The sequence below is a fragment of the Miscanthus floridulus genome, chromosome 4 (assembly GCF_019320115.1).
Source record: "Miscanthus floridulus cultivar M001 chromosome 4, ASM1932011v1, whole genome shotgun sequence".
NCBI lineage: Eukaryota > Viridiplantae > Streptophyta > Magnoliopsida > Poales > Poaceae > Miscanthus > Miscanthus floridulus.
Genome location: NC_089583.1, coordinates 80647608 through 80719696, shown reverse-complemented (window position 1 = coordinate 80719696; position 72089 = coordinate 80647608). Strand labels below are relative to the sequence as shown.

General features: G+C 46.8%; 3 protein-coding genes and 1 pseudogene across 3 annotated transcripts; 2 read left to right on the top strand and 2 right to left on the bottom strand.

Moving 5' to 3' along the window:
* Positions 1-27073: 27073 nt before the first annotated feature.
* Positions 27074-27635, bottom strand: LOC136551830 (histone H4). The gene has a single exon (XM_066543377.1). The coding sequence runs from the start codon at positions 27564-27566 to the stop codon at positions 27255-27257; it is 312 nt and encodes a 103-aa protein (XP_066399474.1). The 5' UTR covers positions 27567-27635; the 3' UTR covers positions 27074-27254.
* An 8640-nt stretch (positions 27636-36275) lies between these two features.
* On the top strand, positions 36276-37876 carry LOC136551829 (uncharacterized). Its single transcript, XM_066543375.1, has one exon. The coding sequence runs from the start codon at positions 36503-36505 to the stop codon at positions 37526-37528; it is 1026 nt and encodes a 341-aa protein (XP_066399472.1). The 5' UTR covers positions 36276-36502; the 3' UTR covers positions 37529-37876.
* A 1245-nt stretch (positions 37877-39121) lies between these two features.
* LOC136551828 (uncharacterized) lies at positions 39122-40417 on the top strand (annotated as a pseudogene).
* A 4489-nt stretch (positions 40418-44906) lies between these two features.
* On the bottom strand, positions 44907-45695 carry LOC136551827 (histone H2B.3). Its single transcript, XM_066543374.1, has one exon. The coding sequence runs from the start codon at positions 45617-45619 to the stop codon at positions 45158-45160; it is 462 nt and encodes a 153-aa protein (XP_066399471.1). The 5' UTR covers positions 45620-45695; the 3' UTR covers positions 44907-45157.
* Positions 45696-72089: the final 26394 nt, after the last annotated feature.

Below are 72089 nucleotides of genomic sequence, written 5' to 3'. Positions count from 1 at the left end.
CATGTCACATTGTGTCACCTTCCAAGTGTGACCCTTCTCTGAAATGGGCGGTCAGCTCCACACTAGGCGGAGGGAACAACGTCCTGACAGAGATGACCGTGTTGTGCCTCTGCACAAGTGTCAGGCTCCCAAGCCCCGACGCATGGTAGGGCCTTGGTTAGATCAACTCCAAATTCCAAGTTTTTTTACTCTATCTCCGTCACATTAATTTTTAGCCGCTTGCATGAAGTATTAAATGTAGGTAAAAAAAATAACTAATTGCACAGTTTAGTTGGAAATCACGAGATGAATCTTTTGAGCTTAGTTGGTCCACGGTTGGACATATTTACCAAATAAGACGAAAGTGTATTATTCATCAGGTTAATATTTTTTGCAATCTAAACATGGCCTACGCCTTGTTTAGATGCCACCAAAATTCTAAGTTTTTTCACTCTCTCTCCATCACATTAATTTTTAGCCGCTTGCATGGAGTATTAAATATAGGTAAAAAAAAACTAATTACACAGTTTAGTTGGAAATCATGAGATAAATCTTTTGAGCCTAGTTGGTCCACGATTGGACATATTTATCAAATAAGACGAAAGTGGTACTATTTATCGAGTTGAAATTTTTTCAGCATCTAAACGAGGCCCTAGTGTCCTGTTGAGAACTCCAAGGTATCTATCCGAATCCGCTTGCCGAGCTCCATTCGATCAGTCAAGGGCCTCGGACAACGTGGTACTAGGCTGTCTTTGTGCTACCCCATTATCAAACCAATTTTGCTCGGCCAGACCACCTAGGCGACGATGGCTCAGGCCTCGCGGGCTTGGTCGAGATCCAACGGAGGCGCGAGCACACCCTAGGTGGAGCCCCCGAGCCCTTGGCCGACTAGATGAATCAATCAGGGGTTAATTACATTATCACAGTGGTAATCCAGGGGTTTCCGTAATCCCTGTGTTATATGTTCAACATCTATCGATATAGCATGGCAACACTGCCAACATATAAATAATTATAATTCATACCGTGAGAGTGTAAGACAAGGCTACAATGATAAATGAGTGTGTTGCATTATTGTGGTTCATAAAACAGAATATCCTATGTGGATGAAACCAAGGTATCGCGGTATAAATAAAAAGGAAAAAATGAAAACAGTCGAAAACATTGGCTCCGTTCGCTTGGCTTATTTGGCTTATAAGCCATACTTTTTCAACTTAACTGAACAGTATTTTTCTCTTACACCAAATCAACCACAGTACTTTCAGCCATAGCTTATCAGTCAAACAAGCCCAAACGAACAGGACGATTGTTTTCGCACTGTTTTTACATTTACCTGAAACAAAAAAAATAAAAAACGAACAGAATAACCTCAATACAAATTTAAACAGAATAAATATGGAAATTGGGATGGAACAGAACAATAAAAATCGATCGGAATAACAGTCAATACAAATTTGAACGGTATACTTATCTTAACCGTTCACCCTAATAAAGAGAGCGTGACTCCTAGTCTATTCCGTTTGACTGCCTTTCCGTCTTCTTTTCTGATGTGATTATTGATCACGCAAGTACGCAACCCAACGGGCAAGAGCATTAGCCCTTTGTTTAGTTCGCGAAATTTGGAAATTTGGGCTATTGTAGCATCTTCGTTTTTATTTGACAAATAGTATCCAAACATTGACTAATTAGACTTAAAACATTCGTCTCGCAATTTTCCACCAAACTGTGCAATTAGTTTTTTTTTCGTCTACATTTAATGCTCCATGCACAGGCCGCAAACATTCGATATGACAGGTACTGTAGCAACTTTTTGGAACTTTGGGATCTAACTAAACAAGGCGTTAGTCTGTCTCCGACTGGAGAGGCATAAGAAGACCCAAATTTAAAATGGGTTCTCAATACAATATCTATAATTACGATAAAATATTTATATAGAAGATTTATTTTAAATATAATAAGAGATATAACACAAATATAAATATCTTCTCTTCTAAAGACGCGGGCCCTGCTGGGCGCGTCGCACGAGGACCTCCGCCTTCGCGCGCACGAGCTGAGCGGCGCCTTCTTCGACCGCCAGGCGACGGCGGCGGCGAGGCCCTTTGCGGCTGTATGCGGCGCCACCGCGGGGTTCCCGGAGGACGGCCTGTACGTCTGCGCCGACCTCCCGCCGCTCGGGCCGGCGCTGCAGGACGTGCAGCGGGCGTTGGTGCAGGTTGCCGTCCAGGATGCCAGCCACGGCGCCTGCGACTTCTACTTTGACACGGTCGGACACGTGATGCGGCTGCGTGTTGTCGGCGACGCCGGAGACGGCCGTGGCCCTGCGGTTTTCGACCGTTCCAAGTTCGAGCTGGTTTTCGCGCTCAAGTGGGTGGACATGGACTGAGCTTGGACATTGCAGTCACATCCTCCGTCCGGTTATCTGCCGGCGTCGTGACGGCGAGGGACCCGTCTATCTAGTAGCACTAGTAGGTGCCTGTCAGGATCCCTGCCTTCGGTTTCATGTATGTAGGCGCGATGCCTTTTCATTCCGCCGCCGGCGTGCTCTCCGCCATGCGTGGCTCCTGCTACTCCACTTCTCTTGCGTTTTATCAGGTTCAGTCCGGTTCTGTTAAAAAGCTTGCTACTGGCTACTAGTTTGCTGCTATAAGGGCACTCCCAATGCAGAAACCACTATAATTTTTATGGGCATTAATTGTACTGTCACCTAAGCATTTTGCTGATGTGGCAAGGTAGTTATTGAAGAGAGAGAACAAAAATCATAGAAATCGGGTCTAAGTTAGAAACCATGTCTACACGAGAACCAAGATACGAAGGGATGTGATTGGTAGCGAATGGAAAGAGAGTGTATGTGATTGGATAAAAAGTTGTTCTGTAGAAACTATCCATTGAAACCATGGTTTCTATACATAGTGTCTATAAAAATTAATAGGTATAGAAACTATACGTAGTTTCTGGCATTGGGACTGCCCTAATGTTTGTTTCAACGAGTCAGTTGTCTCTATCATTAGTTATGCTTGAATTGTGATTTATGAATTGTTATTTCTCTGCGTTGTTCTAGCTCTAGCATGCGGCGTGAGATTACTGCTGATCGGCAGAAACATTTTAACGCTCCAACTACGGCTGAACTGGATACTTTTAGATCTGATTTTTTCAAATTTGATGTGGAACGAAAGTTCGAAACACATCAAATTGTGCAAAGAACACCTCGCGTTTTACAGAGATCTATATTCACCCACAAACTTTTCGAATCTAGATTCTCTCTAAAAACAATTATGTGCTGAAACAGAATCATTTACTCGATTTGTTTGGGAACTGGTTTATATTATATCTGAAATGAACAGAGTTGGTATGAAACACACTTGCTAGAATGATAAACGTTTCAGATGATTCAAGGTGACATGTTTCTAGTTTTCCAGCGCCCCATAGAGATTCAAGTGATTCTGCCAAGAATACAAAATGTTGCACCTATAGAATTTTTTTTTTAATTTTAACTATTTTTTTAATATAATTTAAAATCTAACACTGTCGGTTTTTTTTAAACTAACACTTTTGGCCGCGCCCTATTGCCATGACAGTGGCCAAATGCCTGTGTCGCGTCATGCATTGCGGTGCGGCAGAGGCCTTACGTGGCGGCGACCATCACCGCTGACCGCTGACGTGGCAAGGCTCTGCCGCGCCACTGATCTTGGCGCGGCAGTGCCGCGCCCTGATCCGTGGCGCTGGCAGAGCCCGGTATAACCACCGCTGCTGCCTCTTGCCCGAGCAGTCGGCGTTCCGCGACAAACGTAGCAAGACAGTGCTGCCGCGCCCGCCTTCGCCCGCGCCTGCCCGCTGGCTGAGGACACCATCCGCCGCAGACCGCGTCCGCCCATGCCAGCTATCCTGCCCGCGCCAGCAAGCCAGCCTAGGCAGTAAGCGAGCCGCGCCTGCCAGGCCGCCCGGTGCAGCCACCGCGCCCGCACGCAAGGCGCGCCTCCCCCTCCGGCCAGAACCTCAGGGCGGTTGTCCGCCTGGTGCTGCAGCGAGGTACTCCACTAATATAGTTAGCACAGTTAATAATGTTAGTAAAATTATCAAAGTATAGGTAATATAGTTAGTAAAGTTAGTTAGTTTAGTTAGTATACGTAATATAATAAGTTAGTATAGGTAGTAAAGTAAGGTAGTTTAGTTAGTACAGTTATTTACTCTAGTTGTACATTGGATTTAGTCTAATAAGTTGTTGTAGTTAGCCTTGTTTAGATGTTAATATTTGATTAGTTAGTATAGTTATAGTTAGAAAATGTAATAATGTTAGTATGGACATTACATACAATGATTTCGACGACTTGATGAAGTTTCTTGTAATGGTTTTGCAGATGGATTGTTGTGTTAGAGTTTTGTTCGGAGGAAGTGTTAGGAGAGAAGATGGTATGTTTGAGGATATAGAAGAAGAATTGGAATGGTTTGATAACCTCCTAGTTTCAACGACCTTTGTGTCCATTTAAATACAAAGTTTGGGGGTGATTTCATACTCAAGGGGAGGTTTGATACTGGAAAGACTAGGGCAAACTATGTCCTCGTGCCCTTGCGCGACTGTCGGTGTTTCGTACAAGCACCGGCAAGTAAATTTGTAGTAATGCGCGTTAGGCTCGGATAGTGTGCTAAAGGACACAAGATTTATACTGGTTCGAGCTGAATATCCCTACATCCAGTTTGTTGCTGCTCGTGTTATTAGCACCGTGAATGGATTCGTAGTAGGGGATACAAACGATCGAGAGAGGGACAGGTCCCAAGTCTCTGATGGAAGGGTCGAAAGGAGGCCAAGAGCTTGGTAGCAACTTGACTGTGTGTGTGTCTCGTGTTGTTTTGGTCCATCCCCCTATTTGGAGGAAGCACATCCCCTTTTATAGATGAAGGGGCTGGCTTTACAAGGGCGAGGGCTTAGAATGCGTACTCTACCTAGTCATTGTAGCTCATGTCTACCCTAGCCTGGTTTCTCATTCCGATGAGTGCGAAGGATGATAAGCGCCTACAATATTGTTGACGCCCCTGTAGAATGTCAGGATGTTTGCAGAATACTGCCCTGCGCAGGGTATGGGCTGCAGTATAGTGGTTTTGACTTATGAACCTTGCTCATGCCTTGCTCCACACAGCCTTCTGGCTCCTATGAGTCTCTGTCGAAGGGACGCGGGGTCGGGGTCCAGAGTAGCGCTATGGGCAAGGTCCTTTGATTTCGTGGACCCGAGGGGTCGGGAAGCGGACGCCGCTCCCTTGGGTCCATAATGTGGTGACGGCATGTCCGTCCTTCGTGGAGATCAGCAAATCTTTTTCTAGAGTGTAGTGGTTGTCGTATATCTTCGTCGGGTTCCGTGTCCTAGAGCTAAAGGCGGCGCCTATAACTCTATAGGGCGAGGAGCATGCTCCTGCAATACCTTTTGGGCTCTGCGGCGCCCGGAAGGGTCTAAAGCACCCTGTCTAGTCGCTCCCTGGCAGTACCTTGAAGCCGCGGTTGACCTGAACGTCTTGTCTTGCTCTGTGCCCATGATCATGAGGGAACGAAGGAGAAGTTATCAGGTAAGATGAAACCAGCCTTTGGACATCGAACGGGGGTGAGGTTCGTCCTCAGGTTGTCGGGCGAGACAGAGTCCAGTCCTTATCCCTTGGGTGAGACCGAGCCCACCCCCCGGGGGTCAGGGTGAGGCAGAGTCTATCCCTCAACCCTCGGGGCAAGGCGGAGCTGTCCCGAAGGCGTCGGACGGATCGGAGGCCAGCCCTTAGCCCTCGGGCGAGGCGAGGCTGACCCAAAGGCAGTCGGGCGGAGGCGGAGACTAGCCCTTAGCCCTCGGATGGGGCGGGGCTAGCCTAAAGGCGTCAGGCGAGATAGAACCAAACTTCTGTCATTCGGGCAAGGAACGTAGCGGCGCCCTTGTCCGTCCTAAAGTTTTTAACGTTCGATGGTTGTTGGTTCCACCTCCTGGGGTACCCCAGTATTAGGTCCCCGACAGTAGCCCCCGAGCCTCCGGGTGATTTGGATATAATCGCCTAGGGGGTGTTCTCGATTTCGTCGGAGTTACTTTGCCAGAAGGTGCGCTGCGAGCGCACCCAATGGGTGTAGCCCGCGAGCCCTCGGGTGATTCGAGTAGGGTCGTCCGGGGGGTTGTATTGGACCCTTCATGGGTAAGGCTGAAGGACTTAGTTTTTTGTCAACTAGATATTTTTTCGAGGGGGTCATGGTATCCCATTCGCGGGGATCTCATTCAGGGTTGACCTAACTGGGGCTTGACCATGGACCGAGATCCCGATAATGCTTGCGCCCTTGATTTTGGATCATTCACGGACCCATCCTCAGTTGGGCCGGCCGCCGAGCTTCTGGGCCCTAGGTGGGCCAAAGAGGAAAAGGTCTTCATGCCCTGCGTTTCCCAGGTGGGTAGAGAGTCCGAATTCGCCTGGGGAAGGTGAACCGTCCACCGTGATTTTTGGTGGGAGAGGATAGGGACTGCGGGCATGTGTCCTGTGACATGACGCGGCGGTGCGCATGGTAGGCCTAGAGATCGAGGTGGACGGTTGCCCTTCTCGCGTCCGTCGCCCCTATAAAACCATGGGGTTTGCCCCAAGGTTCCATATTTCACTCCCTTGCCTTTGCGTCTGAAACATCCGCCGTCAATCGCCCCAGCCTCCTGCACCCGCACCGCCACCATTGACCTGGCTCGTGCCCGTGTTGCAGCCGCCGTCAAGCTTGCGCCTGCCTTGTAGCCGCCGTCGAGCTCGCGCCCACCTTCTCCCCAATCGCTTTAATGGAGTCATGGGGCAGATCTAGCATCACCTCTCGGCGTTTGGAGGGCCTCGTCCACCATGGCCTTCTCCATCCATAGTCCACCATCTAGGAGTGGCTGCTACCTGGCGACGAGGGTGAGCCGGCGCCACCCGAAGGGTATGTCGTATCTTTCGCCATCTTCCATGAGCGGGGATTTGCTGGTACCCGCGCATAGATTCCTTTGGGGGCTACTGGATTATTATGAGGTGGAGCTGCAGCATCTTACTCCCGACGGGGTTCAACATATGGCGGCGTTTGTTGCCCTATGCAAGGGTTTCCTGGGGATCGATCCCCATTTTGATCTGTGGCAGTATTTCTTTACTGTCAGTTTGTCGAAGAGGAAGATTGGGGGGAAGGATGTGAGCATGCCGATGGGATGCGCCAGTGTTCATCTACGCCATACCCGGTCGAGGGGTTACCCATTCATGCAGTCTGGCGACCTCTAACAAGGGATGGCACTCGCAGTGATTTTATGTCAGGGATGATGTGAGTGCCACCCTACTGAGGTAACACCAGGGCGCCTTATTGAAGAGGCTCCGGAGTCATGGGCTTGGGGTGTCCAGTTCAAAGACAAGAAACACCTTTCTGACCTTCTTTCTGCCCTCCAAGTCCTGAAGGAATGGGGCGTAAAGGGGGCTGGGGATTATCGGTGCCCTATCATGCGAGGAGGGTGGCTCCGCTGATGGCGCACGTGCTTCCCCTGCATCGGATGATGCCCGGAATGTCATTCGAGGGGACGGTGCTTGTTGACTGAGGCGCTCCCTTTCTCAGAAGTGGCGCAGCGCATTAAAGAGGCGACGGAGCCGACTGAAGAATTCCAGCAGGCGGCGTCCTCGACATTGTGTATCCGGTGCCCGGACATCCCCCAATGTAGTCCGGAACCTGGGTTCTTTGAATTCATAAGCCTTCTCCTCCCAGTGCTCTTTCTTTTTCCTGAATCTCCATTTTTTGATACTCACTTTTGTGATGTTGGAACCAGCCGAGGGGGCTAGTCTTCAAAGACTAGTCCAGTTCCTGCTGCCAAAGGACAAGGCTATGGCGGCGGTGAATCGACTCCCTGGCCGAGTGGGACAAGAATGCAAGGGAGAAGATGAAGAAGAAGAAATGACTAAGCAGGAAGCACAGGATCGGAGAGAGGACGTGAGCAGTGATGATGATGACTGATGATGATGATGATGACGACTGAGGTAGCCGTCGGCTGTGGATTGGGGCGTTCTGGAGGATGAGGACATGCTAACAAGTGCCCACCCATCCATGTAGGGACCCTTCCCATTCCACGTGGAGGGAAGCGAGTTGGTGAGGTCGGTGGAGGCCGAAGAGTCCGCCACTTCGCATGGCAGTGCCGGCCGAGGATCGATGGATGGGGGAAGGCGGGCCTACCGCCGCCTGACCCCGAGGTGATGGTGGAGGGGAGTGGCACTGGTGCCACGCCCCATGAGATGGTGGAGGGGAGCGGCTCTGGTGCCGCGCCCCATGAGGTAAGGGAGATGAGTCCCCCTGCCACTAGAGCAAGGGGGCAGGCTCGAAACGGTCCCGCCCAGACAAGTCGGGGCAGGGATCTGGGGATCCATCCCCAAAATGCTTTCGCTGGCCGAAGGCGTTAGTGTAAGCCACTGATTCCCTTGTTTTCATCCCTTTTTTTATTTTGACCTAATGGCTTTTACCTTTGTGTAGGTTCTTGTAGACTGGGCCACTCCCTAGGGCTGGCGCCTAAGAAGAGCCTTGCCATTTAGGCGAGACGGATGGCACTGCCCGGCGTCACCCCCTGTTTCGGGAAGGAGTGGTGCCGATGTTGGAGACATGTTGGCCAATCTGACGGTGCCTGTGGTGGTGCCCGCGCCTTCGGTGGTTGCTGAGCAGGCGGCATCTTTCATGGTGGGCGTGGTACAGCCGGCCGAGGGTCTGGTATCACCGACGGAGGTGGTGCCTGAGGGCGCAGTGCAGTCCATACCGCTGAAGACCCAGGTGGAAGTGGCCACGGCTGTACCAAGCCGGCGGGGCTAGATGTTGCTGTGATGGCGTCTGAGGGGGTGGCACAGTTGATGCCATTGGTAGCCCAGGCCATGGCAGACGAGGCGGGTCGAATGGAGGTGATCATGGCCGGAGGGTCATCGAGCGTGGCGGTGGTGCCGCATAGGATCAGGAGGGAGCCGCCCCTGGCCCCCTTGTCAGGAGGCAGCCGCTCCCCTTCGCGGGGTGAGCCGCCGCTTCAGTGGATGAACGCTCAGGACCCAACGTCGGCCCTTTTTACGCTCGACGACCATTCCGAGAGCATGGAGCGGGAAAGTCTCGACTTCAGGCTTTCGACAATGATGAATGCCCTGGACCAGGTCAGAGGGGCCCTACATGAAATTGGCGTTCCTACTAGTTAGGTATTTGCTCGTTCTTCCTCGTTTTCCTCCTTTTCCAAGTATTTTCATGTTTCTAACACCGGTCTTCTTTTTAGGTCATTGTTGCTCGCAGTCGGAACAAATCCTAGTTCCTCTATGAATAGAAGGCGGAATGGGATCGCCTTGTCAGTGGAGGCTCGGCTACGAGGAGATGTGGGTGCACAGCTTGCTACCACCTAGCAGCGAGAGGTCTAGGCGCGTTAGGACGCGGAGGATGCCCACGGGATGTTTGAGGATTTGTCGGCGAGGACAAAGCTAGGATGAGGAGGAGATCGCCAGGCTCTGAAAGGAGCGAGACGAGCTACTGCAGAAAAATGCCTACGACTAGGTGAGAAAACCAGCGAGCTCCTGGCAGAGCTACAGATAGAGTGGGACCTCAAGCTGAAGGCTAAGGAGAGGTCCACGACGTTGCAGGAGAAGGCTGAACCTAGGATGCCGTAGTGATTGAGCGGACGACCCAAGAGCGCGACGAAGTGCATCGGGAGGCCAAGGCACGCTAGACGGATCTTGGAGTTGAGGTGACCTGACGATTGGATGCCGAGGAAGTTTCTACCGGTTTGCGCATCGATCTTGTCGAGGCGCGGCGGCTTCTTCAAGCTGAAGGTGAATGAATATGATTGCCTGTCCCTCGCCATTCTAGCGGTCTACGACAACCTGCAGGTGGCACCAGAGGAGGGGACCATCTCGCCTACGACCCGTGCCGCTAGTATCATGGCTCGGGTGGGCCAGCTTGAGGAGAGTGCTGTTCACACCGGGATCACCCAGGCCTTCACCATCGCCCATGCTCATTACGAGAAGGAGATCAACTTGAAGGTGATGAGCGAAGGTTTCCTACCTACCTATGAGGATGATGAGCTAGAGGCAATTGAGAATGTGGTGGCTCCCCTTGCGAAAAACCTGGCGGATAATCTGAAAGAAATGGTTCTCCCTTCGCTGGAGTAGTTAATCGAATAATTTTGAGCACAACTTATATGTAATATGTGAACAAGTGTCGGTATTTTCGAGTCTGGACACAGTTTCGTGATTTTGCTTCATAATTTTGTTTTGTTTGATTTCACCTTCTGCCCGTGGTCGTCTGGTCATTTGGTTTTTTGCGGTCTTAGCAATCTGTTCCCCAAATCTTGCCGCTGGTCTTGACGCGAGGAGGGAATCTGATGTAATGATTGTTTCGAAAAGAGGAAAGGAGGTAGTCCGTACCTTTACCAGCCCCCAAGTGAGATCTGACCCCTTGGGGTTGCTGGGGTCAGGTGTTACTGGAGACCAGGAGCGATGGTGTGCCCGATGAGCTTGCCAACGGGGAAGTTCAGATGGAACCTCATTCTGTTGTTTTGTGATAGGGTCGGCAAAGTCCTTGGATGGCGTTCCACTATTCCCCGCCCAACCTTCCAATAGAATTCCCCAAATGGGGACTCTATGGGCTCGGCAAAGGGGGTCTCTGAACCTATGTCCCTGCATCGAGCGGCTCGAGCCCCTGAGCCCTATTAGGGTCTGATAGGGGTCGGCCGTGTTTCGCGCGTTACCCCATCCTTGATTTTCGTAATCGGAGGGGCTGAGTAGACAACACTTGCCTCGACGGCTCGAGTATCAGCGCTCAATGAGCTCGCTAACATGGGTACGTTCGTGTGGAATCCGAGTCCATCATTTGCTGATGGGGTCGGTAGAGCCCTCTGGTGGCCTTCCACAACTTCTTAACCCACCTCCCGGCAGATGCTCGAGCCGTTTGATAGGCTCAGGTGGCCCGATGGCCTCTCCTCGATGGAGATTCTATAGGGTTTAGCTCGGGGTTAGAATCGAATGAGAAAAGGTTGAGACAGTCCCTGTCCGCTTCTAGCGGGGTCGGGCAGGGCCACTAGGGCTCAGTCTTAGTTATTTCTCCCTGGCTCTGTTCGGCACGAGGTGGCCTCGAGCCCTTCATGGGCCGGCCTTCGAACCTCGGCCTGCTGCCACCTATATCGAATGAGGCGACGGCCATTTCATGACCTGACACTGAAGCATTGGGATGCAATGTTTTGCATATGTAATGTTTGAATGTATAATTTAATCGAAATAAAGGCTGGGGTCGGTAACATTACCTTAGGTGGCATGAGTGATGGAAAAGCTCCTACCAGATGTGTTCAGTGCAGGGTTCGGGCCCTGATGTTTGCGACTGAGGTTAGAGTAACCTGCATAAGAATCGCTATTCTTTGTTTTTTGTATCTCGGTGGCGGTCCAAGCCGTTCGATTGACTTGGGCAACCTGACAGCTTCTCCTTTGGGGGAGATTCTATAGGCGGACCCCTCCGAACCCTTCTTGAGAAGGCAAATGTCGAAGCTAGAGACGCGGGGGGCAGTTGAGTACTGATTATTCTGGTGAACAGAAACACCATAGCTATCGGGGCATAGGGTCTGCTAGTTCATCCTAGTTTTACTCAAAGTTCTATGCCCATATTCCACACCCCTAGATTTCAAGCGTATGGAGGGGTCGGGTGAGGAGGATGTCTAGACTGGTAGACACCCCCGGCAGCCCCCGAGTGATGTTCGTGTCCCTGCCGTTTGACGGGGTTGGAAGCTCGGTAATGAATTTTAACTGTGTAAAGTAAGAAGGCAGAGATGCTTATCTTTCTTTGGACGTTTGTTCGTCATTTCTCCTAGGCCACATGGTTGACCTAGGAGATGCGTTGGGCTCCCCTTCATAGAGGTCCTGTGGTCGGATCGTTTTGTGGTCCTACATGGGGAGGCGAAGGGTCGTCTGCCCATGTGGGCGCCTTAATTGCCGTGTTCGGAGCGGGTCAGTGGCGGGCCATACCCAGGCAGTGTCCAATTTGACTGGGGGGATGCCTTGTTGACCAGGGGCACAGTCCTGTTAGTTTCGGCGCATCCCCTCAGGTGTCTATCAGCATTGATTCCGTATTTAAGGAGGGGAAGGGAGAGAGTTTTTTGTCCAACCTTTCACCTTTCCTTAGCTTGCAGTGCCTCCTCTTTAAAACAGGGAGGGGGAGGGGAGTTCTCATCCCACCTCTTCTTCTAACTCTGAGCCGCTACCTCTCCTTCTTCTTCCTTTCTGCTAATGCGTCCATGCATCGCGGCGGTTCCTGAGTGAGGAAGGGTAATGCCAGAGAGAGAGAAAACTCACAAATCCGCTCGTGAATCTGGAGCGTGATGTCGAGCCAGGAGGTCATCCAATGTAGATGAGATGGTACGTGCCTGCCCTTGCTGAGGAGTCGCTGCTGCCGAAGGAGGAGCACTGGTGGGCGCCGTACATCGTCGACTTTGTCGTCGTTTGTTGTGTTCCTCCTTTGGCAGGAGGGGCTTTCTGCCCTGACGCCATGGTTAAGGGTTATGGCTGACGACGATGGCGTAGTCCCTAGGATGCCCCGGCAGAGGCATCACTGTCGGGGTTGCGGCTGACTGATGATGGCATAGTCCCTCGGACTGCCCTAGCAGAGACGTCGCTATTGGGGTTGCAGCTGACAACGATGGCATAGTCCCCTGGACGCCCCGGCGGAGGCTGTCGCTATTCGAGGTTACTGGCTGATGACGATGGCATAGTCCCCTAGTGGAGGGGCGCCACCGTCAGCGGTGTGGTGCTCGGCGTTGTAGATGACAGCGCCTTCGAGGATCCCGTGGAGTGGCGGGACGTCAGCCGATGGAGAGCGTGGCGCGGTGGCCACAAGTAGACGAACTGGCCCGTGCACATGCCCCGGGCGTTGCTAATGGAGAGCATGGCGTGGCGGCCGTAGTAGACGAACTGGCCCTGTGCACATGCCCCTGGGCATTGCCGATGGAGAGCGTGGCGCGGCGGCCGTAGTAGTACTTGTAGTAAAGCTAGGCAGAGACTGTGATTGAATAATTTTGTGGGGAAGCCCCCAAGTAAACAGTCCTCTGAATTTACAAGTATATTAGTTCTCTTTGTAATGAAATCACTTTGTAAGTGGCAAATTTGTGCAAAAATGAACAAATTTTCATCTTTTGCTTATGGCAAGCAGTTTTTTAACTTTCTCTTTTTTGTAGAAGCGGTTTTAGTGCCCTCCGACCCTTCTCATGGTCTAAGTCATAAGAAACTAGGAACACGGGCGAACTAATTCTGATTGCGCTGGTGAGCAAAGAGGTTGCAGCCACTAGGGCGTGGGTCTCCCATAGTCCTACCAGTTGTATTTAGAATTTGTTCTTGAAATCTTAGCCCTTAGGACTTGTTTATGAGAAGAACGGAAAACTTAGAGAATGTTTGCAAATATAACACAGGAAGTTTTTTGCAAGCGCACTTATATCATTCATTTCAACCCCTGAGTGAGGTCTGACCCCTTGCAATTTGCTGGGGTCGGAAGACACTAAGGATCGAGGTTTTGTAATGACAAAAACTGATAAGGAAGAGTATGCGCTTATTCAAGGGTAAAAACAATGTAGCTGCTCAATGTTCCAGGCGTTGGTGAAGACCTCGCCATTGATGGTTTTCAACCTGTAGGCGCCCGGGCGAAGTACTTCCACGATAACGTAGGGCCCCTCCTAGGGCGATGAGAGTTTGTGGCGGTCCTTGTTGCTCTGCACTAAGGCGAAGGACAAGGTCCCCGATGTTGAAGGCTCGACCTCATACCCGTCGGCTATGGTACCATCGTAATGCCTACTGGTACTTAGCTGAACAGAGGAGGGCGATGTCGCGGGCTTCATCTAGCTGGTCCATGGCATCTTGGTGAGATGCCTCGGCCCCCTGTTCGTCAGTATGCTCTAATTCTTGGTGCTCCATAGTCGAGGTCCGTTGTGAGAATGGCCTAGGAACCGTAGACCAAGAAGAAGGGTGTGTAGCCGGTGGCCCGGCTAGGAGTTGTCCTTAGGCTCCAGAGCATGGCCGGGAGCTCAGCGAGCCAGCGCGCGCCGAACTTGTTTAGCTGGTTGAAAATTCTGGGCTTGAGGCCGTGAAGTAGCATGCCATTTGCACTGCTCGACCTGCCTGTTCATCCGAGGGGTGTGCGACTGGCTGCCCATTCGATCCGGATGTGTTGTTCATTGCAGAATCGAACTGAATTTCCTACCGGTGAACTGCGTGTCGTTGTCTGTGATGATGGAGTTCGGATACTCCAAAGCAATGGATGATGTCGAGGAAGAATAGCATAGCTTGATCAGATTTGTTCATGGAGATTGGTCGAGCTTCAATCCATTTTGTAAACTTGTCTATGGTGATAAGCAGGTGGGTGAAGCCCCCGGGTGCACCTTTTTGTGTGGCCCAACCAGGTTGAGCCCCCAGACCACGAAGGGCCACGTGATGGGGATCATCTGGAGTGCCTGGGCCAGGAGGTGAGTTTGTCGAGCGTAGTACTGACACCCTTCACAGGTGCATACAATTTGCTCGGCATCGGCTACTACGGTGGGCTAGTAGAAGCCTTGTCGGAACGCATTCCCAACCAAGGTTCTTGGTGCGGCATGATGACTGTAGACTCCACTATGGATATCGCCCAGCAGGAGTTTTCCCTGTTCGCTAGGGATACAGAGCTACAGGATCCCAATGTGACTCCGTTTGTAGAGTTCGCTTTCTATAAGAACGAAGGACTTGGCGTGATGTGCGAGCCATCGGTCTTCCGTCTTGTCCACTGGTAGTATGTCATGGAGGAGGTAGTTGAGGTAAAGCATTCTCCAGTCATCGAGAGGGTCGGACTCCGCTGCTGGGGCCTCTTCAAGCTCCATAACCTTGGGGTCGGGTGGAGCAGTTGGCGGATCGGCCCCTTGGGGTCGGACTAGATGGGCCATCATCGGCTTGTTCTGACCCCGTGTAGCGTACCGAGGGTTTGTGTCGATCGCTAGAAAAGACACCTGCCAGGACTAGCTCTCGGCCGGACGCTGCTTTCGCGAGCATGTCGGCTGCTTCGTTGAGGTGCCTTGGGATGTGATTGAGTTCGAGGCCATCGAATCTGTCCTCTAGCCTGTTGGACTTCTTGATAGTATGCCTCCATCTTGGCGTCGTGGCAGCATGACTCCTTCATGACCTGGTTGACGACTAGCTGGGAGTCGCCCCTGATGTCGAGGCATCGGATGCCCAGCTCGATGGCGATTCGTAGGCCGTTAATGAGCGCTTCGTATTCTGCAGTATTGTTTGATGAGGGGAAATGGAGCCGAAACCATGTACCTCATGTGGACCCCAAGGGGAGATACAAAAACTAGTCCTGCTCTGGCGCCCTTCTTCATCAGTGATCCAGTCGAAGTACATTGTCCAGTACTCTTGATCGACGACTACTGGTGGCATCTGGACCTCGGTCCACTCCGCGATGAAGTCAGCCAGTACCTAAGATTTGATCATTGTTCGAGGGGCATAAGAAATGCCCTTGATCCATCAGCTCGAGTGCCCACTTTGTAGTTCTTCCCATAGCATCATGGCTATGGATGACCTCACCGAGGGGGAATGATGTCACTACTGTCATAGGGTATGACTCGAAGTAGTGGCGTAGCTTCCTCTTGGTGATGAGGACTGGTGTAGAGGAGTTTCTGGATTTGGGAGTAGCAGGCTTTGGAGTCGGATAACACCTCGCTGATGAAATATACAGGGCGCTGCACCTTGATTGCGTGCCCCTCTTCCTCTCGCTCTATCACTAAGGCGGAGCTGACCACTTGGGTGGTGGCCGATATATACAGTAGGAGGGATTCTCTGTTGCATGGAGGAACTAGGACTGGAGGTTTAGTTAAAAATTGCTTAACCATGTTAAGCGCCTACTGAGCCTCGGCTATCCACTCGAAGCGATCAGATTTCTTCAGGAGTCGATAAAGGGGGAGTCCTCATTCACCGAGGCACGAAATGAATCGGCTGTGGGCGGCAAGGCACCCTGTGATCCGCTGAACCCCCTTTATGTTGTGGATCGGGCCCATCCTTGTGATGGCTAATATCTTCTCCGGGTTGGCTTCGATGCCACGCTTAGAGACAATGAAGCCGAGCAGCATGCCCCTTGGGACCCCGAAAACACATTTTTCAGGATTGAGTTTGATGCCGTTTGCCTCAGAGTTTCATAAAGGTTTGTTCACGGTTGGCGATAAGGTGGTCAGCTCGCTTGGACTTGACTACGATGTCATCAACATAGGCCTCAACGGTTCACCCGATGAGGTCTCCTGAAGCAATTGAGCATACAGCACTGGTAAGTTGGCCTAGCATTCTTCAGACCGAACGGCATTGAAATGTAGCAAAATGATCCGAAGGGGGTGATAAAAGATGTCGCTGAGCTGGTCGGACTCTTTCATCGCGATTTGGTGGTAGCCGGATTATGCATCAAGGAAGTAGAGGGTTTCGCACCCTGAGGTGGAATCGACTATTTGGTCTATTCGTGGCAAAGGAAATGGATCCTTTGGACACATCTTGTTGAGGCCTATGTAATCGACACACATTCTCCATTTCCTGCTCTTTTTTCACACAAGAACGGGATTTGCTAACCACTCTAGGTGGTATACTTCCTTAATGAATCCTACGGCTAATAGTTTGGCTATCTCCTCGCCGATGGCCCTGTGTTTCTCCTTGTCAAAGTGGCACAGGCGTTGCTTCACCGGCTTGGAGCCCGGGTGAATTTTTAAGGTATGCTCGGTGACCTCCCTCGGGATGCCCGGCATATCCGAGGGTTTCCGCGCAAAGATGTCTTTGTTATCATGGAGGAAGTCGATGAGCGTGCTTTCCTATTCGGAGGAGAGCGCGGTCCCGATACGGACTTTTTTGCCCTCGGAGTTGCTGGGGTCCAAGAGGACCTCCTTGGGTCCTTCCACCGATTCGAATGATCCGAATGACCTCTTCACGTCGGGTGCCTCTTCAACGACCTCCTCCCTGAGGGTGGTGAGCTCTTCGGAGGCTGATGACTGCAGATGCGTGTCCTGCAGCATTCGACTTCGCACTCATAAGCGCGCTGGAAGGAGGTGCCGATGGTGATGACCCCATGGGGGGCCGGCATCTTTAGCTTAAGGTACATATAATTAGGGACGGCCATGAACTTCGCGTAGCATGGTCGTCCCAGGATGGCGTGGAAAGTCCCCGGGAACCCCACTACGTCGAAGGTGAGGGTCTCAGGTCCGGTAATTGGACCGATCCCTGAAAAGTGACGGGCAGATCGATCTGCCCTAGTGGCACGGCTTGCCTACCAGGCACTGATGCCATGGAAAGGCTGCTCGGATGGGATGGAGGTTCATTCGGTCGACACCCATCTCGTCGAGCGTCTTGGCGTACATGATATTGAGGCCGCTGCCTCCGTCCATCAGTACTTTTGTGAGCCACTTTGGACCGACAATCAGATCAATGACAAGTGGGTGCCTTCCTGGGTGTGGGACGGCATCCAGATGGTCAGGTCCGGTCGAAGGTTATGGCAGATTCTGACCACCGAAGGAAGGCAGGCATGGTCGGTCCAGCTGTATAGACTTCATGGCGTGCGACCTTCTAGCGGCGCTTGGAGTCGTAGGCCATTGATCCTTCGAAGATCATGAGGGTGCTGGTCAGCATTGGGAAGGCGTCGTCCTTCTCCTCTGTGTCGTCTATGGCGGGAACAGGTTCCTTCCCCTGCTCCCCTTTGTTAAGGCCCTGGACAAGTATTTGTGCATGAGGCCGCAATCCTTGTATAGATGCTTGGCCGGGAAGGCGTGGTTTGGGCATGGCCCCTCGAGCATTTTCTCGAAGTGGTTCGGAGTGCCCTCCATGGGCTTCCGGCCACCTTTGTGGTCGGTAGCAGCCACGAGCGAGTTGTCGCGCTGTTGCTTCTTATTTTTCCTTTTGGCGGGACGGTTGGAGGTGCCTTCGCCGGCGTCCTCGTCCCGCCTCGTCTTTTCGTCGAGCAATCAAAGATGGCTCCGATCCGCCTCCTCTCCAAAGGCGTGACTGGTGGCGATGTCTAGGAGTTCCTTGGTAGTCCATGGGCCCCTACGTCCTAGCTTGTGGACCAGGGATTCGTAGGTTGTCTCGGATAAGAAGGCTCTTATCACGTCAGCGTTGGCAACGATAGGGAGCTCAGTTGCACTGCCTGAGAGAAGTGCTGGATGTACCCACAGAGGGTTTCATCGGCCTTCTGGCGGTAGTTCTTGAGGTCCCATGGGTTTCCAGGGCATTTGTATGTGCCCTGGAAGTTGCCCACGAAGATCTCCGTCAGATCCACCCAACTTTGAATGGTGTTGGACGGTAGGTGCTCCAGCCATGCTCATGCTGAATCGGCCAAAAACAACGGGAGATTGCGAATAATGAAATCATCATCACTCGCACCACTAGCCTGACATGGAAGCCGATAGTCTTCAAGCCAAAGCCCAAGATTTGTTTCGCCAGAATATTTAGGGATATTGGTAGGCGGTCAATACCTTAGGGGGAACGTAGCGTTGAGGATGTGTCGGCCAAAGGCCTAAGGGCCTGGCAGGCCAGGGCTTGGGCTTCAGTCCTTGCCGTTGTCGTAGCGTCCATCATGTCAGGGATGGTACCCGCGGTGGGCCACCTCTCCTGCATCGCCGTGGATGCACCTACGAGCGTCGATGGTGCTACGCACATCGTGGTCATGGCCGAGATGTTGATGCACTGAGATGGTGGAGGGCTGCTTGCCGCCTAGTGGTGTTTGGTGAATAGACATGTCCTTGGTGGGACACGCTGAGGGCGTGCGCTGGCTGGTGTCGGGTTCACGTCGTTAAGACAATAAACTTTCTGTCTGCTGCGCCACCGCACGCTCAAGCAACGTGCGAATTTCTCAGTGGGCGCGGCGATCCTTGGACGTCGTGGCCTCTGGTAGGCCATGCAGCAAGGCGGTTGCTGCTGGCGATGTTTTGGCTCACCCGAGCGAAGTGAGGAAGGGTCCCTATCGTCGGTGAGGATCCTTTGGTGTACGGTGCGGGCCGTGGATGTGTGCGCGCCCCCCGTCTTTGCGGCGTTCAATCTCGCGATTGATGTCCACGTACTCCCTGGACGAGCCCTTGCCCGACCTCATCGATCTCTAGCTGATGGGCCCTCAGCTGCTCCATCCTTAGGCGAGATGGGGCTATCGTCTCTTCCCCAGATCTGCCGTCAGGGTTGTTTGTCGGGGTGACCTCTTCCCCAGAGACACTTTCGACGTGACCCTCGGGGTCTGCGCCATAAAGCATTCCCGAGAAGGGTGGTGGCTCCCCCTACTGGAGTCTGAGCTAGAGAACGATCCTGGCTCCTCGTTGAGGAGCCCATAGAGAGTCTCGTATCATGCTCAATCGCCCCCACAAACTCGATGTCCGTGGGTGACTGAACCATACATAGTGCTAGAAGGTGGCCAGTGGTTGCCGCAGCGTTGCGGAGACCGAACGGAAACGATGTCGGGGCACTCCGTACTGGGGCCTTTCGGAAATAGAGCGACATTGCGCGAGGCCTCCCTGGATAACTAGGGTCCAAGGGAGTTGCCTCGGCGGGCCCTCAAGTCTCAGACGGCTGAGGTTGATGGAAGGGAGAGACTGGGCGGCCGTGTGGGTCAACGCCAGTTCTCCTCCTAGTGTGACGATGAAATCTAGGTCGCCGAAACGCACATGTGCGCCTAGGGCCCAACTGATTGTGTGGGTGGCCATCCGAGGCCTGATTTGGAATGCGCAAGCCCCTACCTGGCGCGCCAACTATCGGTGTTTCGTACAAGCACCGGCAAGTAAATTTGTAGTAATGCTGTATTAGGCTCGGATGGTGCGCTAAAGGACACAAGATTTATACTGGTTCGGGCTGAATATCCCTACGTCCAGTTTGTTGCTGCTCGTGTTATTAGCACCATGAATGGTTCATAGTAGGGGATACAAACGATCGAGAGAGGGACAGGTCCTAAGTCTCTGATGGAAGGGTCGAAAGGAGGCCAAGAGCTTGGTAGCAACTTGACTGTGTGTGTGTGTCTCATGTTGTTTTGGTCCGTCCCCCTATTTGGAGGAAGCACATCCCCTTTTATAGATGAAGGGGCTGGCTTTACAAGGGTGAGGGCTTAGAATGCGTACTCTACCTAGTCTTGTGGCTCACGTCTACCCAGCCTGGTTTCTCATTCCGATGAGTGCGAAGGATGATAAGCGCCTATAATACTGTTGATGCCCCTGTAGAATGTCAGGATGTTTGTAGAATACTGCCCTACGTAGGGTATGGGCTGCAGTATAGTGGTTTTGACTTATGAACCTTGCCCAGCCTTGCTCCATACGCCTTCTGGCTCCTATGAGTCCTCTGTCGGAGGGACACGGGGGTCAGGGGTCCGGAGTAGCGCTGTGGGCAAGGTCCTTTGATTTGGTGGACCCGAGGGGTCGGGAAGCGGGCGTCGCTCCCTTGGGTCCATAACATGGCGACGGCTTGTCCGTCCTTTGTGGAGATCGCAAATCTTTTTCTGGAGTGTAGTGGTTGTCGTATATCTTCATTAGGTTCCGTGTCCCAGAGCTGAAGGCGGCGCCTACAACTCTACAGGGCGAGGAGCACGCTCCTGCAATACCTTTTGGGCTCTACGGCACCCGGAAGGGTCTAAAGCACATGTCTAGTCGCTCCCTGGCAGTACCTTTCCTGCTGGGGCGTAGGGTATGGTCCTTGAAGCCATGGTTAACCCGAACGTCTTGTCTTGCTCTGTGCCCATGATCATGAGGGAACGAATGAGAAGTTATTAGGTAAGATGAAACCAGCCTTTGGACATCGAACGGGGGCGAGGTTCATCCTCGATCGTCGGGCGAGATAGAGTCTAGTCCTTATCCCTTGGGCATGACCGAGCCCACCCCCCGGGGGTCGGGCGAGGCGGAGTCTATCCCTCAACCCTTGTGTGAGGCAGAGCTGTCCCGAAGGCGTCGGGTGGATCAGAGGCCTAGCCCTTAGCCCTCGGGCGAGGCGAGGCTGACCCAAAGGCATCGGGCAGAGGTGAAGACTAGCCCTTAGCCTTCGGGCGAGGCGGGGCTAGCCTAAAGGCAGTCGAGCGAGACGGAACCAAACTTTTGTCATTCGGGCAAGGAACGTAGCGGTGCCCTTGTCTGTCCTGAAGTTTTTAACGTTCAATGGTTATTGGTTCCTCCTCCTGGGGTACCCTAGTATTAGGTCCCTAACAGTGACCCTGCTCACTGGTCCCGCTACACTAGGGTTCTCTAAGGTTCCAATGTGCCCATGGCTGAGGTGGTGGTGGAGAATAGGTATAGGATCCATGGTGCGTAGGACGGCCCGTCCATTGATGGTTTTGGAGGCAATGGACAAGAATTAGGTGTCAAAGGGGAAGCAGCTTAGGATAACATGGATTTGGACTGGTCAGTTGACTGCAAGTAGCAGTTTCATTCAACTACAGTAGGTTGTATAAGCAATGACTTCGATGTGAATGAGTTCAAACAGGAAGAGGAGGAGCAGGAGGAGGAGGACAGGATTGGTGATGTAGTTAGCAGTGATTCAGACGATTCTGATGATGACCAAGGAGGTATAGATGCTGTGGCAACATCGGCTGATACCATGCCAGTATCGGTTCATACTATGCCATTACCAGTACGAACTGAGGTTTTACATGGTGTCTATGTTTAGGGTAGACTAGTCATAGATTTAGCTGTAGATGATAACCCCTATGATTCATGGGCCAGAATTAGCGAAGCACAGCAGTATGTTCCACCACCACCTTACACAGCGACTGAGCTTGAGCAACTAAGGTCCAAGAACGTACCTTTCAGGGGCGTTCCGAACTAGAGGGATGTCAGCATGACAGATATGGCAGTTTGTGATACCGGTCTCTAGATATGTAGGAATTCATTGTATAACCATGAGACAGAACCCCTTAGGAAGGGGATGATATTCAACACAACGTCAGAGATGAAACTCTTCCTTTAGGACTATGTTGTGTACCACCATAGACCGTACACCGTCACTCATTCGGACCAGGAGTTGAGGTACCACTTGATATGCAAAAACTAGTTGTCTGTGGAGGTTAAATGCACGAAGGAGACAGAGTGATGGCAAGTGGAGGATAACTAAAGTTGTTGAACCCCACACTTGCCTAGACAATAGGGGAAAGGAAAATCATCAGCAGCTCACTGCACATTACCTTGCTCAGTCGTATATTGGGCCTCGTTGATGATAATAACGATATCTCGGTGTCTTCTTTACAATAGTCCATATCTGGATTCATTAGGTATGATGTGTCCGTACGAAAAGGCTTGGCGTGCTAAGCAAATCGCTCTCGCTGATTCGATGGGGTACTTGGGAGGAAGCATACAACAGGGTGCCCGCATCTTATGTGCAATGCATTATTACAACCCTGGCTTGAAATGGTTTGTGGACATCCGGAGGGATATTTTTTTGGGACCCATTGAATCATGTCCTCTATCGTGTGTTCTGGTTGTTCGTGCACAAATAGAACATGCATTCTAGTTTTGTCGGCCAAGTCGTACTTATTGATGGCACTTTCCTGATAGGAAAGTACAAGGACACCTTGATGATGGCTGCTGCTGTTGATCCTGAGGACCAGATAGTACCCTGTGGCTTTTGCTTTGGCAGAGGGAGAGAACAATGAATCAGTGGTCTTGGTTCATGCGGCTACTATGTGTCCAAGTGCTCGGCCCAACTCACACTATATGTTTGATCTCTGACCAGTCATGCAGGGCTTCTTAATGCTGTAGGTGAGCAAATAGATGGGTTCCCGCCTCTAGTACATAGATGGTGCATGAGACACTTTGCCGCAAATTTCTGGCGGCTGTCAGCAGAAGAAGGAGGTATGTGACAAAGTCAAGGCTCTATGTTGTGTACGTACAGAGCACGAGTTCAAGGAAACAAAGAGAGAACTAGACAAGATGGTAAATGCAGCGGGAAAGGCCTGGTTAGAGGCGCAGATGGAACAGAAGGCTTAGTGGGTGTTAGCATATGACGAGGGGGGTTTCAGGTATGGCACCATGACTACTAACTCCTCGGAGTCCTTCAACTGTGTATTCAGCGGAGTTCGATCGTTGCCTGTGTCTGGAATTGTTGAGTTCTCCTTTCATAAGTGCAACAAATATTTTATAAAGAGGTGGGAACTTGCACAGAGGAATATAGCTGAGCAGGGGCATTTTGGAAAGGCTAGAGCTGAACATTTGAAGGAGGCCAAGGAATTGGCCAAGCAGTACACCGCCGAGCCATATGGACCCTGCCGCCATATCTTTAGTGTACGGGGCAAGGGTGGCACAAGCTTGGACGGCGAACTGTTATGGTGGACGAAACTACCGAGTTGATCTTGAGAAGGTAGAGTGCAGTTGCAACGTCTCTCAGATCATGCATGCCCCTTGCTCTCATATGATCACGGCCTGCAGGGTTCACGGGTACAACTATGAGGATCTACCATATATGTCAACCTTGTATCTCCGTTCGAACACCGTTAGAATTTAGGAGATGAGCTTCGAGCCATACCTAGACCCAACACAGTGGCCACCTTATAATAGTTATGACTAGGTGCAGCATCCGGATCTAATGAAGGTAGGAAAGGGTAGAAGGAAGAAGAAGCGACTGAAGGGGGATATGGACGCTATGAGTGGGTATGGCGAAGACATGTACGGCGGGGAGAGACTTCAACGAGACCCGTGATAGGAATCTTTTCTCCATTTGCAAGCAATCTGGCCGCAAGGCTAGCCGGCATAGAAGACAATAGGTGAGTTTATATTGTATTCGTATTACATAACAAGTAGTTCAAATTGTGCTATGGTAAATAATGTTTATCTAAAAATATTAATTTGAATACTCTAACCCTTTGTTTATCATTTTGTAACAGGATGGCCCTCTCCAACGCCGCACCAGCTGTACCCCCTTCTTGATGTGGAGTACGATGACCCCCTTCTTCTATTGGACGATGAGGTTTCCAAGAGGCGTTCAAGGGATCCTTACATTCAGTGGGACTTAGTTCATTACGTCGAACTTATGTCGAACGAATATTATCGTTGAAAACTTGTACTCATAAACAAATGAAAATATTATGTGCCAACTCATCATTCATTTATTAGCTTCATGTTCGTTTTGTACATCACTTGTAGTTTAGCACAACACCGACAACAACTCTATTGCTGTAGGCTAGCCAGTTGGCTGATCGCGTCACTGACGCGCCATGTACTATGGCGCAGCACAGATCGTCGTGGCCTATGGCGCGGTAGAACCATCCTATGTGGCAACTAAACCCGAGCTACGGCGCGGTAAATGATTATGTTCATTTTATAAATTTTGAATGCGTGATACAAACAGTTGTGATCACTTAAGATCGATCATGGGTAATTCGAGTACATGATACATGGGTACAATACATCAGTAGTTCAAATCGAATAATGCATGGAACTAACAGATGTCGCAATCAAAAACTCTTAGTCAGAAATATATTGAGTCAGCAACTCGTCGTCCGAGTACCAATCCTCAACCACAACCCTGTTGCTGTGGCTAGGGTCACCTGCACTACGCTGATCTACCTTTCGCCTATAATAAGCGGCCTCCGCTTCATCTGCGGCCTCTACGGCCTGAGTGAAGAACGTGTCGTCATCCTCCTCCGCCTGTAAGCCCGCCTCTGCTAGAGCGATGAGCTCGCTCAGTCTGGTAGTGTCGTCCTCAGCCTCCTCCGTCGGTAAGCCCGCCTCTGCTAGAGCGATGAGCTCGCTCAGTCTAGCAGTGTTGTCCTCAGCCTCCTCCGCCGGCAAGCCCGCCTCTGCTAGAGCGATGAGCTCGATCAGTCTTGCAGTGTCGTCCTCCTCCTCGTCCCCCTCATCAGACACCACAATCGATGATTCAACGGTATGACCAGCTCGTTTTCTATGCTCATCTAGCTTCTTTTGTTTTGCTTTTGGAGGTTCTTCGGGCCATTTGTTCTTAGGACCATAGAACCACTCTTTGAAACGACACTTCGCCATTGAATATACCTAAATAACGTGACATTAGTACATGACACATATAGCTCAACTTTTCAACAAATACACTTTGCACTTACTTCATCCTTGTTTGGACACACAAACTCCAACGTATTGTCAGGGTTTATCACGGCTCGGTCTCTGCAATGGCACAGAGGAGGTTCCTCGAGTCGTCTAACTAGTGGCTAAGTGCTTCTCCTTAGCCGTCATTGGAGGGTTAGGGGGAGGTGGAACCCACCGCTCGAAGTGCTCTCGTAGATGTCGCCCCCTCCACCAATCGTCGAAAAGGAGGTATCTGGGGTCAAATTTGTCTGCACCGTCGATCCACTGAAAGAAAAGCATCCTCTCATGGTCCAACACAACAAAAATTCAATAAAATATTAGTAACCTAGTAATACAAACGAAAAGAAAAATATACGAAATAATTACTTATATTAAAACGACTGCACGTGTAGAAGCAACGAGCCACTGTGTCCGGATATCTCGATTGAAACACGTCGGCCGGACGACCATAGTCACAATTAGGGACAGAGAGTTGAGGAGGGACGGGGGCATCTTTGCTAGACTCGTCGGGGTACATTTCTCTAGGACGACCCCGGTTTCGCTATAACTGCTCCCGAAACATGTCTTCCATCTAATAAAACGGTTCAAATTAAACATCAATCAAAACAACGCAAATTAATAAAAAATATAATCATTTACAATGTAACTAAAATATTATAAACAACAATTATAGCAACAAAAAATACATGGCAAGCATACTTCTAACTAAATCATTAACCTTAACATTGACAAACTCAAACTTATATCTTCAAAATAGTTCCCAAACAAAATTTTTCTGCTAACCTTAACTCCATTCATAATATCATATCTAGCATTCAAACGAAAATAAAATATGCGTCATAACCTTAAACGAGGACGAGGAGGGATGGTTTTAGCCGGAGGGGGAGGTGCGCCTACATGCGGGCGTGGTGGCTGCACCAGGGCAGCCGGCGGCCTGGCAGGCGCAGTTCGCTTACTGCCTCGGCTGGCTTGCTGGTGCGGGCGGGCTAGCTGGCATGGGCGGACGCGGCCGCAGCGAACGGTGTCCTCAGCCGCGGGCAGGCGCGGGAGAAGGCGGGCGCGGCGGCACTGCCTTGTTGTGTTTGTCGCGGAACGCCGACTGCTCGGGCAAGAGGCAGCGGCGGTGGTTATACCGGGCTCTGCCGCGCCACGGATCAGGGCGCAGCACTGCAGCGCCAAGATCGGTGGCGCGGCAGAGCCTTGCCATGTCAACGGTGATGGTCGCCGCCACGTAAGGCCTCTGCCGCGCCGCCATGCATGGCGCAGGCACAGGCATTTCGCCACGTCATGGCAATAGGACGCGGCCAAAAGTGTTAATTTAAAAAAACCGACAGTGTTAGATTTAAAATTATATTAAAAAAAGAGTTAAATTAAAAAAAAATCCACCTATACAAACAGGCTCTAAGCATCATCAATAGTTCAATACATCTTTTAACTTCAATGGTAATAGATTAACATGAACAAATGTCATGTTCGCTTGGTTGATAAGCCATAGCTAAAAGTATTATTGACTGATTTATTGTGAGAGAAAAATATTATTCATTGACTAAAAAAAATACGACTTATAAGCCAAACGAACGGCGCGAAAGATCTGGAACGCTTTATTTCCATCCCCTGAAACTGATGCCCAGTTCAGTCTGGCATTATAAGTTTTCAAAAGAGAGAATTCGTCCACCTGCATTCGTTTATTTGTCAATCAAAATTCCGAATTGAAATGCTACCATAAGACTGAGCAGGATCATCAGCATTACAGCCCGAACAGAACCTTTCCAAAACGAATTACTGTAACAAACAGAACAGAAAGTGGTTTCAGGATATGACACAATCTGTCCCTCTTTGAAAATCTTGGCATATAGGCTGGAGAGTACACTGCTCACACAGATTCTATAATTCGGCACTTTCCACTTAATTCTAAGTTTCAGATTACAAACAATGCAAGTCTTAACTGACGAAACAAGTGCCCTGGGCAGTCAGATAAACTACTCCTACACCTTCGAAAACTGAAATGCAACTCCGAAGTACACGAACTGGCAGTCAGATAAACTACTACACCTTTGAAGACAGAAATTTGATCTAATTCGCGAGAAAGTGGCACCAGATTGACGGCAAAAGGTTGCCCAGGAATCACTTCAATTCTCGAACGATAAGATTGGATTACATCAGAAACACAACTGCAACAACACTACTGCTACCACCAGTTAAAGCCAAAGGCAGAGACCTAAACAAAGTGGCCCTAACGACACAAGGCATCGACGAAAGCAAGGAGAAGAGGCGCCCAGCCTAGCCTCCGAAGCCGTAGAGGGTGCGGCCCTGGCGCTTGAGCGCGTAGACGACGTCCATGGCGGTGACGGTCTTGCGGCGCGCGTGCTCGGTGTAGGTGACGGCGTCGCGGATGACGTTCTCGAGGAAGATCTTGAGCACGCCGCGGGTCTCCTCGTAGATGAGGCCCGAGATGCGCTTCACGCCGCCCCTCCGCGCCAGCCTCCGGATCGCCGGCTTGGTGATGCCCTGGATGTTGTCGCGGAGCACCTTCCGGTGGCGCTTCGCTCCGCCCTTGCCCAGGCCCTTGCCTCCCTTGCCGCGCCCCGACATCGCCGCCGCCGCCTCGCACGGGCCCTCTTCTCTAACGGAGACGAACAATTGGGGAATTTTCTGGTGTGGGGAGGAAGCTTGGGAACTGATGGATTTGGATGGGGCGAGTAATATAGAGATGCGAGGCGAACTGGGAGGCGTTGGATGGGGAGCGATCCGCGTGAGGGGCGCGAGGTGTGGCGTGGACCGTTGGATGCGAAGGGCTCGACTTCTATTGGTGGAGGAGCGGGAGGGCGGATCGAGGAGCGCGTGGGGTTTCTGGGTTTTTGGCGGTGGTGCGCGCGGAGGGATGGGAATCCTATGGAAAATTTGGGGTTTCTGGTAGGGAAGCAGCAAATTTTTGGGTTTGGCCGTTTGGTGCGTGGTGGCCTGGTGGGCGGTTGCGGGCTGCTTGCTAGATGCTGGGCTAGCGAGTTAGCGAGTCCGATAGGTTTTAGACTTTTAGGCCTGAGCTTTGAAGGTTTGTCCCGATTTTTCTTTCTAGACTATAAAACAAGTTTTTTTACCTCTCTTACTTTTAAAACATTTTGAGTAGATGAGACTAAGTTCAAAGTTCAGAGAGGTAATCGGACTACAAATTTTTTATTTAAAAAAATAAAATATCTAAAAATGCATAGAAATATAATAAAAATTATATAACTATATGTACATGGAAAAATAATGCAATTCAAATTCTAAAATATGATTTAACCTTAGAAAGTTTGGTTTACCCTGAAAATTTTATGAAACTGGTTTTAGTTTTTTTTTCTAAAATCATGATCTATCTTGTAGTACATAGCTTGAAATTGATCTAAACCCTTATAAACTCATTTTGGTGCTTATTTGCCTAGTAGACTCTCTCGTTATCTATTATAATTAGTCGATGTTGATTATCCAGACTATTTTGAAAACGCCAGTGGAGCGTCACCAGAATAGTATGCGCGGAAGGGTACATGCAGCCACGCAGGCTAACATAGCTACTTTGAAAATTTATCTTGGACAGGGGGCCAGTGTCCACCCTACCACACATACATAGTCCTAGCGACACTTCACTGGCACTTCTACGTAGTCGAACGATCAACATCGACTAATTATAATGGATAGCGAGGGCTTCTACTAGCAAATAAACACCAAAATGAGCATGTAAACATTCAAACAATTTCAAGCTAAGTGCCATAAGACAGATCGAGCATGATTTTAGAAAAAAAAATCTAAAACTAGTTTCATAATTTTTTGATGTAAAAACAAATTTTCTATGAATTTTATAAAATCAAACCTAGGTTTTAGGATTTTCAATTGCATTATCTTTTCCATGTTAAAATGTCTTGATAGATTTTTGAAACTTTATTTTTATGATTTTGGATATCTTTTAAAAATATTTCAAGTCTAATTTACCTCCCTAGACTTTTAACCTAGTATGATTTACTCACCTCCTCCGCTCCACTAGCAAAACCACCGTCAAAACTAATGAAGGTGCAAAAACAAACAGTTTCAAAAGTTGAAGGAGGTAAAAAAAATGGTTTTAAAGTTTAGAGAATAAAATCGTACAATCATGATAGTTGAGGAGGTAAATTAGACTTTATCCTTATGAGTTTGTGTTGCAGCCTAAAATAGATGGCAGTGTTTCCAATGTGGCCCAAAAAAAGGTCTGCATTTTATTATGAAGCGAAGGCGCGTGATAAAGTATAGTGAATTAGACGATACACGATTCACAAACAACTTCGTTAGAGCAAGGTCAATAATAGAGCCAAGTGCTTGACTATAAGTCAAGTTATAAGAGCTAAGTCAAGCAATAATTGTCTCCTATTTATCTATAGAAAAGTTTTTTTATTATTATGTAGTACCATGTCTTACTTTCTCTTTCCTACTTCTCCTCACATACACTATTGTTTGGGCCCACAGATGCCTATACTCCCGTGGCCAGCTTGGTGCTAGAATAAGGCCTTGTTCGTTTGTCTTATAATCCGTACTTTTCGGCTTATTTTTTCAGCCGAAACAATATTTTTCTCAAACAATAAATCAGTCAGAACAGTATTTTAACTTATTTTTTCAGCGAAGCGAACGGGGCGAGCCAAGCTCTCTTCTCTCTCCTCCACATCAGCAAAAATGCTGACTAGCTTGACTATAAGCCCATTACTGTACTTGCTCTTACAACTTTATGATGCGATTATCGAGGAATTCACTGTGGCGTAATCATACTTAGGATGCCGTGCCTCGTTCTCAGCTCAGTAAGTGGGTGAAGTTTGAGTAAGTCCAGTAATAGAGTCAAATGTTCGGTTATAAGCCAAATTTTAAGTGCCAAGATATACAATAGTTGTCTTTTATTTATCTACCAAAAGCTTCATTATTAATATTTTTACAAATGCCACACCTTCTCTTTCATAATCCTCCTCACATTTATTTGATGTTTGGGCCTATCTAATAGTTAGATAGTCTATTTAGATCATTTACTAGTACTAATTTTAGCTACTAAGGTCAGTCTCAGTGTGGGGGTTTCCATGCCCAAGCTTTCAAGATTTCATTTGCTGGAAACAATGTAGATATCTTTCATCCCTGTAAAACTCATTTCATTCTATGAAACCTTCGTCATCTTTCTCTTCATCTATTTTATGATATATCAGCTTATTTAATGTAATGAAACTATCATAAAGCTTTTATTAAGACTAGTCTAACTATTAGCACCAGTAAATTCAAAGCAGGCCCTTACAATTTAGAATTTGAACGGAGTGAGTACGTACTTAGTATTGTACGTCTCTAATGGTAGATGGCTTATGTCATGGACCACGTTTTTATATATATTGTAGCTGCCCACCGGTGATTCGGTCGGATAAATAAAAGTAACTGGGTTGGTTTACCTCGTAAGTTGAAGTTTGCTTCCACGCGACGCCGCGCGCTGCCCCCTCCCCTGAAACGCGTAGAGTTCGTAGGGGGGAAAACAAAGACTCCATCCCAGATCCTTGATCGAGTCGTGTCGTGTGCTTGTGTACAGACTCGGCGCCTCGGCGCTGTAAATTCTACCGTGCATGACGTTGGAGAAGCACCTGTGGCTCTGTGCCGAGGAAGAAATTCACCTGGGCTTGCAAATTTTTGCAATCTGGACACTATAGCACGTTTCGTTTGTATTTGATAAATTTTATCTGATCATGGACTAACTAAGCTCAAAAGATTCGTCTCGTGATTTGCAACCAAACTGTATAATTAGTTATTTTTTTACCTACATTTAATGCTTCATACATGCGTCCAAAAATTAATGTAACAGAGAGATAGTTAAAAAACTTAAAATTTAGAGGTGATCTAAACAAGGCCTAGTCCTGGACGCCGCTGGCTTCCGTATACCGGCATCCGGCGACCACCGGAATCAGTTTGGTGATGCGTGCTTTTCAGTGTCACATCAGGGTCAGCGAGCACGGCACGCAACTCTAGTGGTCAGAGACGCCCGACTCATGGTCCATCACTGTAAACACTGTGCCGCGAAAGGAGACGCTGAAAGATGCACCTCCTCTTCCCGCCCGGCGGCCGCCGCGCTAACATCAACAACCGTCGTCCAAAATATAAGATTTATTTGTTTTTTTATAGTATTATAGATAAATAGTTTAATATCTATTTTTAATCTTCTCTAATAAAAAGATCCAAAAGATAACCATTTCTATAAATTGGTCTCTAATAAATGATACTTAGATTTGAGTTATGTCTCTCCTGACACTTATCTTTCATATAAGTATTCTGTTGAACGCTATCAGCCTGTTCGCTTGCTCGTAAATAATCGTAAATTTTCAACCGGAAATAGTGTTTTTCTCTCACACCAAACCAACCAGCAGTAAATAATTCACGATACGATACGGCCTCCTGAACAGGCTTATATGTATTATGTTGAATATCTATTTTAGGTTTGGGTTCCGTAATAGGTCTCTCGTTGGAGACAGCCTTAGCACGCATGTTTGTGTAACTTGAGAGGGGGATTTTATTTTTATTTTTCTCAACGGTTCGTCGATGTTTCCTGCCTTGTACCAGTTCGTCGCCCTGCATGTGCGAACGGCGCTGGTCGCCAGCCCCTGCAGGCTGTTGCTGCTGGTGTGTTTGGTCACGCTGTGCTGCTGTGGCGACGGATGCCGCACGCGGTGCTCCGACCGGGTCTCCGCTAACGGGCACAGCCACAGGGTGGTGGCATCTGCTCAAGCACCTAAGGCCGTGTTGAGTTCCTTCTTCTAAAGTTTACTCCATGTCCTATAAAATATTTAGATATATCATATAGAATATTTGGACAGATACATAGAGTATTAAATATAAACTTAAAAATAATTAATTATACAATTTGTAACTATTTTGCGAAACGAATCTTTTAAGCCTAATTAGTTCATGATTTGACAATATAGCGCTACAGTAACACATGCGCTAATACCGGATTAATTAGGCTTAATAAATTCGTCTCGCGTATTACTGACGGATTCTTTAATTTGATTTTTTATTAGTATCCGAACACCTCATACGACACCTGATTTGACACCTCAAAACTTTACGCACTCAATTTAAACTATGCCTAAACACGTCCAACACGGTACGTGTCCGAGTCAACTCCGTCGTGTAGGCCACGCAGGTACGTATCTGTTGTTGTTGAGTCGTGGCGTGGGTGTTGGTCAATCTGGGCATAAAAAACTGAGAACCGAGAACCGAACCGAACTAACCAGAACCGAAACCAAAGTAACCGAAACCAAAATATTCGGTCCCAGGTTCTCAGGAACCGAAATTAATACGGTTAATTCGGTTCCAGCACTCGGTTAACCGAATTGACCTGAAATATCCGAACTATGTAAAGGCCCCTAGAATACAGCCCACCCCAAATTGAGGTAAACCCTAAGCATCGATATCACTGAGTCACTCTCCTCAGTCCTCACCGCCCCCGACCCCGCCCCCGCCGCGCCGATCCGCCATCCACCCCGCGGCGCGCGGCCCCGGCGCTCCCGACGCTGAGTTCGCGACCCCTCCCCTCTGGTCTCCGGCCCTCCCCTCTCCTCCGCGACCCCGATAGGCCGACACGGCCAGCCCCCAACCGTCTAGGGGCAGGCGGCCAGCAGTCCAGCACCGCCGCGGGAGGCAGGACGCACCCTACACCCACCCCACCGCCGGCCCTAAGCCGCCGTCGCCCGCCGCCACTTCTTGTGATCTACTCCACAACGGCTACATCAATTGCGTCCTGCAATGTAAGTGTTAAAGATCTTACTGTATTTGTGACTAATTTGTTGTGGGGATTTGTAGTTGATAACTTGACTGCATTTCGTTAGATGTCTAACGAGGACATGGACCAAGACATGAGGGATTGGGAAGAGACCTATGGCGGGAGTGATGGGAATTTCAAGGATGATAGTGATGCAGAGAAGGATGGTGCTACTACTGGGGCTGATGGTGATGCAGAGAAGGATGGTGCTGCTACTGGGGCTAATGGTGATGTAGAGAAGGAGAAGGAGGTCATTCATGTAGAAGCTGAGGAGGAAAAGAAGAGAAAGCCGATGGCATCTAGATCTAGCATGTGGGATCACTTCACCAAAATCTACGATAAAGGTCAGTTGGTCAAGGGAAAATACAACTATTGCAGCAATGAAATTGCAGCACATCCAGTGCTCAATGACACATCTACTATGCGTAAGCATTTTAACACTTGCAAGCGTAATCCTCATAGAGTTAGTGATGATGCAAAACAAGGTGTTTTGTCAGTAAATCAAGGCACTAATGTAGGTACTTGGAAGTTTGATCCTGAATTGCTTAGGTCTGCTTTTGCTGAAATGATCATAGAAGATGAGGAGCCATTTAAATTTGGTGAGAAGCCTGGTTTTAGAAAGTTCATGTCTCTTGCTTGCCCTAGGTTCATTATCCCTTCTAGAACCTTGATGTGTGCACTAGGTGGAACTCGACATATGATATGCTAAAAGCAGCTTGCACATATGAAAATGTGTTTGCAAGGTATCCAGATGAAGATCCATACTATACAATTGAATTGCTTAGTGACATTAAGCTAGGTGCTCCCGGTCTAGGAGTTCCTGATGAGCATGATTAGGATAATGCAAGAAAACTAGCTAAGTTTCTAGGGCATTTTTGCTGAAGTAACGAAACATGTTTCATCATCATTAAGTGTGACTGCTCACACTTACTTTCATGAGATTGGAGAGGTCAATGAATTGGTGAATGAATGGATGAGTAGTTCTGATTCTATCCATCAAGAAATGGGGAGAACAATAAAAGACAAGTATGATAAGTATTGGGGGAAGTGGCACGAACATTTAGAAATGTAAAATGACAAGGCAAAGGGAAAGGAGAAGGAGAAGAAAAATATTAACTTGCTAATTTTTGTTGCTGCTGTAATTGATCCTAGATACAAGCTTTCACAGTATACAGAAATGGTAATCGAAGAGATGTATGGTGACGGTGTTGGACAGAAAGTTTAGGCTGTAATTACCAAATGCTTGCAAGACATTTTTGAAGAATACAGGAACAATAGTTCTCCAAGTGATGTGCAACCCCAACCAAGTGAATCACCCCCATCTTAGCAAGGTAGAGAGGGTGCTAAAAAGTTGAAGACTAAGCTGACAAAGAAGATTAAGTTGAACAATGGAACAAGCAGTTGCAGCAGGGGCAGCAAGACTGAACTGGATAAATACTTGGCTGAAGAGTGTGAAGAAGATACCAAAAAGTTTGATATTCTTGCTCGGTGGAAGGGGCAGTCCACTAGATTTCCCATATTGTCTACATTGGCTGATGATGTGCTCGCCATTTCAAATATCCACAGTTGCCAGTGAATCGGCCTTTAGCACAGGTGGGCGTATTATAGATGATTTTAGGAGTTCACTCACTCCATTTGTGGTTGAAGCTCTTGTTTGCACTTAAGATTGGCTTAGAAGAGCAACTCCCATCAACTTAGTAGAGAATACAGAAGAATTGACCAAACTAGAAGAAGGTGGCTATTTATTGTACCATTTCTTTACTGTTTTCAACAATGAATTTTTTTAATATTTTTTTTGTTTGCTGTTTTCTATTTTCAGAATTTATTCAAGAATTCAAGGACAAAGCCATTGTTGATGCTCATGCTACCAAGTCACAAATCCAAGGCAGCAAAAAGAAGATGGTTACATCCACCAACATCAGCTCATCACAGCCAAGCAAGTCCTCCAATCCAAGCAAATCCTCAAAGGAAAGCAAGAACAAGAAATAGTCTAAGATAAATGACTATGAGCTATATATATTATTTTCTTACTTGTTTCAGTTAGCAAATATTGTTTCAGGCAGAGTGGGCGAGTGGTTGTGGACTTGTGCAGTGTGGACCGGTTCCTGTGAAGGTGCAGCCATACAGGGCTGCGGGCTGGTGGACTTCTTGTTTCACTTGCTGTTGGACCTCTTGTTTTTTCATTGCTCTGTATACTTGAATATGTGTGTGTGGTGTTGGACGCCTGGAGCATTGCTATGTTGTTGGACCTCTTGTTTTTTACTGCAGGCTTGAATATTGCTCTATGCTTGAATATTTGAGAGAACAATAACATATATATGTTGTACTGTTGTTTTATGCTGCATTGCTTTTTAAATAGTCACTTTTCACTACATGAAAATCAGGCAAAATACTGCCGAAATTTACAATTGAATGAGTTGTTTCTTGGTTCATGAAAAATTCAGTTCCATCAGTTAGAACCGAAACCGAACCGAATTACCCGAAACAGAAATTCCTCGGTTCCGTATTGTTAAAGTAACCGATCGGTCCCTTCTTCTCAAGTAACCGAATTAGCTAAAGAACCAAAAAACCGAACCGATCGGTTTTAGTTAACCGAACGCCCAGACTGAGGTGTTGGTGAACTTGTCTGTTTCAGCCTTCGGGATGGCCAGGGCCGTACCAGTCGCCCGCCGGACATGTTCTTCACTTCTTCATCAATCGGCACCCGGCGCCGGCAGGAAGCGATGAGAGAAATGCCAAACGGCTACGGTCCCCTCGTATGACTGCGACTGCGACCTGGAGCATGTCGTCGAGTAGTCGTTTCAGCTTCAAACGACCCCTGACCTCGGCGGGCGGTGGTGATTCCTTGTCACTATCAAGGCGCAATTCCAAGGAACCGATCGATAATAACAGCGGCTGCACGGGTGTTCAGCTGGTACAGTTCTTGTTTCAGCAGAACACTATTCAATCGTTCAGAACCAACCGAAATCTAGTGTTCATCGGACCAGCCTTCGCTCAGAGTCACAGAAGACGTCCGACTCGTGTGATCTGAACCACACATGCATTGCGAAAGAGATGCTGAGGTATCGATCATGCCAGCTCGATCCGCTTTCCGCGCTAGCTGGAACATCGGCTTGACTTCGTTTCATCATTCATCCGAGAGCTCAACAGTTTTAACTAGACTACAGACTCGAGCCGTGCTGCCGTGGATTCCTGATTATCCATTTCTGGATTCATTTTGTCTGAAAGAGCTAGTTATTAGTTACAATTAAAAAATTAGCCTGAATTAGTTCGGTTAGCTAGCTAGTTGACTAACAACTAGTTGAAAGCTTGATTAATAAATTTGTCCATCTATTAGCCCCATGTTTGGATGAGCCAAAGCTAATTTTAACTCATTTAGAGCTAACCGACAATTAGCTATTAGTACCAAACACGCCGTTAGTTCTGAGTTCATCGTGGCAACTCCATGGGATCTTCAGAGATGGATATAGAAACAGAAGATGATGCGTCGCACGAAGATCCATTCCATCGCATGTACATGATGCAGCTGTTGGGCTTTCTGAATTACAATATGGAGTACTAGTGTGTTGTTACGTACTCCTATGAAATTCATTCATGACACCAACTAGTTGCTTATTTTTCTTTTGTCAAAACTTATTACAGGTGGCGAGTCTCGATCTCAGCCGATCCTTCTTCGAATTCCACAAGAATAAATTAAAATCTCCCGCCAGCTCCTCTACGGTTTGTTTAATGTTTATAAACTCAAATGGCGATCACATCCGAGAGCTCTACAGGAGGCTTCCGTTTAGCCAGCCCGGCCCCCGGTCACGACGACCTCGACTCGACCATGAAGCCGCCCACGTCCACCGCCACCTCCTACCTCCTCCTCGCCCCGCTCGCGATCCTCCTGCTCGTCTTGGTGCTACCCTCGCTCCGCCCTTGGTCCCGCGCCGGCTCCGCCTCCGACGATGGCCTTGGCGTCCTCTGCGCCGGCTTCGTCGACGTCGTCGCCGCCGCCGCCGCGCCGACACCGGCCGAGACGACACGGCCGGCGGAGTTCAGCCTGCTCGTGGGCGTGCTGACCATGCCGAGCCGGCGGGAGCGGCGCGACATCGTGCGGATGGCCTACGCGCTGCAGCCGCCCCCGGCGGAGGGCGTCGCGCGCGTGGACGTCCGCTTCGTCTTCTGCCGCGTGACGGACCCCGTGGACGCGGCGCTGGTGGCGGTGGAGAGCCAGCGGCACGGCGACATAATAGTGCTGGACAACTGCGCCGAGAACATGAACGACGGCAAGACGTACGCGTACCTCTCCTCGGTGCCGAGCCTCTTCGCCGCGGAGCCGTACGACTACGTGATGAAGACCGACGACGACACGTACCTGCGCGTGGCGGCGCTCGTGGTGGAGCTCCGCTCCAAGCCCCGCGAGGACCTCTACCTCGGCTACGGCTACGCCATGGGCGGGCAGCCGATGCCGTTCATGCACGGCATGGGGTACGTCGTGTCGTGGGACGTGGCGGCATGGATCGCCGGCGCCGACGAGATCCTGGCGCGCAACGACACCCTGGGCCCCGAGGACCTCATGGTCGGCAAGTGGCTCAACCTCGCCGGCAGGGGCAAGCACCGGTACGACCTCAAGCCCAGGATGTACGACCTCAACTGGGACATGGACAACTTCCGGCCGGACACCGTCGCCGTGCACATGCTCAAGACGAACCAACGCTGGGCGGCGACGTTCAGGTACTTCAACGTCACCGCCGGGATCACGCCGTCCGAACTGAACCACCTGCCGTGATCGTCGTCATCTCATCGAGCGACCAACACTTGGTTCTTTTTTTCTTTTGTGCTAGAACGAATTGTTTGCAATTGTTAAGAGTAAGGGAAATCCTTTTGCAAGTGGTCGTGCGACACTCGAATGGACCATGGTAGAGGGGAGCATTTGAGTCACCTCCCACGTCGTGTCATGTCGTGTGAGCCAGCCGATGGTTCGGCCGTTGACGCGATCCAAACCGCCGTGCAAGTTTCTTTCTCGGCGAGGCGACGGCCAGAAAAGGCTTGGTCTTGGCCTCGCTCGTGACATGACATCTTCGCCGCCGATTCATTGATCTACGGATCGGAAAACAGCATTGCCAATTTAGAGCCGTTTGGTCGTAAACGATCGTAGATTATTTACTGCTGGCTGGTTTGGTGCGAGAGAAAAATACTATTCTAACTTATAATCCACCATCGTAACGAGTAGTCCTTCGTCTCTGTCGTCCTTGGAAGAAAAAGGATGCCAAATTGCCAATCTAGTCTCTGTGTAATGTCTGATTTCCTGTCATCCTGTCCCTGTGTATTCTCCGCAATGATGAACGACACTGCAAACTGCATGTTGCAGGCCGTATACTGCCTTGTACTGTACTAATCTCTTCCGCAAAAGTATAATTACGCATGGAAGCTGTGCCTTCCACAAGTAAGCAACTAGCAAGCACACAAGTTGTTATTTCCTTGTTTTACTTATATTTGGCAGGCAAGTCAAGAATTTCCACAAGTAAGCAACTACGACATTCACTTTTTCTAGTTTTATTATACGAAGGCCCAGAAGAGACAATTCGAGTTAGCAAGTCGCAAGCGTACAGCCTTCTTTCGGAGAGATTTTGCCAAACTTAAACATGTGTGCCATCACAACCAAATGTGGCCGGTTGGTGGGGGTGGGGGTTTAAGCGCAAGATAATCCCACTTCTAACCCTGTTCATTGAATTAGTATCTTGTGGTCCTGATACATAGTTTGCAAGGTTGTATAGGGTGGTTGGTTTACACAAGGTTGGTGCGATCTCAGCTTCGATCATATGACGATGTGATCAAGCAGGCAAACCGTGGACGCCATCAACGGATTGTGCTTCACCAACACCAAGCAAGCAGTAACCGACAACGAATCGTGCCGTGTCCCCATCGGCCTCCTCGAACCTGTTGTGGCCGCCCGTCACACTCGCACAAACAAGCAAGCTGCGAGCGACTAAACAACGCCCTTTCCGTGCCCGGGAATGATTGCTCGTGACCTGTGACCGTTTTTTTTATGCATCACGGCTTCACGAGCTGTCAATAATCCATGGCCACGAGAACAGATGGAATCGAAGATAAATTTAAAATATACAGCTCGAAGGCGTTCCAGACTGCCGCTACTTAATCATGTTCGCGGACGTTGAAACTTCTCCCTCCCATACCCATCACGCATTCACAAAACAAGTACGTACACCACATGCTCTCCAGTAGTCTCGACGTCGCGTGGCCGATATGCCATTTCACCGCTTTTTTTAGAGTTTAAGGGCAGTCGCCCCGGCCCATTTCACCGCTTTCTCCCGCCATGCACGAACGTTTCAACCAACACCTCGACACGTCGGCTCGGCGTGCGCTTTATAAGCCGACACCCGGCGCGCGGGGGCCGGGGGCACGCACGCGTACGTTTCGCTTCAATTTTCACGGAACGGAACGAAACGCAAGCTGGCGGTGTGCGCTGCGCCATGAAGACCACTTCGTCGCACGGGCTCCACCACCTCCACACCGCGTCGCTCTGCACGCCGTACCTCCTCCTGGTGCCGCTCGGCCTCCTCGCCCTGCTGCTGGCGCTCCCGAGCCTCGGCTCCTCCCACGCCCGCTCCCAGGGCCTCGGCGTGCTCTGCCGCGGCGCGGCGGGCACCGACGGCGGCGGCGGCGGCTACTACTCCGTCGCGCCGACCGGCTCCGACGAGAAGAAAGCCTCCGTCGTCGCCGACGCCGACGCCGAGACGCCGCCGCGGCCGCAGCCGGATCTCAGCCTGCTCGTGGGCGTGCTGACCATGCCGAGCCGGCGGGAGCGGCGGGACATCGTGCGGATGGCCTACGCGCTGCAGCCGCCCGCGTCCGCGGCGCGCGTGGACGTCCGCTTCGTCTTCTGCAACGTGACCGACCCGGTGGACGCCGCGCTCGTGGTGGTGGAGGCCCGGCGCCACGGCGACATCGTCGTGTTGGACTGCGCCGAGAACATGAACGACGGCAAGACGCACGCGTACCTGTCCAACGTCCCGCGCCTCTTCGCGTCGTCGCCCTACGACTACGTGATGAAGACCGACGACGACACGTACCTGCGCGTGGCGGCGCTCGTGGAGGAGCTCCGGGGCAAGCCCCGCCACGACGTCTACCTGGGATACGGCTTCCCCGTCGGCGACGACCCCATGCCGTTCATGCACGGCATGGGCTACGTCGTGTCGTGGGACGTCTCGCGCTGGGTGTCCACCAACCAGGACATCCTGCGCCACAACGACACGCACGGGCCCGAGGACCTGCTCCTCGGGAAATGGCTCAACATCGGCGGCAGGGGCAAGAACCGGTACGACCTCAAGCCCAGGATGTACGACCTCAACTGGTTCATGGACAACTTCCGGCCGGACACCATCGCCGTGCACATTGCTCAAGGACAACCGCCGGTGGGCGGCGACCTTCAAGTACTTCAACGTCACCGCCGGCATCAACCTGTCCCACCTGCCGTGATCGACCAGTTAATCATTTCGATTTTTTTTTTCTGTGTATGCGTGTATTTCCTATTTTCCTTGACTGACGTTGGCTGATTGTGCCAAGGTGGCGTGCGTAAGCCACATTCGTTTCTTGTATTTGTTATTCTCTGATTGGAATCGTCAACGATCAACATGCCATACTGGCATTAAATTTTGCTTCGCAGGTACTTTGGCTGATACTCTTCTCTTCCAAATTATAAGTCACTTTGACTATTTTTACATAGAATTTGCTATTTATCTAGACTTACGTTATATCTAGATGCACGTAGCAAAATGGATACACCAAAAAACTTAAAACGCCTTGTAATTTGGAACGAACGGAGTACTAATTAATTCAGTTTCTCCATTCTCTTTTCTGGTATGATCATTACTCCCTTGGCCCATAAAAAGAATGTAACTATAGATGCATAGTCCCTCAGTCCCAAAGTATTTGCACATTTGGCATTCAAAAATTGTCCCAAATTAAAGTGCCATATAGGGTACCTAGGGTACAACATCTACTGACTACAGCAGCCACAGCAGGTACGACCATGAAATAAAAAGAAAAACTGGACAAGAGAAAGCAACGTAGGATCCAGAAGCTTCCCTATCCACTCGTTTGGTTAACCCGTTTGGATTGCCGTACGACGCCACCAAAGGCTCCAAATCAAGTCAGATGGATGTTTCTAGGGATAGCAGCGTCATTTTACGCCAGTCTTGATTGCGCGCCCAAACCTAGATGTGCAAATATTGTGGGACGGAGGGAGTACAAGTTAAACAAGTTTAATTTTGATTGAGTTTATAGTGAATAGTATTAACATTTATGTCTCTAATTAGGTTTATTATGAAAATATATTTCATAATACTTATTTTGTATCGCAAGTGTTAATATATTTTTATATGATCATGGTCAAACTTTAAATCACTTGACTTCTAAAAAGCGAGAATTGCATTTTTTTTGTGAACGGAGGGATTTGGTGGTGTCTGGTTACTCTGCATAGCCCAAATTGTTTTGGTAATGTTTGATTGGCTACGTAAAGAGCTGTATGCTTGTGCAATGGACTGTGCAATGGACTGTGTTCAAGCTGGCCTCGCTGGTGAAGTGGTGATGTTACCACCGTGCTAGAAGTGAGCAAAGTTCAACTGCTCAGGTGGAAAGTGTGGCCGTGCACCCAGCCACACATGTTTAAGTTTTCTCCTAGCTTAAATTTGGGTGCCTATTTTCAAAAACGACAAGTTCCTTCTAGGTTTGAATTTGGATCTTGTTTATCTTAAGAAAAAAATGTTACCACCACCATGCTCAGTCAGTGCGGCATGTAACAAATGAATAATGTTTTAGTGATTAGAATTTGAATTTATTTGAGGCAGCTTCCATACACCACGTGATCATGCTGAGTATTCTAGAAGAATATTCTACTTCATTCCAAAAGATAGAAGACTCTTCAGCTTAGGGCACCCGCAATGGTATAAGCTAGTTACTAACTCTAAGCCAACCTCTCTAATAGTGCTAGCTTTTAGTAATAACTCATAGTATGATTAGGCCAACATGATACTCTCACATGATCTTAGAATGTGTGTACGAGGCTAGCTCTTGATAAGAGATAGTTTTTTTATCTCTTCTATTAAAATATGAAAAAAAATACTTAGAGCTAGCTTATGAGTCGGGCCATTGTAGATACTGAGCTCAAAGACCAAGAACCAAATAGCAGTAGTAACTAGTAAGTACTTGATTGCAACTAGCTCGACTTTGCCAACTGAACCTGAAAAGTCAGTGTACTATGCCTGTGCTTCTAATCCACATGATTTCTTTAGGTTGCTCTGGATTGAAGTCACTGGAACTGATTCCAGTTGGAATGTGTTCACTAATTTATATAGTTTTAAAAAGCTAGAATAGTTCTTGGTTCAAATCCAGGGTAGCTGAACGCAGCCTTAGTTAACCACGTCAAACTCAAAATTCTAATGGAAGAGTGATTGACTGTACCTGGTCCGTTTGATCTTGGTTGGCCGACCTTGGTGAAAAAAAAATGCTAGCCAATACTTTCGCTAGAATGCACAAATTCAAGTTCGAAATAGCTCACAAGAAATCAGAGCATCAGAGTCAGAGAGGCACAAGTTAGCATCACACTGTCATGCCAGTCGTGGATGCAATTCAAGTTCATATACACATGGCTCGTATAATTCAGTGGGATGGATGGGCTGAAGATTGAGTCATCGTGGGGTGTTTGACTAATTAGTTGTGATAAATTTTCTCAGTTCATAAGAATATCATGTAATGTAATTTCTAGGATTAACGTTAGCCACACGATCGAGCTGGCGAATCTAATTGGACACTCTAGGAAGTTGCTTCGTGGTAGTGTGATACTCCTAGGAGACAAGAAGAATGGGGCACCAACCTCTAAATCCCGAGGGTGTCGACAATCAGGGGGGACCCGTCACAAGCTGCGCGCTCGCTTGCATGAAGGCATGAAGGCAGGCCTGCACTGGCTAGTAGTTCTTTTTTTTTTTTTACAGTAGTTTAAACCTTGCAAGCTTGGAGTTGCTGCATCTCGAGGAGAATAGACTTGTGCCATCGTTCCAGCGTCTTTGTGCAACCTGTCATTGTAACCACCCTGCTACTGATATGGAACAAGCTGCATGGTCACGTACCTATGGATACTGGTGAGAAACTACCTAGAATATAGGAGTTTCTAGGGTACCGCTACGCAGTTCAGCAGAGCCACCCTTTTTTCCATCTCCAGTCTTAGCACTCACCGAGGTATACCTAGGCCATGTTTAGTTCTCCTAATTTTCTGAATTTGGCACTATGCAAAAAGAAGATTTTCCGTCACATCAAACTTGGGATACATGCATGAAGTACTAAATGTAGACGAAATCAAAAACTAATTGCACAGTTTGATTGTACTTTGCGAGACGAACGTTTTGAGCCTAATTAGTCAATGTTTGGACAATTATTACCAAATACAAACAAAATGCTACACAGCGCAGCTGGAAATCCGTCCCCGCCAACTTTGGCAGGAACTAAACGCGCCCCTATCCAGACCAGTTTGGTTTGCCGAATGAATTCATTCGGCATCAGGTGAACCTGCCAAATTAAAAGCAGAATGTGTCGGTTTGGCACTTTTCACGGAGGTGACTTGGTTCCTCACGATCGCTTAAAATTAACTCTCCGTGGAAACACTCGACGACAAACGGTGTGATTCCATCCACGCTGAACACCAAGCAGTTTTGTTAGCTTCAGTTCTAGGTTCGGATCATTCCGGATTGCCTCGTGCTGTAAACCAAACATGTGAATGTGCGCCCTTCTATCATGGGGACTGGGGAGGCTGCAGTCTCGCTCTGAACATTCTATTCCTTCATTCTGAGGTAGAAGCAACTGACAAGGAGGGTTGGGAGTTCATCACTGCGGTCAGCTGAATATATTGATTATATTAGTAATAATCTTTCAGTGGGTGACTGCCAAGTTCAATAGCAAAATCTCTCCGCGACTCTCCGATATTTAGGTTACAAATAACATCACTGCAAGTACCGCCTCGAACATTGGTAATCTTGTAACCTAAGCGTACTAGAGATAGGGCACATATTGCTGGACGGCTACTAAACTTGGTTTAATTAGCTTCGAATAAGGTCCAGTTTAGTTCCCTTCCAAAATGCCAAATTTTTCAAGATTTTCCGTCATATCGAATCTTTGGACGCATGCATGAAGCATTAAATATAAATAAAAAATAAAACTAATTACACAGTTTAGACGAAATTCACAAGACGAATCTTTTAAGCCTAATTAGACTATGATTGGACACTAATTGCCAAATAACAACGAAAACACTACAGTATTATTTTACAAAAAATTTCGCCATCTAAACCGGCCCTAACTATAGGTTGTCGGGCCTCATACCTCTCCGTCTGTTGCAAATCTAACACAGATAGAATGGCTACTTCCATAGTTCCATCCAACAACTCCAACAAGCCTTTGAGAAACTAAAAAAAAAACATTGATATTCTTGATCTGTCAGTGAGTCAAGCTTGTTCTATTAGCAGACCAGTTTTGTGCTTAGACACCTCATACCTGATAGGACTCTAAACTGCACAGTTTGCATTATTGCTGCTGGATAGGAATTCATACCTCACTCTCTTGAAGAATCTAAGAATGTAAAAGGTGCCAGCAAACTGACCTTGACCATGAACAAGTTGTCGGGTGCAATCCCTGATACTAGAACAATACTGGCACGCAATTTCTTAGGGAAAATCCCAACAATTTTTGAAAATTTCGAACCGTGTCAAACATGGATGTGTCCTTCAACAATTTCAAAACAACTTCTTAGTGACCAAGATCCTGATATAAAAAGAATCCAAACAGTGCTATTCAGTTAGCAAATCTTAGCTATGTTTCTCTGAAACAACATCCGACACTTCAAAAAATGCCAAGCAAACTTTACCACTACTATGCTATCAGATGATGGAGCTCTAGAATAGCATTACAGCCATGTGCATGGCATCATCATCGACGGATCACAGATTCTTCTAAATATTCAAGCTTCTAGTGTAAGAGGTGCGTAAACGCTGTATAGAAATTCCATCCAGCAAGGAAAATGAATTAGGAAACAAGCAATTCCATTTCGGATTTTTTTTAAGCACTACAGATTTCACGTTTCATTGCACCCACAGAAATTTCAAGTATCAAACTTTTCAGATATTTGATCATATAATTAGCGGCGCACTGCTAGGCGCAGTTCTGCAGCAAGACCATCCATCCTGATAGAAATAATAACATGTAGAACAAGGATCGAGTGATGTGGAACAGTGTTTCACAATTCTTAACAACGCAATTACACGCAGATCATCATCATCCTCCATCGCTAGCCCTACAAGATAAACTGAGCCACATCTACCAACAATACCCAACCATTACTACTACGAACCTAAGAAGAGGTGAACTTGGTGACGGCCTTGGTGCCCTCGGAGACGGCGTGCTTGGCGAGCTCGCCGGGGAGGACGAGGCGCACCGAGGTCTGGATCTCGCGGGAGGTGATGGTGGGCTTCTTGTTGTAGCGCGCCAGCTTGGCTGCCTCGGCCGCAAGCTTCTCGAAGATGTCGTTGATGAAAGAGTTCATGATGGACATGGCCTTGGACGAGATGCCGATGTCGGGGTGCACCTGCTTCAGCACCTTGAAGATGTAGATCTTGTAGGTCTCCACGGACTTCTTCGCCTTCTTTTTCCCCTTCTTGCCCTCGCCGCCCTCCTTGCCGGCGGACTTGCCCGCCGGGAGGCGCTTCTCGGCCTTGGGCTTCTTCCCCGCCGGGGCCTTCTCCGCCTTCTCGGTCGCGGGCTCCTCCTCCGCGGGCTTCTTCGCCGCCGGCTTCTTCTCCGCTTTGGGTGCCATCGATGCGGCTGCGGGAGGCTGTGGCGAATTCGCTCGGTCGATTTTGGGGACGGAAGATTTCGTTGGCTGTGAGGAAGAAAAGGAGAGAGTTGCCGTGACTTTATAGAGCGGAGCAGCGGGCCCTGATTGATGGAGCGGCGTGTGCCGCGGATTGCTGACGTGGAGGTGCGGGATGCGTTGGTGCCATCTCAAATAGACGGTGCCGATGGTTTTGCCGGGAATTACTGACATAGTTGGAGTGTGGGCCCCACGAGGAGACGGATGGAACTGGGTTTCGGCGCGCAACGGTGGGCCCGTCCAGGCTCTTTTGGCGGTTGATTTTGGAGTCGGTCTGGCTCTGGCCAGGCCCACCCTTGGACCTACTAGTCAGTTTCAGTTACGTACATAAACATTCGTGCAATTGTTGTTTAGTTGGGTGAAGTTGGATTTTGGCTACGGTAGCACTTTCGTTTTTATTTGGTAATTAGTATTCAATCATGGACTAATTAGGCTCAAAACGTTCGTCTTGCGATTTCCAACCAAACTATGCAATTAGTTTTTTTTCGTCTACGTTTAATGCTCCATTAGTTTTTTTTCGTCTACATTTAATGCTCCATGCACGTATCGCAAGATTCGATGTGATGGTTACTGTAGCACTTTTTAAGAAAAGATTTTGAAACTAAACAAGGTTGAAACTTAAAAACCTCATGGCATCTGGACCATGCAATGTAGTCTGTGTCCACGTTTCCATACAAAACATTAGAAAAAAGGTAAACTTCGTGCCCAGTTTTTTCATTTTTTGTTAAAATATACATATGAAAATGGCATTTTGAAGTATCGACCATTTAAAAATTATTGCACTCTGAGGAATTGCACGACAGAAAGGTAGCGTTTTTATCCTCCCACCAGATTATTATATTCCTCGATACCATGGGTACGGATCACCTTATACTGCTTATCCGACGTATAATGATGTGTGGTTTTCTAATTATCAAGTATATTCAGTATCCTGCATTTAATTCAGATCGGTAAATGTCTTATAAGCTGGTGGATGATAAGTTGTCACATCCTCGTAGTCCATTTGGTGCTGACCAATCAGGTTTCAAGCAAAACTGGCTTGGCTAGTTTCTAAAAACTGGTTCAACCGGTTTTCACAGAAACAGCGCCCGCTTTTTTTGTGAAGCATGCTTATTAAATTAAGGACAATAAAGGAGTTATTCATTTTGTGCAAAATAGTGGACCAAAAGGATAAATCAATACACTACCGGATACAGGAGCTTTGCCGAGTGCCAGGGGCACTCGGCGAAGCCCCAAAAACAATCGGTAAAGGGTTTGTTGAGTGTTACACTCGGCAAACAACACTCGGTAAATGTTTTATCGGCAAACGCTAGTTTGCCGAATGTTTTTTGTCGTGCACTCAGCAAAGACGTTGTCGAGTGGCCAAAAAATACTCGGCAAACTTTTTTTCGAAAAAAAACAAGCCGGCCGTCGTCACCCTTGACTCCCGCCGCCACGCCACGAAGCCCACAGCCGCCAGCACCAGCCAGGACCACCACCACGCCGGTGCCGCCGGGGAAGAAGGCCTCGCCCCACGCGCCGCCGCAGCCGGGGTTGCTCGCCGGAGGTGGACGGGGCAGATCCGCAGCCACCGCGACCCAATCCGCCCCGGCGCGACTGGATCTGCCACCGCGGCAGCCCAATCTACCCCCGCCGCGACCGGATCCGCCGCCGAGGGTCCGTCGTGACCCGGTCCATGCTCAGTGGCGGGGAATAAGGGGGAGGGCGCCGGATCCACCAGTTGTGGAGGTGCTCCGGCTCGCCGGTGGTGGGGGAAGGCCAGATGCACGCTCGGGGAGAGGGAGAGCACCGCTGCCTGCAGGGAAGAGTGAGAGGGAGGGCCGCCGCCACCTGTGGGGGAGATGAAGAGGAGAGAGGCGCTGTCGCCACCTCGCGCTCGACTGGCTCGTGCAGCTTCGACGAGCTCACCACTGAAAGCTCTAGTTTGGTTTTGATGAATTGATGAAACCCTAAGTGCTAACCTAGTTTATCAAGTGATCATGAGATAGGTAGCACACTCCAAGTGGTGAAGCAAATGAAGATCATAGCATGATGATGATGATGGCATGGTGATGATCAAGTGCTTCGACTTGGAAAGAAGAAAGAGAAAAACAAAAAGCTCAAGGCAAAGGTATATTTTGTAGGAGCTATTTTGTTTTGGTGATCAAGACACTTAGAGAGTGTGATCACATTTAGGTTTGATAGCCATACTATTAAGAAGAGTGAAACTTGTATCGGAATGCGGTTATCAAAGTGCCACTAGATGCTCTAACTCATTGCATATGCATTTAGGATCTAGTGGAGTGCTAACACCCTTGAAAATATTTATGAAAATATGCTAACACATGTGCACAAGGTGATACACTTGGTGGTTGGCACATTTGATCAAGGGTGGTAAAGTTTGGGTGCAAGGGTAAGAAACTCCACCGGCGGAGTGTCCGCCCGTAGAGTGCGGACAGTCCGACGGTGCCACCGACGCCCTAGATAGAAAAGACGGAGGTCACTATGAGTGACCGGACGCTGGACTTGGTTGGACCGGAGTGTCCGGTCAGTGGTAGCAGAGGACGTGCGTTTCGGTCTCATGACTGAACGCTAAGTCGCTCAGCGACCGGACGCTAGCAGGGTGCGTCCGGTCAGTGCCGACGTACGCTGATGTAGGGCGTACATAGGAGACATTGTGTGACCGGACGCTGGCTGTGTCCGGACAAGCATGACCGGACGCGTTCGGTCGGAAAAAATCATGTTTGGAACCTTACTGGAAACGATCGGACACTAAGGTTCAGCGTCCGGTCACTTTCTAACTGACGCGTCCGGTCAACAGACGACCGTTGAAATCTGACGAACGATATTTGAAGCAGGGGACATGTGGCGTGAATCACGTGACCGGACGCTGAGGGCCAGCGTCTGGTCGATCGGACCAGAGCGTCCGGTCACCCCGCGTTGTGCCCAGTGAAGGGGTATAACGGCTCTATTTCGTAGGGGCTTCTATTTAAGCCCCATGACTGGCTCAAGCTCACATCTTTGGCCATTTTCATTGACATAGCAACCTTGTGAGCTTAGCCAAAGTCCTTCCACTCATCTCCATCATTGATTCATCATCATAGTGAGATTGGGAGTGAATCCAAGTGCATTGCTTGAGTGTTTGCATCTAGAGACACTTGGTGTTCGTGTTTCGCTGCGGATTTCGTTTGTTACTCTTGGTGGTTGCCGTCACCTAGACGGCTTGGAGCAGCGAGGATCGTTGAGCGGAGGTGGTGATTGTCTTCGGCTCCGATCGTGGTGATTGTGAGGGGTTCTTGACCTTTTCCCGATGGAGCACCAAAAGATACTCTAGTGGATTGCTCGTGACTTATATGATTCTCATCTTGTGTTGGTTGTGCGGCACCCTATTAAGGGTCTGGCGTGTGAAGCCAATTAGCGCATGAACCTCCAAGTGAGTGAATTGACACAATGAGGAGTAGCTTGCCGGTAAGCATTTGATTCCAAGGTGATTGGTCTACATTGTAATTCTCTCTTGTGATTGATTGGCTCCTTCCTCTACATGATGGTATAACCTTCTTGATCACTCTCTTTACATTACCGCAAACTAGTTGTCAAGCTCTTTAGTGTAACTAGTTGTGAGAGCTTGTTTTCTTGGTTGGTGTGGCTCTTTAGTTAGATTTTGAGAGCACACTAACATAGGGTAGTGTCTTTGCTTTTGTGTGGATAGACACTATCTAAACTAGAATTGTGGTAGGTGGCTTGCATTTTGAGTAGGCTAGCGTAACACTTGCTTCGTCTCATAATTGTCTAACCATTTTGTTAAGTGTTGTTATAGAAATTTTATTAGGCTATTCACCCTCCTCTAGCCATTAGGACCTTTCAAGTGGTATCAGAGCCGAGGTCACCGTGATTTGAGGCTTAACAACCTTCGGTGTAAAAATGGCTCAAATCAATAACACTAAGAAGCCACCCCAATTTGATGGCTCAAATTATCCCTATTGGAAGGCTAAGATGACAACATATATCAAGTCAATCAATAGGAAGATTTGGAAGGCGGTAGAAACAAAAATTGAGATAAAAGATGAAGAGGCTCCCACCGCCGCCGAAGAATTGCTACTCCAAAATAATGACATTGCTCTTAGTGCCATCCATGATGCTTGGATAAGAGAACATTTGAGAAAATTAAGAACATTGAGAGAGCTCATGAGGCATGGAAGAAATTGGAAGAATCATTTGAGGGCACCAAGGCAATCAAGGGTGCAAAGGTATACATTCTCAAGGATAAATTTGCTAGTTTCAAGATGAAGGAAGATGAGAGTGTGCCGGACATGTTCCATCGAATGGAAGTGATTGTAAATGATCTCAAGGCACTTGGTGAGAAGATAGAGGACAAGGAATTCTCAAATAAGTTCTTGAGATGCTTACCCTCAAGATTTGGTACATTGGTCACCATTCTAGTGAGGTCCAGTTTGGATACAATGACACCAAATCAAATCTTGGGAGATATCATGACCGATGATGCTTATAGAGATGATGATGAGAAGGAAGAAAAGAGAGAGAAGAAAGAAGAAAAGAAGGATGACAAGAAGAAGAGCGTGGCATTCAAAGCCACATCATCAAAGGGAAAAGCCAAGCAAGAAACATCAAGTGAAGATGATGATTCATGGGATGATGATGATGAGAAGATGGCTCTATTTATCAAGAGATTTGGTAAGTTCATGGTGAAGAAGGGCTACCGTGCAAGAAGAAAGAAATCTTCATTCAAGAACAAAGAAGAGTTAAGAAGGTGCTTCAAATATGGAAGCAAAGATCATCTTGTTGCTCAATGCCCATACCATAGCGACAATGATGACGACAACAAGAAGAATAAGAAGAAGGACAAGAAGGAAAAAAAAGAGAAGAAGGACAAGATGACCTTCAAGAAGAAGAAGGGTGGTTCATATGTAGTCACTTGGGATAGTGATGCTTCTTCAAGTGATGATGATGATGATAGTGATGATCACAAGACCACCAAGAAGAAGGTTCTTGCAAGCATTGTTATCAATGAGAAGCCTTCTCTCTTCGAATCTTCATCATGCTTCATGGCTAAGGCTACTAAGATACAATCTTGTGATGTTGAAAGTGATGAAGAACACGTTGATGATAATGAACATGAAAATGAAAATGATAGTGATAGTGATAATAATGAACCTACTAAGGATGAATTATTTGACATGCTAGAAGATGCTAAAGAACACTTTGACATTAAGAGAAGGGAATGCAAGAGCTTGAATAAGGAGGTAAAAGCCCTTAAACAAGCCCTTGATGAGCTCAAAGCAACTCATGAGAAGCTAGAGGAAGCCCATGAGACACTTGACAAGGCTCACAAAAAGCTTGAAAAGGCTCTTCCACTTTGCTTAATGAACAAGATAAAAAGAAGCATGTTGAAACTTGTGATGTAGATTTAACTTGTGATATAATTAATGAATCACTATCTATGCCTATCATTATTGCTCCTACTAATCCTTCTTGTAGCACTTCCACCTCTACCTCATCTAGTAGTGATGGTCTCACTTGTGATGCCTCACTAGTGGTTGAGAATGAGAACTTCAAGAAGGAGGTCACTAAGCTCACTCACACCTTAGCTAAGGCTTATGGTGGTGAGGACTGCTTGCTTATGTCCTTGGGTAGCCAAAGAGCTTCTCTCTACAAAGAGGGATTAGGCTATAGCCCTAAGAAAGGCAAAGCGGCCTTTGCTCCTCACAAGACTAGTTTTGTGAAGAACAACGGTCGGTTTTGCACTAGTTGTAAGCAAGTGGGTCACAAAGAGCAAGAATGCAAAAACAAGAGCAAAAATGCTAAAGTATCCTCTATTATGTTTGATTCATGCTATATGCTTACTAAGTGTACAAATGGTGTGAAGGCTAGGTTCATTGGTAAACCATGGATGGGCTCAAAGAAGAAAGCCATCTGGGTACCAAAGAGCCTAGTGACTAACCTTCAAGGACCCAAGCAAGTTTGGATACCTAAAAAGAATTGATCTTCTTTTGTAGGTCAATTATAAAGCCGGAGGAAGGCATTGGGTTCTTGATAGTGGGTGCACTCAACACATGACCGGTGATGCAAGAATGTTCAACTCAATCAACACCAATAGCAATGATGGTTATGATAGTATCATATTTGGTGACAATGGCAAAGGCAAGGTCAAGGGGCTTGGTAAGATTGCAATATACAATGACATGAGCATTTCTAATGTGTTGCTAGTAGAAAGCTTGAACTTCAATTTGCTATTCGTGGCTCAATTGTGTGATCTTAGATTTAAATGCATATTTGGGGTAGATGATGTAGAAATCATAAGTGTAGATGGCTCTAACTTGATCTTCAAAGGCTTTAGATATGAGAATCTTTACTTGGTTGATTTCAATGCTAGTGAAGCTAGATTATCTACATGTTTATTCACTAAGTCTTGCATGGGTTGGTTATGGCATAGAAGGCTTGGTCATGTTGGAATGAAACAATTGAATAGATTGGTTAAGCATGACTTAGTTAAAGGCTTAAAAGATGTTGTGTTTGAAAAAGATAAGCTTTGTAGCTCTTGTCAAGCCGGCAACCAAGTTGGAAACGCCCATCCTAAGAAAAGCATGATGAGCACTAGTAAAGCATTTGAGTTATTACACATGAATTTGTTTGGGCCAACACAATACACTAGTATCGGTGGAAATAAATATGGCTTTGTGATAGTGGATAACTACACTAGATACATATGGGTATTCTTTCTAGTGGACAAAAGTGATGTGTTTGCAACATTCAAATCATTTGTCAAGGGCATTCACAATGAGTTTGAAACAACCATCAAGAGAGTTAGAAGTGACAATAGTAGTGAGTTCAAGAACACTAGAATTAATGAGTTGTGTGATGAATTTGGAATTAGACATCAATTCTCGGCCAAGTACACTCTATAATCAAATGGCCTTGTTGAGAGGAAAAATAGAACACTCATTGATATGACAAGGTCTATGCTTAGTGAGTACAATGTGAGTCAATCTTTTTGGGCCGAAGCTATCAACATGGCTTGCTATTGTAGCAACTGCCTCTATTGTCACCCATTGAAAGAGAAGACACCCTATGAGCTCTTGAATGGTAGAAAGCCCAACATTGCATATTTTCGGGTCTTTGGTTGCAAATGCTATATCTTGAAGAAAGGCACTAGATTGGGCAAGTTTAATAAGAAATGTGATGAAGGATTCTTACTTGGATATTCCACTACAAGCAAAGTATATAGAGTATGGAATTTGGATAGTGGTACTCTTGAGGAAGTTTATGATGTTGAATTTGATGAAACCAAGGGTTCACAAGTAGAGAATGAGAACTTGGAAGATGTTAGAGGCATTCAACTTTTAAATGCCATGAGGAACATGGATATTGGTGAATTAAGGCCTAGGGAAGTGATTGATGATGAAGATGATCAAGTGCAAGTGCTCTCCAACTCAAATGTGCAAGATGATACAAATCAAACTAGTGCAAGTGACTCTCATGACATTGATCAAGATCAAGTGGCTAGTACATCATCTCAACCCAATGATCTAGCAAGTGCAAGCAATCAAGTTCCATTGCTCCAACCAACAAGTATTGCAAGAGATCATCCTTTGGATACAATCATTGGTGATATTTCAAGAGGTGTGCAAACAAGATCAAGATTGGCATCATTTTGTGAACACTTCTCATTTGTGTCATCCATTGAACCAAAGAAGATAGATGAAGCTTTGAAGGATGTTGATTGGGTGAATGCTATGCATGAAGAATTGAACAACTTCACAAGAAATCAAGTATGAGAATTAGTAGAGAGACCAAAGGGACACAATGTGATTAGAACCAAATGGGTCTTTAGAAACAAGCAAGATCAAGATAAGATAGTAGTAAGGAACAAAGCAAGATTAGTAGCACAAGGCTATACACAAGTTGAAGGTCTTGACTTTGGAGAAACATATGCCCTAGTTGCTAGATTGGAAGCAATTAGAATCTTACTAGCCTATGCTTGTGCCCACAACATCAAGCTCTATCAAATGGATGTTAAGAGTGCATTTCTCAATGGCTACATCAATGAAAAAGTATATGTTGAACAACCTCCCGGTTTTGAAGATGATAAGAAGCCCAACCATGTATACAAGTTGAAGAAAGCTTTGTATGATTTGAAGCAAGCACCTAGAGCATGGTATGAGAGATTGAGGGACTTCCTCCTCTCTAAAGGGTTCACAATGGGCAAGGTTGACACCACTCTTTTTATCAAGAAAATTGGAAAAGACTTGTTTATGTTACAAATCTATGTTGATGACATCATATTTGGATCAACAAATCAAGATTTTTGTGATGAGTTCGAAAAGATGATGGCTAATGAGTTTGAGATGTCCATGATTGGAGAGTTAAGTTACTTCCTTGGTCTTCAAATCAAACAATTAAAGAATGGTACATTTGTGAGTCAAGGCAAGTACATCAAGGACATGATTAATAAGTTTGTCATGATTGATAGCAAAGTCATTAGCACACCAATGGGAACCAATGGCAACTTGGATAGTGATGCAAGTGGAAATATGGTGGATCAAAAGTTGTATCGGTCTATGATTGGAAGCCTACTCTATGTGACCACATCAAGGCCGGATGTCATGTTTAGTGTATGCATGTGTGCAAGATTTCAAGCCTCACCAAGAGAAAGTCATTTGAAGGCTACAAAGAGGATATTTAGGTACTTGAAGCATACACCAAATGTTGGTTTGTGGTATCCCAAAGGAGCAAAGTTTAAGCTAGTTGGTTACTCCGACTCGGACTATGCGAGATGCAAGGTTGAAAGGAAGAGCACCTCGGGCACATGTCAATTATTGTGAAGATCACTTGTTTCATGGTCATCAAAGAAGCAAATTAGTATTGCATTATCAACCGCCGAAGCCGAATACATATCCGCCGGTAGTTGTTGTGCACAAATTCTTTGGATGAAGGTCACCTTGAATGACTTTGGAATTAAGTTCAAGAAAGTGCCATTGCTATGTGACAATGAGAGTGCAATCAAGTTAACCAACAATCCGATGCAACATACAAGAACAAAGCACATTGATGTCCACCACCATTTCATAAGAGATCACCAACAAAAAAGGGATATTTGCATTGAGAGTGTAGGCACCGAAGATCAACTTGCCGACATATTCACCAAGCCATTGGATGAGAAAAGGTTTTGCAAGCTAAGGAATGAGTTGAACATATTGGATTTCTCAAATATGTGTTGATGCACCCCCCCACTTTTATGACATGCCTCCCCTTCGAGCACTCCAAGGTAAAAGTTGATTGGCATGACATACATCTTTGCTAAGGACATGATTAGTGCATCTAGTCACATTTTGAATTTTATTAGGACATTTCAAGTGGTTCTATTTTATTAGGCTCATTCATGAAAATCAAATGAATTTGATGTTTATATGGTATCACTATTGCTTCTATGCTTGACATGATCTAGTGATAGCATATGACATGTTTATGGGCTTGTAAACCTAGTGTTTAATCTAGAAAATGAGCTATAAGTGTTTAACTCAACATGGTACAAGATAACACTTATTTGGAGGTGTGAAGAAGCTTGTCCTTAGATCAAACTGAGTCAAATATCTTTGGCATATATTCTAGTTTGAACCAAATTTGGGAAAATGACCCTCACCCCATTGATTGACATTGATAATCTTGACCCTACAAGTAATACTATCTATATTTAGAACCTTTGTGGTCATTGATGACAAAGGGGGAGAGAAACAAAGATAGTAGTAAAAATAGTGAAAAGGGGGAGAAATATCATAAAGGGAGAGAAACATAAAGATATCTTGATATATGAGAGAAATGAACAAAGGAAAGGGATCAACTAAAATTTTGAGCACACAAGTAGGGGGAGCAAGCTCATGAACTTGTATGGTGCATTTGAATGTGCATTTCATATGTTTTGCTTGCATGGCACAAGTTTTAAATTTTGATATCCATGCTTGTGTGGTGTATGCTAGTTGTAGGTTTGAATGATGAAATGAAAAACTAGCATGCATAGGTTATATAGTGGTTTCATTTTTCAATGTGTTGTTTCCAAGTGGTATCAAGTTAACCATGATGCTAAGGATGGTATAATGGTGCACTCCGATTGGTATCACGCTTCAAAGGTCCATCTTTTATACCTTAGCATCATTTGGTAGACATTGACTCCTATATTTCCTATCTAATCATATGTGCAAGCTACAATCCAAACTCTTAGCACATATGTAGGGGGAGCAATTGCTACCATATGGAGTTCATGAAACTTGTCCATATCCTCTTACACATGGTAAATACGCGTGGACAAGCAATATGGATTCAATTAAATTTTAATTCATATCTTTGTATAAGGGTTGTCATCAATTACCAAAAAGGGGGAGATTGAAAGCTCTAGTTTAGTTTTGGTGAATTGATGAAACCCTAAGTGCTAACCTAGTTTATCAAGTGATCATGAGATAGGTAGCACACTCCAAGTGGTGAAGCAAATGAAGATCATAGCATGATGATGATGATGGCATGGTGATGATCAAGTGCTTCGACTTGGAAAGAAGAAAGAGAAAAATAAAAAGCTCAAGGCAAAGGTATATTTTGTAGGAGCTATTTTGTTTTGGTGATCAAGACACTTAGAGAGTGTGATCACATTTAGGTTTGATAGTCGTACTATTAAGAGGGGTGAAACTCGTATCAGAATGCGGTTATCAAAGTGCCACTAGATGCTCTAACTTATTGCATATGCATTTAGGATCTAGTGGAGTGCTAACACCCTTGAAAATGTTTGTGAAAATACGCTAACACATGTGCACAAGGTGATACACTTGGTGGTTGGCACATTTGATCAAGGGTGGTGAAGTTTGGGTGCAAGGGTAAGAAACTCCACCAGCGGAGTGTCCGCCCGTAGAGTGCGGACAGTCCGACGGTGCCACCGACGCCCTAGATAGAAAAGACAGAGGTCACTATGAGTGACCAGACGCTGGACTCGGTTGGACCGGAGTGTCTAGTTAGTGGCAGCAGAGGACGTGTGTTTTGGTCTCATGACCGAACGTTAAGTCGCTCAGCGACCGGACGCTGGCAGGGTGTGTTCGGTCAGTGCTGACATACGCTGACGTAGGGCGTACAGAGGAGACATTGTGTGACCGAACGCTGGCTATGTCCGGTCAAGTATGACTGGACGCATCCAGTCGGGAAAAATCGTGTTTGGAACCTTACTAGAAACGATCGGACGCTAAGGTTCAGCGTCCGGTCACTTTCTAACTGACGCGTCCAGTCAGCAGACGAGCGTTGAAATCTGACAAATGGTATTTGAAGCAGGGGACACGTGGCGTGAATCACGTGACCAGACGCTGAGGGCCAGCGTCTAGTCGATCGGACCAGAGCGTCCGGTCACCCCGCGTTGTGCCCAGTGAAGGGGTATAACGGCTCTATTTCATGGGGGCTTCTATTTAAGCCCTATGACCAGCTCAAGCTCACATCTTTGGCCATTTTCATTGACATAGCAACCTTGTGAGCTTAGCCAAAGTCCTCCCACTCATCTCCATCATTGATTCATCATCATAGTGAGATTGGGAGTGAATCCAAGTGCATTGTTTGAGTGTTTGCATCTAGAGACACTTGGTGTTCATGTTTCGCTGCGGATTTCGTTTGTTACTCTTGGTGGTTGCCGTCACCTAGATGGCTTGGAGCAGCGAGGATCATTGAGCGGAGGTGGTGATTGTCTCCGGCTCCGATCGTGGTGATTGTGTGGGGTTCTTGACCTTTCCCCGGTGGAGCACCAAAAGGTACTCTAGTGGATTGCTCGTGGCTTATATGATCCTCATCTTGTGTTGGTTGTGCAGCACCCTATTGAGGGTTTGGCGTATGAAGCCAATTAGCGCGTGAACCTCCAAGTGAGTGAATCACCACAAGGAGTAGCTTGCCGGCAAGCATTTGATTCCGAGGTGATTGGTCTACATTGTAATTCTCTCTTGTGATTGATTGGCGCCTTCCTCTACATGACGGTATAACCTTCTTAATCACTCTCTTTACATTACCATAAACTAGTTGTTAAGCTCTTTAGTGTAACTAGTTGTGAGAGCTTGTTTGCTTGGTTGGTGTGGCTCTTTAGTTAGATTTTGAGAGCACACTAACATAGGGTAGTGTCTTTGCTTTTGTGTGGATAGACACTATCTAAACTAGAATTATGGTAGGTGGCTTGCATTTTGAGTAGGCTAGCGCAACACTTGCTTCACCTTATAATTGTCTAACCATTTTGTTAAGTGTTGTTGTAGAAATTTTATTAGGCTATTCATCCCCCCTCTAGCCATTAGGACCTTTCAACCACCACCACCACACCGGCGAGCTCACCACCACCACCATGCCTCCCGCCGACGCCATGCCACCACCAGCACCACGCCACCACCCAGAGAGAGAGGGGGAGCGGCGGTGGCCAGATCCGGGGAGGGGCGGCGCCTGGATCCAGAGAGGGAGAGAGGGCGCGGGTGGGCGGATCTCGGGAGGAGGCAGGGGAGGAGGAAGAGGAGAATGAGGCCGCGCCGGAGGAGGAGGGGAGGGGCACGCCGGAGGAGAGGAGGGAAGGGAGCGGCATGGCAGAGAGAGGGCACGGGTGGGGGAAGAAGAAGGGGGAGGGGAGGGGCGTGGGCGGGGGCCGATTAATTAAGCAGGTTTTTTTCTTTGCCGAGTGTCCTTGATCTAGACACGCGGCAAAGTGTTTTTTTTTCATTTTTCTTCTTCTCCTTCTTTCCCAGAAAAAAGATTTTATTTATTTGTCGAGTGTCCTAGATCTGGGCACTCGACAAAGTATTATTTTTTTCATTTTTTCCTTCTTTCTTAGAATTTTTTTTATTTCTTTGCCAAGTGTCCTAGATCTGGACACTCAGCAAAGTGTTTTTTTATTTTTTTTCTTCTCCTTCTTTCCTAGAAAAAAGATTTTATTTCTTTGCCGAGTGTCAAAAAGAAAACACTCGGCAAACTCCCTTTTTGCCAAGTGTTTTTTTGCTGATTATTTTTAGCGTAGCACTCGGCAAAAGAACTTGTTTTTCGAGTGCTCAAGAGAATACACGCGGCAAACATAAAAACACTTGGCAAATTTGACATTTCCGATAGTGATAGTTGAAGGGGCAACATGGCCTACTTTTTGTGTGAAGTTAGTGGATTTGGGACTGCTCCACAAACTCTACCATGGAACAGCTTTATAAAAAACTAGAGTTTATGGAGCACCTCTTTAGGTGCTCTCACCCTTTTTCCTCGAATAGAGTGGAGTTGAAACCATTTGGCTAAAAAACGTGGAGCGGAGTAGTCTGTAAGGAAAATGGATCCTAGGCCCATTTACTTTTGGATTTTGGTGTTTGATGACCAACACAACCAAATTGTACTAATGAATTTAGAAGTGATTGTTTTGTAGTTCAATAGGGTGCAAGACGTGACTTGGACGAAGGCGACGTGATGATCCAATGATCTACACCATAAGCAAGTTCTTAGAAGCACAAGAGAAGACCCAAGATATCAAGCAAACTCAAAGCACGAAGATAGAAACCAAGCCGGATGCAAGATCGTGAAGAAACAACCTCACAGGGGTGACCGGACACTGGTGGAAAGTGACCGGACGCTCTGATCAAGAGGCTCGGCAACAGCAGACATCAGCACATTGACCGGACGCTGGACCAGACAATGGACCGGATGCTGGCAGAAAATGACCGGACGCTCCAATCAAGAGGCTCAGCAACAGCAGGCGTCAGCAGCAGCGACCGGACGCTGGACCGAACGCTGGGTGCCAGAGTCCGGTCAACATCAGTAAGGTTCCAGAGAGCAGTTTTCATGACCGGACGCTGGTTAGAGTTCGATCAGTAGCAGAAAAGCGGGATTTCATCCCTAATGGCTACTTTCTCAGTGGGGCTTATAAATACAACCCCCAACTGACCAAATGAGTTATGTGGAGCTAAGGAAACATATCAAGGGTGTTGACGCACCATTTTATTGATCTCCACTTGCATAGTGCTTAGTGTTTTATTAGGTGATTAGCATAGGTGCTTTTGCGAAGTGCTTAGGTTGATTAGACCACTGCTTATGCGCTTGCTCTAGGTTTCGGCCTAGTGTTTAGTGAGGTTTGCATACCTCTTATCACTCGGTGCTTGCACGCACCATTGTTGTACATCGAAAGGGCTTGTAGTCTTGCGAGATCACACCAACTGCGTTTGTGGTGTGGCTGCCACCGTGTACCGGAGGAAACAAGGCCCGTGGCGTTTTGGCCGAAAGCTTGATAGTGAAGACGGTGGGGAGCATCTAGACCCACTTGCGCGTGGGGAAGGCCTGAGGCTATCTACGGAAGTTACCCGACCGGGAGCTTGGCCCTTGCGAGAGATTCCTTACGAGGGACTCCAACGAGGACTAGGGAGAAGCTTGCGTGCTTCTCGATACCTCGGTAAAAATACTGGAGTCGTCGACGGGAGTTTGCATATCTCCACCTTGCTCTTTAGCTTCTGTATTTACATTTATTGTATTACTTCTTTTGCGGTAGAGATAGCAACACACTAGCAAAATTGTAGTTACACATTTAGATAATTTATCTTTTGCATAGGTTTTGCTAAGGTTAGAAAAAGAGGCTATAGTTTAGAGTTAGAATTTTAAGTTTCCTAATTAACCCCTCATCTTAGGCGTCACGGTCCCCTACACAGTCCTAAACACCCCCTTAGTAATTTGGTCGATCCTCAAATTGTTGATACTTCTGTCCATATTATGTCTTCACCTATTGATCATCCGGTTGATCCTCAAATTGCTGATGCTTCTGTCCATATCACGTCTTCACCTATTGATCACGAGGCTAGTAGCATCAAAGTTGTCTTCTAAATATTTACAACCGAGGTGCTATCCATCTGGCTTGACTTGCACTAAAAAAAGAAGGTTACAATGGTTCAAGGCTCGAAAGAATAAAGATTGGAAAAAGAACATAGCATGGTTAAAACTACAACTTCTCAAAAGCAAGAGTGGAGACCTATGGCCAAAGTTGTGTTTCGGCTAAGGTGGTTTCATCGGCATTTGTATGCGGCAATCTTGAACCATTGTCGGTGTGTGTAGCCATGGATGCGGATGTGGTTTATTTGTCTTTTGAGTATTTCAATGTTGATCAAGATGAAGAGGTTGCTTAATTAGGTTTGAGGCCTAAGAATGTCATATTTTAAAAACCAAATGAAGCGATGAAACACTTGAAACCATTGTATGCAAAGGGACACCTCAACAAAACACCTATTTATAGAACGCTTATAGATGGCAGAACCATTGTATATCTAGTGCCATATTCTATATTTAAGAAGTTGGGCAAATCTAATGATGAACTTATAAATATAAACATGACTCTTACTTTAAAAAAAAGATAAACATTACTCTTTACGATGTTGGAGGAGATCAGTCCCTTGGATCTAGAGGAGCTATAACTATGGAACTCACTATTGGGATCAAGACACTACCTACAACTTTCTTCATCGCAGAGGTACAAGGTAATTATAATGTGATACTAGGGTGTGATTGGATTCATACTAACCGGCATTAGACCTGAGCATTTTACGGTCTAGGCCAAAAAAAACTCGGGTGTTCCCGACAGAAATAATCCTGCCCATGGTTGTCCCACTGCGCGAGCCACCCACATAGTTTACATTGTAAAACAACTAAAATAAATATATGAGGCCACTGGTAGACAACAGAGCTTTACTCCCGGTGGGGAACCCCCTCTAGTCCCGGTTCCCCACCCGGGAGCAAGCATCCGGGACTAAAGGGTGGTCCTTTAGTCCCGGGTCAGGAACCGGGACTAAAGGGGACTAAAGGGGGACCTTTAGTCCCGGTGGGTAACACCAACCAGGACTAAAGGTGCCTCCTGACATGCCACGATGGCCGGCACCCTTTAGTCCCGGTTGGTAATACGAACCGGGACTAAAGGTTTTTTTTCTTTTTTCTTTTCTTTTCATTTTTTTTGTTTTTTTTCAAAATAGGTTTTTGAAGTCGTATTGTACGCTGCTAATTATCTATATATATATATATATATATATATATATATATATATATGCATGCATGCATCATATATATATTTACATGCATGCATGCATATGTGTATTTTACATTATATTATTTCATGTGCATATATTACAAAAGATTGCATTACAGTTGTTGTGATATAACAAGTTTTCTCTCATCCTCTAGCTTGGCTTCAATGGCAGTGTTGGGTCGAAGTAGAACTCGCCCTTGGAATCGATGACCTGCTCATTAAAAAATCCGGCTATAGACTCTTGAATTGCTTTGATTTGGTCTTGCCATATGACCTTTTCCTCCAACCATCGAGCCTACAGGTTTGAATTAAAGGAAAATAAATTAATATATGTACAAAAAAGATATATATATATATATATAAAGACATAGTAACACAATTAATAATAATAATTAAATGAATATATAGTTTATTTTTAACGTACTTTGAGTCTCTCTGTAGGAGTTCTTTGGAAGACCACCTTGATAAACTTGCAAACATAGTAACCACAGTAGTTGTTCCCCTGTTCCTGCCTCAGACACCACTTTATGAGAAAAAGATTTGTCATCCAATCTGGTGATCTGGTGAAAGCTATATGTTTAATTAATAAAGATGATGCGATTCAGGGGACTTACTTTCAAAGGGATTACATTCAGTGGCGCTTTGCATTTTTCTATGTGTTGCTTCTCAATAAAGGTTTTCCAAACACTACCCAATAAAAAATTTGCCATGTCATTAGATATAGTTAATCATCATGTTTGTGTGTATATATAGTTGCTAGAGATACCGAAATTACCTCTGGATAATATCTATCATATCTTGGTAGTCTTGTTGTGGTTTTCTCATCGAGTCATAGATTATCAAGTGACTTTTCACTAGATTGATGTCCATCAATATCCAGTGATTGCTGCATGTGTTTATAGGATATAACGTATAACACTCATTAATTAACTAGAATCAACATATGAGTCATTAAGGATGATCGACATTATTAACACTCACTTGAGGTTGTAGAGAAAGAGTATATCCTTCTTGTGGCGTCGGTTCACTAAGAAGTTCATGATGTTACTCTCTGACTCAGACTTCCAATTAGTCTTTGGAGTAACTGGGTCTTTGAATACTATATGGGGATCAACAAAACCAATTTCATTGCAGCCTTCCTTCCTGAGCTCTGTCATTGTAAATCTGCATATATATAGTACTTGTTAGGATAATTTATATGCATATACACACATATGATGAGTTTAATAATAGATCGAAAGAATTATTACTTACAGGCAATAGCAGCTAATGATAACTTTGTCCAGAGAGGTCAGGTGGCATAGTTGATGAAATTCTGCAAAGTCAACATACATAACATCATCGCCACGGAACCAATGTTTGTCTCTAATTCTGACGCCAATGCAGAAGTCTCCACCGGTAGACGCCTGCATGTACCACTTGTTAGCAGGTACATTTGCGTCCCCAGATCAGATAAGGCTTGAGGGTTGTATAGACTCTGGCCTAGTACAAATTTTTTCTTCCATATATCAACCTCCGCCGCACTCTCAATGTTTCCATCACTAAACATCTGGTAAAGGTTGAGACCAGTCTCATCAATAAATTCACCAAGGTGATCCAAATCGATATCTGGAGGTATGTTTGCCTGATGCATTAATCCTAAATTCGAACCATATTCATTACCAATAACTAGCGGGGGAACTGATTGGTGCGATTGTTGTCCGAGTTGTGCAACTCCTTTCTCTGCTTGCTTCTTTTTCTATGCCACCTCAATTGACTTGGTGAGAGTGCGGTCATAGTCCGTTAACGTTGATTTGGACGGCTTACGAGATTCTCACTGTTGTTGCTGGTAAGAAGCCACCTTTTTTCTAAGAATATCTGGAGCTACGAAGAAGTACGGTTTCTTTGGGTTTCTCCTTGCTTCTTGATTCTTTTTAAGTTTGTCATAGAATTTGGACATATCTTTTTTATATGCATCAGTTACTTCTTCCTTCTATTCAGATATTATTTTGGGAATAGCCCTTGGTTTTACGGTGGCTTTCTTTGCCGGTGGGGACTGGTTCTTCGTTTGCGGAGCTGGCCTCTTGGTACTTGGCTTCTTGGTAGGCAGGGGCGGGGGAGGCATTGGAGACCTCCTTGGAGGTGGTGGCAGCGGCGTTGGAGACTTCCTTGGAGGTGGCGGCTGTGGCGTTGGAGACCTCCTTAGAGATGGTGTGGATGCAACCTCGCCTTCCAACACATTGTCATCGTACAGAGCACTATGATGATCTAGCGATTGAACAATTGGATTTAGGTTGGGGGAGGATCTGCTACAAAAAAAGGAATGACATATTATTATGAGCAGATTGTTAATTATTTAAGCCAATATAATTAATGATGTAGTGTTTTCATCCGCACCTATGGTGAGGTAGTTCAGGAGGAGGTGGAGGCGACATCCCATGAATGATGATGTAGCGCTTGCACCATAGAATGAATGTCTTCTCTGCTTCTCCTAGAGTCTTCTCGCCATCACCTCCAGGAATGTCAAGAGGCAAATCACTAAAACCTTTTTTAGCTTTATCTACCGAGATGGTAGCATATCCTTCTTGGATTATATTCCCATGAATCCTTGGTGTCTTGGTTCGGTCGATAGGATTAACAAGACCGATTGCCACCTTGATTGTGGAATTCCTCTTCGGAATGTGTAGCTCACACGATGTAAAAGGTTCAGTGACGTCATGCATAGGGAAACGTAGTCCTGTGTCCTCTTGATTTGGTATCTCTGTGGAAGCGCAGCTGCTTTTCAATTGAACAGATTGGCTAATGTTGATTACTGGCTCTAATGTCTGCTTGCTTGCACTCACTGCTATTTGCACTTGCCTTCTGATTTCCTCCTGCATTCTCGCTTCAAGGTTTTTTTCCCGCTCCTGTGCTTCACGCACCGCTTTTCTCCAACCTCTGGAGCCACTGTGCCTCTTCTTCCTTCTTCTATGGCGGCTTCTGTAGGGAGGTCTGTCCTGAGGGAATCCATGCTCCCATGAGACACTTCCTTTGCCTCTAGTTCGGCCACCATGTTCAATAGTCCCGATGGCGTATGTGAGTTCATCCTTCTATCTGTTGGACCTGAACGCACCACTAGCAGTATCTCTCTGAGCATAAAACAATCTTTCTACTGTTTCTTGCAGTCTTGCACCATAAACGCACTTCCCCCTATCTCCTGGTCCAGTGTTCCCTACTAGTCAGTTTCAGTTACGTACATAAACATTCGTGCAATTGTTGTTTAGTTGGGTGAAGTTGGATTTTGGCTACGGTAGCACTTTCGTTTTTATTTGGTAATTAGTATTCAATCATGGACTAATTAGGCTCAAAACGTTCGTCTTGCGATTTCCAACCAAACTATGCAATTAGTTTTTTTTCGTCTACGTTTAATGCTCCATTAGTTTTTTTTCGTCTACATTTAATGCTCCATGCACGTATCGCAAGATTCGATGTGATGGTTACTGTAGCACTTTTTAAGAAAAGATTTTGAAACTAAACAAGGTTGAAACTTAAAAACCTCATGGCATCTGGACCATGCAATGTAGTCTGTGTCCACGTTTCCATACAAAACATTAGAAAAAAGGTAAACTTCGTGCCCAGTTTTTTCATTTTTTGTTAAAATATACATATGAAAATGGCATTTTGAAGTATCGACCATTTAAAAATTATTGCACTCTGAGGAATTGCACGACAGAAAGGTAGCGTTTTTATCCTCCCACCAGATTATTATATTCCTCGATACCATGGGTACGGATCACCTTATACTGCTTATCCGACGTATAATGATGTGTGGTTTTCTAATTATCAAGTATATTCAGTATCCTGCATTTAATTCAGATCGGTAAATGTCTTATAAGCTGGTGGATGATAAGTTGTCACATCCTCGTAGTCCATTTGGTGCTGACCAATCAGGTTTCAAGCAAAACTGGCTTGGCTAGTTTCTAAAAACTGGTTCAACCGGTTTTCACAGAAACAGCGCCCGCTTTTTTTGTGAAGCATGCTTATTAAATTAAGGACAATAAAGGAGTTATTCATTTTGTGCAAAATAGTGGACCAAAAGGATAAATCAATACACTACCGGATACAGGAGCTTTGCCGAGTGCCAGGGGCACTCGGCGAAGCCCCAAAAACAATCGGTAAAGGGTTTGTTGAGTGTTACACTCGGCAAACAACACTCGGTAAATGTTTTATCGGCAAACGCTAGTTTGCCGAATGTTTTTTGTCGTGCACTCAGCAAAGACGTTGTCGAGTGGCCAAAAAATACTCGGCAAACTTTTTTTCGAAAAAAAACAAGCCGGCCGTCGTCACCCTTGACTCCCGCCGCCACGCCACGAAGCCCACAGCCGCCAGCACCAGCCAGGACCACCACCACGCCGGTGCCGCCGGGGAAGAAGGCCTCGCCCCACGCGCCGCCGCAGCCGGGGTTGCTCGCCGGAGGTGGACGGGGCAGATCCGCAGCCACCGCGACCCAATCCGCCCCGGCGCGACTGGATCTGCCACCGCGGCAGCCCAATCTACCCCCGCCGCGACCGGATCCGCCGCCGAGGGTCCGTCGTGACCCGGTCCATGCTCAGTGGCGGGGAATAAGGGGGAGGGCGCCGGATCCACCAGTTGTGGAGGTGCTCCGGCTCGCCGGTGGTGGGGGAAGGCCAGATGCACGCTCGGGGAGAGGGAGAGCACCGCTGCCTGCAGGGAAGAGTGAGAGGGAGGGCCGCCGCCACCTGTGGGGGAGATGAAGAGGAGAGAGGCGCTGTCGCCACCTCGCGCTCGACTGGCTCGTGCAGCTTCGACGAGCTCACCACTGAAAGCTCTAGTTTGGTTTTGATGAATTGATGAAACCCTAAGTGCTAACCTAGTTTATCAAGTGATCATGAGATAGGTAGCACACTCCAAGTGGTGAAGCAAATGAAGATCATAGCATGATGATGATGATGGCATGGTGATGATCAAGTGCTTCGACTTGGAAAGAAGAAAGAGAAAAACAAAAAGCTCAAGGCAAAGGTATATTTTGTAGGAGCTATTTTGTTTTGGTGATCAAGACACTTAGAGAGTGTGATCACATTTAGGTTTGATAGCCATACTATTAAGAAGAGTGAAACTTGTATCGGAATGCGGTTATCAAAGTGCCACTAGATGCTCTAACTCATTGCATATGCATTTAGGATCTAGTGGAGTGCTAACACCCTTGAAAATATTTATGAAAATATGCTAACACATGTGCACAAGGTGATACACTTGGTGGTTGGCACATTTGATCAAGGGTGGTAAAGTTTGGGTGCAAGGGTAAGAAACTCCACCGGCGGAGTGTCCGCCCGTAGAGTGCGGACAGTCCGACGGTGCCACCGACGCCCTAGATAGAAAAGACGGAGGTCACTATGAGTGACCGGACGCTGGACTTGGTTGGACCGGAGTGTCCGGTCAGTGGTAGCAGAGGACGTGCGTTTCGGTCTCATGACTGAACGCTAAGTCGCTCAGCGACCGGACGCTAGCAGGGTGCGTCCGGTCAGTGCCGACGTACGCTGATGTAGGGCGTACATAGGAGACATTGTGTGACCGGACGCTGGCTGTGTCCGGACAAGCATGACCGGACGCGTTCGGTCGGAAAAAATCATGTTTGGAACCTTACTGGAAACGATCGGACACTAAGGTTCAGCGTCCGGTCACTTTCTAACTGACGCGTCCGGTCAACAGACGACCGTTGAAATCTGACGAACGATATTTGAAGCAGGGGACATGTGGCGTGAATCACGTGACCGGACGCTGAGGGCCAGCGTCTGGTCGATCGGACCAGAGCGTCCGGTCACCCCGCGTTGTGCCCAGTGAAGGGGTATAACGGCTCTATTTCGTAGGGGCTTCTATTTAAGCCCCATGACTGGCTCAAGCTCACATCTTTGGCCATTTTCATTGACATAGCAACCTTGTGAGCTTAGCCAAAGTCCTTCCACTCATCTCCATCATTGATTCATCATCATAGTGAGATTGGGAGTGAATCCAAGTGCATTGCTTGAGTGTTTGCATCTAGAGACACTTGGTGTTCGTGTTTCGCTGCGGATTTCGTTTGTTACTCTTGGTGGTTGCCGTCACCTAGACGGCTTGGAGCAGCGAGGATCGTTGAGCGGAGGTGGTGATTGTCTTCGGCTCCGATCGTGGTGATTGTGAGGGGTTCTTGACCTTTTCCCGATGGAGCACCAAAAGATACTCTAGTGGATTGCTCGTGACTTATATGATTCTCATCTTGTGTTGGTTGTGCGGCACCCTATTAAGGGTCTGGCGTGTGAAGCCAATTAGCGCATGAACCTCCAAGTGAGTGAATTGACACAATGAGGAGTAGCTTGCCGGTAAGCATTTGATTCCAAGGTGATTGGTCTACATTGTAATTCTCTCTTGTGATTGATTGGCTCCTTCCTCTACATGATGGTATAACCTTCTTGATCACTCTCTTTACATTACCGCAAACTAGTTGTCAAGCTCTTTAGTGTAACTAGTTGTGAGAGCTTGTTTTCTTGGTTGGTGTGGCTCTTTAGTTAGATTTTGAGAGCACACTAACATAGGGTAGTGTCTTTGCTTTTGTGTGGATAGACACTATCTAAACTAGAATTGTGGTAGGTGGCTTGCATTTTGAGTAGGCTAGCGTAACACTTGCTTCGTCTCATAATTGTCTAACCATTTTGTTAAGTGTTGTTATAGAAATTTTATTAGGCTATTCACCCTCCTCTAGCCATTAGGACCTTTCAAGTGGTATCAGAGCCGAGGTCACCGTGATTTGAGGCTTAACAACCTTCGGTGTAAAAATGGCTCAAATCAATAACACTAAGAAGCCACCCCAATTTGATGGCTCAAATTATCCCTATTGGAAGGCTAAGATGACAACATATATCAAGTCAATCAATAGGAAGATTTGGAAGGCGGTAGAAACAAAAATTGAGATAAAAGATGAAGAGGCTCCCACCGCCGCCGAAGAATTGCTACTCCAAAATAATGACATTGCTCTTAGTGCCATCCATGATGCTTGGATAAGAGAACATTTGAGAAAATTAAGAACATTGAGAGAGCTCATGAGGCATGGAAGAAATTGGAAGAATCATTTGAGGGCACCAAGGCAATCAAGGGTGCAAAGGTATACATTCTCAAGGATAAATTTGCTAGTTTCAAGATGAAGGAAGATGAGAGTGTGCCGGACATGTTCCATCGAATGGAAGTGATTGTAAATGATCTCAAGGCACTTGGTGAGAAGATAGAGGACAAGGAATTCTCAAATAAGTTCTTGAGATGCTTACCCTCAAGATTTGGTACATTGGTCACCATTCTAGTGAGGTCCAGTTTGGATACAATGACACCAAATCAAATCTTGGGAGATATCATGACCGATGATGCTTATAGAGATGATGATGAGAAGGAAGAAAAGAGAGAGAAGAAAGAAGAAAAGAAGGATGACAAGAAGAAGAGCGTGGCATTCAAAGCCACATCATCAAAGGGAAAAGCCAAGCAAGAAACATCAAGTGAAGATGATGATTCATGGGATGATGATGATGAGAAGATGGCTCTATTTATCAAGAGATTTGGTAAGTTCATGGTGAAGAAGGGCTACCGTGCAAGAAGAAAGAAATCTTCATTCAAGAACAAAGAAGAGTTAAGAAGGTGCTTCAAATATGGAAGCAAAGATCATCTTGTTGCTCAATGCCCATACCATAGCGACAATGATGACGACAACAAGAAGAATAAGAAGAAGGACAAGAAGGAAAAAAAAGAGAAGAAGGACAAGATGACCTTCAAGAAGAAGAAGGGTGGTTCATATGTAGTCACTTGGGATAGTGATGCTTCTTCAAGTGATGATGATGATGATAGTGATGATCACAAGACCACCAAGAAGAAGGTTCTTGCAAGCATTGTTATCAATGAGAAGCCTTCTCTCTTCGAATCTTCATCATGCTTCATGGCTAAGGCTACTAAGATACAATCTTGTGATGTTGAAAGTGATGAAGAACACGTTGATGATAATGAACATGAAAATGAAAATGATAGTGATAGTGATAATAATGAACCTACTAAGGATGAATTATTTGACATGCTAGAAGATGCTAAAGAACACTTTGACATTAAGAGAAGGGAATGCAAGAGCTTGAATAAGGAGGTAAAAGCCCTTAAACAAGCCCTTGATGAGCTCAAAGCAACTCATGAGAAGCTAGAGGAAGCCCATGAGACACTTGACAAGGCTCACAAAAAGCTTGAAAAGGCTCTTCCACTTTGCTTAATGAACAAGATAAAAAGAAGCATGTTGAAACTTGTGATGTAGATTTAACTTGTGATATAATTAATGAATCACTATCTATGCCTATCATTATTGCTCCTACTAATCCTTCTTGTAGCACTTCCACCTCTACCTCATCTAGTAGTGATGGTCTCACTTGTGATGCCTCACTAGTGGTTGAGAATGAGAACTTCAAGAAGGAGGTCACTAAGCTCACTCACACCTTAGCTAAGGCTTATGGTGGTGAGGACTGCTTGCTTATGTCCTTGGGTAGCCAAAGAGCTTCTCTCTACAAAGAGGGATTAGGCTATAGCCCTAAGAAAGGCAAAGCGGCCTTTGCTCCTCACAAGACTAGTTTTGTGAAGAACAACGGTCGGTTTTGCACTAGTTGTAAGCAAGTGGGTCACAAAGAGCAAGAATGCAAAAACAAGAGCAAAAATGCTAAAGTATCCTCTATTATGTTTGATTCATGCTATATGCTTACTAAGTGTACAAATGGTGTGAAGGCTAGGTTCATTGGTAAACCATGGATGGGCTCAAAGAAGAAAGCCATCTGGGTACCAAAGAGCCTAGTGACTAACCTTCAAGGACCCAAGCAAGTTTGGATACCTAAAAAGAATTGATCTTCTTTTGTAGGTCAATTATAAAGCCGGAGGAAGGCATTGGGTTCTTGATAGTGGGTGCACTCAACACATGACCGGTGATGCAAGAATGTTCAACTCAATCAACACCAATAGCAATGATGGTTATGATAGTATCATATTTGGTGACAATGGCAAAGGCAAGGTCAAGGGGCTTGGTAAGATTGCAATATACAATGACATGAGCATTTCTAATGTGTTGCTAGTAGAAAGCTTGAACTTCAATTTGCTATTCGTGGCTCAATTGTGTGATCTTAGATTTAAATGCATATTTGGGGTAGATGATGTAGAAATCATAAGTGTAGATGGCTCTAACTTGATCTTCAAAGGCTTTAGATATGAGAATCTTTACTTGGTTGATTTCAATGCTAGTGAAGCTAGATTATCTACATGTTTATTCACTAAGTCTTGCATGGGTTGGTTATGGCATAGAAGGCTTGGTCATGTTGGAATGAAACAATTGAATAGATTGGTTAAGCATGACTTAGTTAAAGGCTTAAAAGATGTTGTGTTTGAAAAAGATAAGCTTTGTAGCTCTTGTCAAGCCGGCAACCAAGTTGGAAACGCCCATCCTAAGAAAAGCATGATGAGCACTAGTAAAGCATTTGAGTTATTACACATGAATTTGTTTGGGCCAACACAATACACTAGTATCGGTGGAAATAAATATGGCTTTGTGATAGTGGATAACTACACTAGATACATATGGGTATTCTTTCTAGTGGACAAAAGTGATGTGTTTGCAACATTCAAATCATTTGTCAAGGGCATTCACAATGAGTTTGAAACAACCATCAAGAGAGTTAGAAGTGACAATAGTAGTGAGTTCAAGAACACTAGAATTAATGAGTTGTGTGATGAATTTGGAATTAGACATCAATTCTCGGCCAAGTACACTCTATAATCAAATGGCCTTGTTGAGAGGAAAAATAGAACACTCATTGATATGACAAGGTCTATGCTTAGTGAGTACAATGTGAGTCAATCTTTTTGGGCCGAAGCTATCAACATGGCTTGCTATTGTAGCAACTGCCTCTATTGTCACCCATTGAAAGAGAAGACACCCTATGAGCTCTTGAATGGTAGAAAGCCCAACATTGCATATTTTCGGGTCTTTGGTTGCAAATGCTATATCTTGAAGAAAGGCACTAGATTGGGCAAGTTTAATAAGAAATGTGATGAAGGATTCTTACTTGGATATTCCACTACAAGCAAAGTATATAGAGTATGGAATTTGGATAGTGGTACTCTTGAGGAAGTTTATGATGTTGAATTTGATGAAACCAAGGGTTCACAAGTAGAGAATGAGAACTTGGAAGATGTTAGAGGCATTCAACTTTTAAATGCCATGAGGAACATGGATATTGGTGAATTAAGGCCTAGGGAAGTGATTGATGATGAAGATGATCAAGTGCAAGTGCTCTCCAACTCAAATGTGCAAGATGATACAAATCAAACTAGTGCAAGTGACTCTCATGACATTGATCAAGATCAAGTGGCTAGTAC

Excerpts from the sequence above, each read along its gene's own strand:
- LOC136551830 (XM_066543377.1), bottom strand. The coding sequence starts at position 27,566 with ATGTCGGGGCGCGGCAAGGGAGGCAAGGGCCTGGGCAAGGGCGGAGCG.
- LOC136551829 (XM_066543375.1), top strand. The coding sequence starts at position 36,503 with ATGGCGATCACATCCGAGAGCTCTACAGGAGGCTTCCGTTTAGCCAGC.
- LOC136551827 (XM_066543374.1), bottom strand. The coding sequence starts at position 45,619 with ATGGCACCCAAAGCGGAGAAGAAGCCGGCGGCGAAGAAGCCCGCGGAG.